This window comes from Capsicum annuum, chromosome 3 (assembly GCF_002878395.1).
Source record: "Capsicum annuum cultivar UCD-10X-F1 chromosome 3, UCD10Xv1.1, whole genome shotgun sequence".
Lineage (NCBI taxonomy): Eukaryota > Viridiplantae > Streptophyta > Magnoliopsida > Solanales > Solanaceae > Capsicum > Capsicum annuum.
This window is the reverse complement of record NC_061113.1, coordinates 22,541,614-22,613,702: the sequence shown is the minus strand read 5'-3', so window position 1 is coordinate 22,613,702 and position 72,089 is coordinate 22,541,614. Positions and strand designations below refer to the sequence as shown.

Here is a 72,089-nt window from a genome sequence, read left to right as displayed (position 1 = left end):
CCATTGCAGCTCCATTGACCAAGTTTACCCAGAAAAAGATTTCTTTTCAGTGGTTCGATGCTTGTGAGGTGAGCTTCTTAAAGCTCAAGGATTTATTGACTTCAGCTCCTATATTATCTTTGCCTAAGGAGGGCATGGGCTTTACGGTCTTTTATGATGCTTCAGGTGTTGCGTTAGGTGTTGTGTTAATGTAGGAAGGCAAAGTAATTGCTTATGCATCTCGTCAATTGAAACCTCATGAGAGGAATTATCTACCCATGATTTGAAGTTGTACGCAGTTGTGTTTGCCTTGAAATTGTGGAGGCACTACTTGTATGGAGTCCATTGTGAGATTTTTTTAGATCATCGTATCCTTCAGTACTTCTTTACTCAGTGAGATCTTAATATGAGGCAGCGCCGTTGGCTTGAGTTGCTTAACGATTATGACTTGACTATTCTCTACCATCCGGGCAATGCTAATGTTGTTGCGGATGCCTTGAGCCAAAAGTCGACTAGCATGGGTAGCTTGGTGCATCTTTTGACCCTGGAGAGGCCTTTGGCCTTAGAGGTTCAGTCTTTAACCAACCAGATAGTTAGACTTGATATTTTGATATCGGGGCGTGTTTTGGCATTTGTGGATGCTAGATCTTTTTTGATGGAGCAGATCTAAGCTCATCAGTTTAATGATATTGGATTGAGGTCGATTCGAGGCAAGATATTGAGTAGAGAGGCTAAGGAAGCCTCACATGATTCAGATGGAGTTTTGCGGATTAGAGGCTGAGTTTGTATGCCGAAAGTGGGTGACTGGATTAGGTTAATCTTGGTGGAGGCCCATTGTTCCAGATATTCCCTCCATCTAGGTGTGACTAAGATGTATTGTGATTTGAGACAGCACTACTGGTGGGGTGGTATGAGGAGAGATATAGAAGATTTTGTGGCTCTTTGCCTATGTTATCAGCAGGTGAAAGTCGAGTATATGAGACTTGGTGGTTTGCTTTAGAGGTTACCCATTCCTGAGTGGAAGTGGGAACGCATCACTATAGACTTTGTGACTGGTTTGCCTCATACATCTCATGGTTCTGACAGTGTTTGGGTCATCGTGGATCGATTGACCAAGTTAGCTCATTTTATTCCGGTTCAGGTCTCATTTAGTGCTGAGAGATTGGCCCATATCTACATTCATGAGACTGTGTGTCTGCATGATGTTTCGGTGTCCATTGTTTCAGATCGAGGTCCTGTGTTCACATCTCACTTTTGAAAGACTTTTCAGGATGAGTTGGGTACTCGAGTGGATCTTAGTACATCATTTCACCCCCATACTGATGGCCAGTCAGAGCGGACTATACAAGTTTTTGAGGATATGCTTCGTGTATGCGGGATAGATTTTGGTGGCCAGTGGGAGCAACATTTGGCTTTAGAAGAGTTAGCACATAAGAATAGCAACCATTCATGTATTGATATGGCTCCTTTTGAGGCATTGTCGCTCTCCAGTAGGTTGGTTCGATGTTTCAGAGGTGAGACCTCGAGTTACGGACTTGCTTTGTGAGTCTTTGGATAGGGTCCGGATTATTCAGGATAGACTTAGAGCTGCTCAGAGTAGGCAGAATGGTTATGCTGATCGTAGACTCCGTGCCTTGAGATTTAATGTTGGTGATCGTGTTTTCCTTTTAGTTTCACCTATGCAGCGTGTGATGAGGTTTGGGAAGAGGGGCAAGCTTAGCCCCAAGTATATTGGACCATTTGAGATTCTTCGAACTGTCGGTGATATAGGTTATGAGTTGGCTTTGCCACCTGATCTATCAGTTGTTCATCCAATTTTTCATGTTTCTATGCATCACTGCTATATTCCTGGTGAGTCTCATGTCATTCATTGGGATTTAATTCAATTAGATGAGTGGTTATCCTTTGTTCAGGAACCGGTTTCTATTTTGGCTAGGGATGTTAAGCGGTTGCGCTCTAGAGTGATCCCTGTGGTTAAGGTCCTGTGGCGACATCGACCTGTAGATGAAGCTACTTGGGAGGTTGAGTCTGTATGCATAGTTCCTATCCCCAACTTTTCATTGATTCGGGTATTTCTTTGCCTTAGTTCGAGGACGAACCAGATTTTTAGTGGTGGATAATGTAACGACCTAAAAATTTATGAAATATGTAAAATTTATGATTTTGTGTGATTTGACTGTTTTACCCCTCTCCGTAGTTGCATAATGATATTTTCGGGGTGTGGGAGTGATTGGCATGATTTTTGATGCATTTTGATACCATTTATGCAATATTATCATTTTTGATGGATTAAAGAACCTTAATTGGGACTTATGTGGATATCTTTGATCCGTGCGATAGATGGCCAAATAGACTGTGGCAGCAGCTCCAGAATATCAATTTTAGGATTGGTAGACCTTTGTTTCGGGTCCCAATGCACCCGAGCTCATTTCGACTTATTGATCGAAAAGTTAAAAAATTGGAAATATGGGTGTGGGACCCACATTTGATCGAAACAACCTCGGATGGAAAATCCGACCTTACTAGCAGATCCAAAATATCGATTTTAGTATGGTTGGTATGATTTTACGGCTTTTAAATTTCATTTCGACCCTCGATTTGGAAAATTATAATTTCGGGTTTCGGAGGTTAATTTTGTGAAAACAATATTTTTTTGAAAATCTGATATTGCCTTCGCGTCCGGAACATCGAATTTAGTATGGTTGCATAGTTCGTTTTCATAAATCGGACTCCAAACGAATCTCAAACACCCCGTCGAAGTCCATTTCAACTTAAGTGGAAAAATTCGCACTAAATGTTGCAGATTTTTCTGCAATAAATACAGTTTTTTCCACTCATTTTGGCTCATTTTAACTATTTTTCATCTTGCCTTTTGAAAGTTAAACCTAATATAGTGTGAGAGCTTAAAAGTAGAGTTTGTGGGAGCTTGGGAAGCTTGATTAACACCTTTTTCTTGGTTTTATTACGGATTAAAGGTAAGAATTCACCCTTTTTCTTAATAATTTCTTGATAAATTCCTCAAACCCCCAAAAATCTTAGGGCATGATTTTAAATCCAAATATCACCCCTTTAACTTGAATACTACCTTTATCTAATAATTACTAGTTTTTCATCAATTTAACCTTCAAAACAACTCCAATTCTTGATTTTAACCCGGATGTCAAAGATTTTACCTGGTAAAGCTCAAAAATGATTTTTCTTCGATTTGAACCTTATTTTTTTACTCTATTTAACTTGAGTTTTCAGTTGTAGGTTCCTTAAAATATGAGGAACATATTTTTGGAGTAAAGTTTCGATTTTGTCCTTCTTTTTTCGAAAATCCATTTTGGGGGTTCATTTTGACCCCGAACCAAAAGTAGTCAATATGGGTGTGGGGGCCTATATGTGATGTAATCCTTGAATACGTGTGAATAATTGTATTGTACTGTTTAATGTGGTACCATTGGTGTATTGTGATTATATTCATACTTTATTGGCATATGAGACATGTGGAAATTCATGGATGAGATGAAAATAATAAGTGGATATTGGCTCACGTGGTTGTGGGAATGTATTATTGTGGTTGGGTGTGGAGAAATATTATGTGATTGGTTGTCAAAATACTCATTATGATTGGTTATGAGCATTACATTTTCATATCATACTCATTCATGAAACATTGATACCACCGTGGCAACATCTGAGCAACACTGACAATATCTTTTTTAAAAAAAATAATGTAACACCTTATAAAACCCTTTTCGAGGGATATGCTGGAAAGGAGATATGAGATATGTGGATTATATATGGGTTGACGAAACCCCCACAGGTCCTACGTCGGGAAGCTTTAGCTCCGTAGGTATATACAGGGATTGTGCAACGATCTCGGAGGTTGTGCAATGACCTCGTGCATCATCATCATCATCATCATCATCATATACATTGCACTTACTTTATTGTGTTTATGTTGTGTTGTATTGCCTTATTAACTTGTCATATATGTATTTGTCTTATCTTCCGATACTTGTATTTGATGATCTTGTATCTACATGTTCTCGCTTGTTCTATTTATATGTGACATAATGTATACTTGTGTTCTATACCTTGGTGTGTTGTTGTAATATATGTGAGATATGTTAGAACTGTTAGTGCAAGCGGTGCGGACTATAGTTGTGGGACATTTTCTGATTGCAGGTGACGTGCCCTTAGTATATATTTTGTATGCTTTATTTATTACTTTGCTTGGTCGGCCTATGATACCTACTGAATACAAGTGGACCATACTCTTGCCTACTGCGTCCTTTCGGTGCAGGTCCTAGCCCGAGTGCGTCTCAGATTTCTTGATTCGGGCGATTGTTGGAGCTTCCAAGGTAGTGGTTGGATATTCAAGCATCCAAAGTTCATCTTTATCTTTCTAAAGTAGTTATGTCTTTATTAATATTCGGAGACAGATATTATTCCTTTTGTAGTTATTTTTCTGATGTATTTGACTCTTGGATTGTATTAGTAGTTCTTACACTATTGATACCTGATTTTGGGAATGATTGATATTTTGGATAAGTTCTTTCCGCATTTTATGATTACTTATATGGTTCGACTTCGTTCTAGAAGCCTTACCGTGGGATATTTCTGTCTTTTCTTCTTTTTGTATCAGTTTGGGTGATAGGCTAACTTGTCAAGGTACGCCACGACAAGTGCCATCATGACCCTTATTTTTGGATCGTGACAATAACTATATATATAGTGTGTGTATATATTGTAGTGTGTGCATATATATATATATATATATATATATATATATATATATATATATATTGTATTATATTTTATTTAAAGTAGTATGTATATATTGAATGGTACGTATATATGTGTATATAGCTTCTATTGACGTATATATTTAACGTATACATGTGTATATATTTTATAAATTAGTGTTTAACTATATATATAGTGTGTCTATATATTGTAGTATATATATATTGTAGTATATTTTATTTAAAGTAGTACGTATATATTGAATGATACGTATATATGTGTATATATCTTCTATAGACATATATATTTAACGTATACATGGGTATATGTTTTATAAATTATTATATATATATATCATTATATTGTAGTATATATCTTGTAGTATATGTTTTATTTAGAGTAATATATATGTTTACTAGCGTATAGTCGTATACACGATTACATGTGTAATTGTGTATATGTGTATATATTTTTTAAATTTTAATGTAGTATATACTATATATATAGCGTATATATATTGTTTAACGTATTTAAAATGTATATAGGTGGGTATATATAGCGTATATTGGAAAAAAACTTTTTTTTTGTTTTGATCGATTTTGACTGAATTTTTAACTGGGTTTAGGTGGGTTAGATCGGGTTAGGCTAACTTGGCCAATTCAGGATTGTTTTTAAAAAATTTACAGTTAAACCAAGACCCGGGCCGATCCACCTAACCACAACCCGCCCCGAATCGGCCCACAACCCGGCTAAATTTCGCGTGTCAATTTCGGATTGACCCGACCCGACCCACTTGACAGCCATAGTTTGAACCAAGTATTTTTAGGTTATAGATAAAGGAAAATAGCAATTTTGATCCTGGGTTATATTCATTTCAATTCTGATCCCGATATAATCCAATTGAGCATATTTTAATCTTCAATTAATGTAAGTATGCAATTTTAATCCCTCAAGCTAATAGAAGTTAAAAATTTAAGGAAATAATTATTTTAAAAAGAGTTAAAATTTAGAAAACATATATTCTTTTGGTCTTCTTGCTCTGCCAAATTAGAGTCTTGCATATCAAAACAATGTTAGGGGAGAGAGGCTTTTATGTTGAAGTCGCGGGAAGATGATATGAGATACTGATCGGATGAAGTTCTAGGGAGAGCGCCACCTTTAAAACGGATCCTGCAGTGCATGATTTAGACTAATCGGAATTTCAATTGAGATAGCGAACACTGAATGAAAAAAAAAAATTATCAAAACATGATTTACAGATCTTATTCCTTGATATTTTCTCCGTTCCATTTTATGTGTCGTCATTTTCTTTTTGGTCTGTCGCAAAAACAATGTCACATTTCCTTATTTGATAACTATTTAGTGGCATTATTTCTATTTTATTCTTAGTGGGTTCCACTTATTAAGAAAAGATAATCAAAAAGTAAACATTAAAATAACTTTAAGAGGAGCAATTTTGTAAATTTTACAAAGTCATCACTTATTTCTTAAACTCTGTGTCTGGTCAAATAACGACACATAAAATGATACGAAGGTACTACTAAACATTAAATAATGTCTTACCTTCTTGTTGGAGTGTGTCTGACTTTTTATTGTTCACTAATAATACACTTAGGGGTCATTTGGTAGAGTGTATTGGAATGTTAATGCATGCATTAGTTTAATGTGTATTAGTAGTATCTTGTTTGGTATACCTTTATTAGTTATACACTCTATTGTGTATTAAGGTGTGTATTACTAATACGTCAAAATCCATGGCATTAGTAATGCAATGTATTTAATTCGTGCATTAACATATTTAAATATCTTATTACCCCTCAAAAAATTTCCCGCATCCTTTCCAACATATATATTGAGGATATTATGTAAAAAAAAAATAAATTAAAAAAAATTATGTAATTCATATTTTTTTTAATACATCGAACCAAACACTGCATAAGAAAAATACAAGCATAACTAATGCAAACATAACTAACGCAAGTATTAGTAATACAAGAATAACTAACACAAACATTACTAATACAAGCATTACTAACACACCATATTTTGCATTATTCTTATACACTCTACCAAACGCCCCCTTATGGTTCATTGGTTGGGAACAAGTTATTTTGAAATTAATTATCTCGAAATTAGCTATCTTACGGTAAGTCATCTCACTATCTCTATGAGATAACTTTTTCCAGCATTATGATATCAATAATAAAATAAATAATCTTGAGACTAACAAATCCCTTTAACCAAATACAAAATAAAATAATACTCCCTCCGTTCCACAAAAAGTGAATTGTTGGAGTATTTTTTAGTGTTCAAAATAAGTGAATGGTTCACAATTAAAGTAGATATTGAATTTTATTTTAAAATTTACGCTCCATTAAATGTGCATTGGAAGTGATGTATCATTATTAAGGTTTTAAAATTTAAAAGGGTAAAAAATGAAAAAAAAAAAAAACATGATAAATTTATGTCTTTATTTTTTTTTCTTTAATATATGTGTCAAAATCCAATAATTAACTTGTTATGAAACAGAGAGTACCTAATTTTATTCCAAAATAATTATACCTTGTAACTCAAACTACTTGCATTTGGTCTTTCTAAGTTCTCAAGTGCTATAATACAAAAAACACTTTCATTCTTTTTTTCTGATGACATTGCCAATCAACCAGATCGAAATTCAGGCTAATTTAATTAATTATTTTATTGTTATTGTTTAATTCTTTATTCATTTCTCAAATTTTGATATAAAATATATTTTTCGAGCAAGTTAGTTCCTTCCAAGCTAATTATCTGATCATTTAAATCCACGTATACAAAATTTAACTCTACCAATTTAAATGACTTCTTTACTTGTTTTCTTCTATTATCTTCATTTACAGAAATACAACTTAATCCTGTCAAAAAAAAAAAATCTAATGGAGTAGTAAATAGTACTAGTACATAAATAAATAATGAAATAGTATTTTGATTAATCTAGGAACCTCCACTTGTATCCAAGGACAATATACAAATGATGAAAAATGTGAGATAAAAGAAGAGAAAGCGTAAAAGAGTGGAAAAGTATAATTTATGTGGCAGACAAGGTTATGTTCACAATTACTTCCCTCAAAGTACAATTATTAGTTAGACAATGACAAGTCTTTCTTCCAATTTCTGAAATAAAAAGAAAAGTATAGAAAATGATTTATTTAATTTTTTTGGAAAATATATAAGAGTCAAAAGATTTATTAGATGAAGAACTATGATGTAAGTCTGTCTAATCAAGGTTCTAAAATCAGTTAATTTTAAAAATGTTTTTCAAATAACTATTTGTTTTGGTAAATAAAAAATTTTCTAATCAAAGGCCGTTTTGTACAAGACTCAAAAAAGAAAAAATTAGTTCATGGACATAGTCCCATGAGTTCAGTAGACAAACTATAAATTTTAAAAGTAGTTTGTGTTTGATCAATAAATTTTAAAAGATTTTAGAGCAATAATTAGCATTTGGTCAAATATTTAAAATGTACTTTTTTTGCTCAAAAGTGTTTATAAAAAAATTACTTTTAAAAAAATATTATTTTTTTATCTTCTGAAAAACAGTTTCTATTACTGAAGTATATACTTATTTTCACCTCGAAAAATTGGCAAACACCCCACTTATTAAAAATAAGTACTTTTATTTTTTGTTTTTCATCCGGTGTCCGGTACCTACATTGGAGTTCTGATTAATCTGTATCGTACACTGCAGGACCTATTATGGGAGTGACGATCCCAACAGAATTTTCTTCATACCCAAGACTCAAATTCGAGACCTCTGATTAAGGATGAATTAGTGTCACTACTACACCGTAATCCATATCGGTAAAATAAGTACTTCTTGAAAAAAAACAAAAATGTTTGACCTCTCAAAACTTACTCAAACATATTACTAGTGGAGTAGGGCATGGGGCAATTAAATAGATTAGTAGAGTAGGGAATGGCTATAGAAAGAGAAGAAAAGCTAGAGATCACCAAGGTATAGGTACGGTTTTGGTTCATGATAATTATCATATCCTCAAAACACTTTTAGATAATATTTTGAAAAATATTGGTTGTAATAATTTAGTTTTGGGATTTAATTGTCATAATCTATGTTTCATGCACACTGACATGTATTATCTGATTGGTTAAGATCATTGACAGATATTCAAACTTTTTTCAAAAATTCACTTATATCCCTCAACTATGATCCGTACCTATCAAGGTCCTAAACCCCTCAAATTTTGATCCAATTGGACCTTTTTTTATCAATCAGCTAAAATCTCAAGTGTGTAATACACACGCAATGACGTGAAAAAATTAACCAATTCAAAAAAAACACGTGGAAAAAATAATAATTATATGATAAAATTGCTAATTTATCCATTTTTCTATTTAATTATTTATTTAATAATAATTTCTTAATTTAAAAAAAAAAAACATCCACCCCACAGTCGTCTTCTTCTTCAAAACCCCCCCCCCCCCCCCTCCCCACACTAATCTGCTAATGTCAATATAACAAAAAATGCACCAAATTCATCTAAACCTCAACTAAATCAGCTCAAAATCATCAGAAACGTCTGACTACACGAATCTGGTAATACCAATCTAACCAAAAAGGCATCAAATTCACCTCCAAATCTTGACACACTTCAACAAAATCAACTCAAAATTGCCAAAAAATTTTCCTCACAACACGAGTCTTATAATGCCAATTCAATAAAAATAACATCAAAAATTCACTTTATATTTTCCTAAAGTTTGAATCTTTTCACTAAATTTCACCTCCAAATTTTCAACATTTCAATAGAAACAACTCAAGACTTCAATTTCCCAAATTCCCACACCAATTTTGTCAAAAAATTCTCAAATTTTGATATTTTCAGACTAATTTCATCAAATTTTCAGTTCTAAAGATATTTTTTCAACAAATCTTATTTAATTTATCACACTTATTTCATCATAAGTTCAATACCCAAAATAAAAATTTTCAATTTCGATGAAACTTATCACGAGAAGTTAAATCGTAAATATTTGGTGTGGAGTGATGGCGAAGATAATTGTAATCTATGAAGAGGAGAAAAAGAAAAAATTATTTAAAAGGAAAATGAGAAAGAAAGAATAAGAAATGGAAGAGAAAGAAAGAGCTTAAAAAATAGCAAAGAAAGAGCTGGAAAAAAAATTTATGAAGAGGAGAGAGAAAACATTATTTAAAAAAAATGAAAAAGAAAGAGGAAGAGAAAAAGATTATTTTAAAAAAAACTTGTTTTATTAATTTTTTTTGGGGGCTCTCAGTGCCACTTGACATGTTTTTATTTGTTATTTAGTCAAAAATCGTGCTTCACACGCCCCTAGTGAATGAAAAATACGCGCAGTGTCATGTAGGTAAAAAAGGTCCAATTGGATCAAAATTCGAGGGTTTAGGGTCTGATAGGTACAAACCATAGTTGAGGGGTCTCAGTGAATTTTCGAAACAAGTTTGAGTGTCTATAGATGACTCTGACCTATCTTATTTGATCAGCTTATTACATGAATATGTAAAAATGACAATTCGATGTACTAAAGCTTTCATTATGCACAGGGTCTGAGAAAAACTTCAATGACAAGAATCTATCGTACGCAATCTTATCTTGCATTTCTGGTAGAGGTTGTTACCAAGACATGAACTCGTGACCTCCCAATCACATGACAACAACTTTACCAGTTACTCCAAGTCTCCTCTTCATTTCATGAATATGTCTTTTAGCTATATTATCAGTGAGTTTTAAAGTGCGTGTCATTTAAATTTTTTGCCCCGTTTTATATAGGAGTAATACCATATTATTGTAGAAAACAAAGGAATTCTTAATTTATAAAAGTTCAAAACCTTTTCCTCCAAGAAAAGGTTACCTAAATATGAAATTTTTTAATTTTTTTAGTCCTGAAAATAAAAAAAAATTAATGAAATTATTTATTATAGTTTTCACTTTTCACAAAAATATTTGTTTTTCCAAAAATATGCGTACCTAAATATGCATTTGGTTATTGATTTTCAAGTTTAGCATCTATAGTAGTTTTCACTTTTCACGACAAATTCTTTTTTTTTTTTTTTAAATATGGGAGTTTTAGTTGGTCAATAATAAAGTAATTTTTACTTGCCATTTTTTAGGACTCCTTAATTAATAATTATGCTAACATTTTTTATCATATATTCTTCTCTTATTATATATTCTAATACTCATTAATTTTTAAAATATAATCTCCTCTTACTATGTATTTTAAGACTTTTTTATTTTTAAATATTATATAAATTATTAAATAATAAATTAAAGATAACAATAAAAAGATGATATTGTATAAAATATGGATTTTTAATAAAGGACAAAAAGTTCGAATCACTTTTTTTTAAGGGTGTTACACTTTTAATATATTGTAGATATAAGTTATAGATGTAGATAGCTGTAGATATAGATGTAGACAAATGAACAACAATAAGAACAACAACAACATACCCAGTGTATTCCCACCTAGTGGGGTCTGGGGAGAGTAGAGTGTACGCAGACCATACCACTACCTCAAGATAAGTAGAAAGACTGTTTTCGATAGACCCACGGCTTAGGACCAATAACAGTATAACAAATATAAAAAGTAAGCGCATATAAACTAGTATGGTACATAAAACAAACTAACAGTATAACCAACACAAAAATAAGTGTATAATAAACTAGTACGGGATGCAAAAAAGCCAACAGTACTAGCCCCAAACTACACCCACAACACTACGAACTAGAAACTCCAGACCCAAAGGAGCACTCCCCTATTACTACCTCCGTGCTCCCATCCCCTAACCCTCTACCCTAATCCGTGTCCTCCACACCTTCCTATCAAGGGTCATGTCCTCTGTAAGTTGTAATTGCTCCATATCATGCCTAATCACCTCCCTTCAATATTTCTTCGGTCTACCTCTAGCCCGCCTAAAACCATCCCTAGCCAGAGTCTCACACCTCCGCACTGGAGCATCAAGTCCCCTCCTCATCACATACCCGAACCAACGTAGCCTCACTTCTCGCAACTTATCCTCCACCGAGGTAACTCCCATCTTTTCCCGAATAATATCATTCCTTACCCTATCTTTCCTGGTATGTCCACACATCCATCGCAACATTCGCATCTCCGCTACCTTCACCTTTTGGATGTGGGAGTTCTTAACTGGCTAACACTCCGCTCCATACAATATAGCCGTCCGGAATACTACTCCGTAGAACTTACCTTTAAGCTTCGGGGGCACCTTCTTATCACAAAGGACTCCCGAAGCAAGCCTTCACTTCAACCACCCTGCCCCAATACGATGCATGACATTCTCGTCAATCTCACCATTATCCTGAATTATAGATCCCAGATACTTGAAACTCTCCCTCTTCTGGATGGCCTGAGAATCTAGCTTTACAACCACTCCATCTTTTAGCGACATATCACTGTACTTATACTTTAAGTACTCCGTCTTGGTTCTACTTAACCAAAAACCTTTAGATTCAAGCTTCTGTCTCTAAATTTCCAACTTATCATTAACTTCACCCCGAGTCTCATCGATCAGAACCACATCATCTACAAATAACATACACCAAGCCACCTCCACTTGAATATGTCACATCAAAACATCCATCACCAAAGCAAATAGAAAAGGGCTAAGAGTCGATGTCTGGTGCAACCCTATCAAAACTGTGAAGTGCTCCGAATCTCCCCCTACCATCATCACACAAGACTTCGCACCATTATACATATCCTGAATCGACCTAGTGTACGCCACGAGCACCCCTCTATCCCCCAAGCACCTCTACAGAATCTCCCTGGAAACTCTGTCATAAGCTTTCTCTAGATCAATAAACACGATGTGCAAGTCCTTTTTTTCTCAAAACTGCCCCACTAATCTCCTCACAAGGTGAATGGCCTCAGCGGTCAAGCAACCAGTCGTGAAATCGAACTGATTCTCAGAGATCGTTACGATCCTGCTCATCCTCAACTCTACTACCCTTTCCCAAACCTTCATAGTATAACTCAATAACTTAATACCTCTATAGTTGTTACAACTCTGAATGTCTCCCTTATTCTTATACACTGGAATTATCTTGCTCCACCTCCATACTTCAGGCATCTTAGCAGCTCTAAAAATAATGTTAAACAATCTTGTTAACCACTCCAAACCTTTCCCGCAAGTGCTCTTCCAAAAATCTACCGGAATCTCGTCTGGCCCCGTCGCCTTACCACACCGCATCCTGCAAATAGCCCCCTTGACCTCCTCAACCTCGATACGCCTACAATAATTATAATCGTGACCCTCCTCAGATATATCCAAGTCTCCCAACACAGAACCTTTGTCTTTCTTGTCGTTCAAAAATTTATGAAAATAGGACTGCCACCTTTCCCTAATGAAGGCATCCTCAACCAACACTATACCATCCTCTCATTTGATATACTTCACTTGGTCAAGATCATGAGCCCTTCACTCCCTGGCCTTAGCCATCCTATATAACTTCTTATCTCCGTCTTTCTCCTCTAAAGCCGCATACAAACTCTCAAAAACTGCTGTCTTAGCCGTCGTAACCGCTAACTTAGCCTTTCTTCTAACTACCTTATACTCCTTATTCTTCTGCCTGTCCTCATCATCTTTGCTCCCAACCAACTTAGCATAAGCCACTTTTTTAAACTCCATCTTTCTCTTGACCTCTTCGTTCCACCACCATTCTTCTCGATGTTTGCCAGATCGACCTCTCGATACACCCAATACCTCTCTAATGGTCTCCCTAATGCAACTGGCAGTCGTCTCCCACATACTATCCATACCCCCTCTACTCTCCCACGCCCCCTACTCTTCAACTTCTCTTCCATCTCTAAAGCACTAGCCAAAGTCAAGCTACCCCACTTAATTCTGGGTCGTGCCTCCCCACTTCTCTTCTTTTTGCCCTTATTGATAACCAAGTACATCACCAACAACCTATGTTGAGATGAGAGATTCTCTCTAGGTATGACTTTACTGTCTTTACATAGCGCTCTATCCCCTTTTCTAAGAAGCAAAAAGTCTATCTGAGTCTTGGCCACTGAACTACAAAACGTAATAAGGTGATCCTCCTTCTTTGGAAAGCTCGAATTTGCTATCCACAACCCAAAAGCCCTAGAAAAATCCAATAGAGAAGTTCCTCCTTCATTCCCCTCACCAAAACTGAAACCGCCATGCACATCATCGTACCCTCTCAACAAAGACCCAATATGCCCATTGAAATCCCCTCCCACAAAAAGCTTCTCAGTGATCGGGATGCTCCTCGCCACCTTATCTAAGACCTCCCAGAATTTCTTCTTCTCCTCTTCATCCAAACCTACTTGCGGGGTGTAGGCACTAATAACGTTTACCGTAGACCCTCCTATGACCAAGTTAATACAAATTAGTCTATCACTAACTCTCTCTACCTCTACCACTTGCTCCCTAAGATCTTCAACTACTAAGATACCTACCCTATTTCTATGTCTCACGTTACCCGAGTACCACAACTTATATCCATCCACATCTCTTACTTTAGTGCCTACCCATTTAGTTTCCTGGATACACGCTACACTAACCCCCCTCTTTCTAAGAATCTTCACTAGCCCTATGGACTTATCCTGCAAAGTACCAATGTTCCAAGATCCAACTCGCAACGTAGAAGCTTCCTTATTCCGCCTAACCTTACTACCCCTAGCCCCTAACTCCAAATACGATCCTAGACCCGACCTAGACCCAACCCACCCAAACCCCGACCCAGACCCAACACCTCCTGACCTTGACCCCGACCCCGACCTATAACATGACCCTTGTCTACCATTGCCAATCACAGCCACTATGCAATAAAGGGGAAAGTAATGAAAGGAAAAAGGAAAGAAAGATAACAAAGAGGGATCAAGATAAGGTAAAAGGGCACACTAGTTACAATGAAGTCAATAAAGGAGCTAGGGACACAGACAACAATCAATAATAGATAAAGAGCAACAAAACCAATAATATAACACAAATTTTGATAAACAATAGTCAATAGCGGGAACTAATACTACCACAATTAATGGATATGCTAGTAAATCAAGTAACAATAATCAGACAAGGTAACACACTCCAAAACTATAAAGAACAATAAAAAGATTCACGCGTAAAACACTATTACAAAGTAACCAATCAAAAAAAATTCGACACCCACAACCAGATAATCAACCAAGAATAGTACAGAACACTACCAGTATAAAAAAAGCTAACACAACTAGAAAAGATGGATCGAGTGCACCTGATCGAAGCTGGGTTGTGTCTGTATACTTGTTTGAGTCGCTGGATTCCGACAATTTACGGTATAAATTGGTCGTCTGAATAGTGTTCCTGTCACCTGAATGTCGCCGGGTAGAGTCGCTGGAGCATCTTCTAAGCATTGTCTGGTGCTGCCCACTTACACCTTCGCCGGAGTCGAGCCGGTGAAAACCCTAGTGCCGCCGGCGATAGCAGTGCCGAGTTAGGAAATCGGGGAAGGGAGAGAGAGAATGGGGGAAAAAGGGAGTAACCCTAACCTGTTTCCAGCGTATCTCGTCTTCGCCGGCGTCGGATTCAGCCGGTCAGTCCAAGATGAGTTTGCTGGAGAAAGATCGCCGAAGAGAGCCACAACGTATTCTTCAAAAGCAGATGGCCAGATCTGAGAGAGATTGTCCGATTTTTTCAGACCTCGAGTGAACAACGGTGCCACCATGATCAATGGCGCGTTTCAATTTATTTCTAGTACGCCTGAATATTGACGCTAGTAAGGAAATTAAGACCGCAATATATCTTTATTGATCGATGTAGACAAATGAAATTTTTCAAAAATAAAAACTAGTAAAAATTAAAAAGACGACAGTTCATTAGAACTTTGGGAAAATTTCTTTTTGAAACCTCTTAGAATATAGAAAATATATTTTTTTAAAATGATGTAGTCTTTTAAAATTTTTGGACTTCTATGCTTAATTTTTGTTGAAATTTAATCATTATTTTAAATTATATTTTCCTTAAATAATCAGTCTATTATTGTTATGAGGAAAGCCATACAATGGAAAATTTGTCTCACAAATCAAATAGTAGGAGAAGAAGTTGGGAAAAGTCAAGTTGAAATTATTTATTTTTGAGATATTTAATTGGAAAAAAGGGTAAAAAATAATTTAGTCTAAAGCGGAGTATTTTAATAAAGGGTGAAAAATTTAAATCACTTTTCTAAGGGCCTTCATAATTTTAATATATTATAATTATAATATATAATATAATATAATATAATATAATATAATATAATATAATATAATATAGATATAGATAAAGATTATCATCAGTTTTAAAGTGCATGTGTTATATCAATTTGCTGCCCGATTTTATATAGGAGTAATACCATATTTTTTTCTCACTTTTTGATGTTAAATTTGCTTAAAATGTTATATACGTCCATTTTTAGAAAATCCTTTAAAGGAATTAGTACTAATATATTAACAAAATTTTTTTAAAGAAAAAACATGAATATTTTATTTTTTTAAATGTGTAACAGCCTAACAGGTATGTTGGTTCTAATTAATTAGTGATGTTTTAAACGAGGGTCAATATATACATAGGATTTGGTACAAACTTAATTGACTAATTAAGCATATAATGGAAAAAGAAAAAAATTAACTCAATGTGTTCCTAATTAGACTTGAAATAATCACTTTGAATTAAAGTAAGTTCTGGAGACTTTGAGTTATATAAGGTTAGGTTCTTGTCACTCCTCAACCACTCTTCAATTATTAATTAAAATTAATATTGTATTATAATTACTTAATTTATATATATATTCTATCTATATCTATAATCTATATCTAAAATATATTAAAAGTGTGAAGACGAAAAGTAATTTGAACCTTTTCCCCTTCATTAAAAACTTTTGCAATAGACAAAATCTTCTTTTCACTTATTTTCTTCAATTAATATGTCATTATATTTATAATATTTAAAATTAAGAAGTCCTAAAAATGATTAGAAAAAAAAATACGGAGAACTAATATTGGCAAGTTTTCTTTTTCCTTGTGTACATTAAAAAGAGTCTTAGAAAATATGATTAGAAAAAAATTATCATAATTTCCATCAAAACTAAAAAATAGTAATAATATTTAATAACAACTTTATTTATTAACAATTAATATAAGGAAAAGAAATATGACTCGTGCGTCATTTTTTCGTTTTTCAATTTTCCATCGAAATTTGATTGTTGTAATATAAAAGGAAAAGAAAAATGAAATATGACTACCAAAATTTGATAGCTATGATATTAAAGGAAAATAAAAAAAATATGGCTCATGAGTCAGTTTTTTGTTTTTCGATTTTCCATCAAAATTAGATTGCTATAATATTAAAGGAAAAGAAAAGGCTATTAGTAAGTTCACGTTATATGAAAAGTCCTAAAAGTTTGGACTTTTTTGGGTAATTTGATTTAGTTAAAAAAATTATAATACTTAAAACTTCTAAACTAATTAAAATTTATCATATATAAAAAAGAATTTCTACAATATTATTTAAGTAACATACCTATTTTTACTGTTCTACATCTATTTTTTCTTCTTATTTTGATTTTAATTTTGATTTTTTATATGTGTGTGTGTGTATGGCGTGACATTAAACCTAAATTGGTACGCTTACCTTTTTACATTGCATTAATTTTTAGCCTACATATTTTTCTTTTTACAGAATAAACAAAATTGTGTTTATGTTTCTTAGCTATTGTAATGTGTAGAGGCTATTAATTTTATCTATGCTTTATATTTATTAATTTTTAATTGGTGTGTCAGGTTGAGTTGAGGTAAGTTTTCTAAAATTTTAGTATGTTTATGAAATTTATAATAATAAGTTATTATGGTGTATTCTCGAAGACAATCCCTAATTGTTGAGATGTATTTATATCTATGCTTTATAATTATTAATTGATATGTTAGATTCATTTGAGATAAGTTTTCTCAAACTTTAATCTATTTGTGAAGTTTACAATAATAAGTTATTATGGTGTATTTTTCAAGACAATTGATTTTTGTTTATTAAGCTTTCTACATAAGTTATTATTGATTGATTCTTCAATTTTCTTATTAGGTGGAAGGAAAATTCATGTGAAACATGTGATTGAGATTTCACACCAAAAGTGAATGCATTTGGAGAAATTTTTTTCGTAATTTTTTTTTCATTCATATTCGTCCTATTTATGTTATTAAGGTTTTTAATAATTGAAGGTTTGACAAATAATATATATAAATTAATACTTTTTTTGCCATAATCATATTCATATAAAATTTAAAAAAAAATGTTGTACTTTTAGTTTCAATTCTCACAAATATTTGTCATATTTATCGAATGATAGAGTCCACTATAATTAAATATGGTCATAAAATTGAAATGATAAGCTTTAAAGTTCAAAAGTATAGAATTTTTTTTCTTAGTTTAAAGTTAACTATCAACTGACACTAATTGCAATTTTAAAATATTTTTATTTTTTATTTATATTTTATTAATTAACACAAAATACATGTACAAAGTATGTACACTAATCTAGTTATACAAAACGAAGAGAGGAATTATCCATTTAATGACATCACAAAGATACATATACCATTTGATCTTAACGTTCATGATCTTGATTTTGTTTAAACGCAAGAACCATGCATCAAAGTTTCGATTAAACAAATGTCACAGTGATTAGAGTCAGAGTCAATTTTTTTATTCTATAGATTTTGAATCATAAATAATTTTATTTACTAGATTTCGAATAAATTATATATTTTAATAAAAATATAAAACTCAAATCTAATCTATTGAATTCAGGTGAATTCATAACAATAAAGCTGCCTGCTTCACTCAATTTTCTCCCCTAAAATTTCTCAAAAATTGATCCTACAAATATCTTTTCTATCTTTCTAGCCACTAACAATATTGAATTTGCACTTTCTTTAAGAAGAAACCTTAATACACGTTTTGGTTACAATAATAACAGATTTAGTGTATTCTCACAAAGTGAGGTTTGGAGGTTAAGATGTACGCAGTCCATACTGCTACCTCCGAAGAAGTATAGAAGTTATTTCCGATAGATATTTAAAATCTTCTTATTTAGAAGAGTTCCTTTTTTTTTTCTTTTTACTCAAGAAAGTGCTTTTGAATACGAGATGTACTGGCACCTTTGTCCTAGATTTAATCCAGACATAAGGGAAATGACTGAAACATAAGGATCTATTATGTATTATTGATTTATTTCTAGCATTGTTTTCAGTTAAGTGTTCTATTTTTTAACGTAGATCTGTCTTGAATATTGTGTTTCACTTTCACCAAAGTTAAAACTTTTTTCAATCAAAATGATGAGAGCTTCCTAATATTTTCATATAGGTTTTCCGCAATCTAAGAAGCATTTCAATCCCTGAACTATTACCAAAGTTAATTCTACGTAGCAAAAATATAATCTTAGAGGCATAAAAAAGGACGGTGTGGTGCATTAAAGCTCCAACTATATCTGGAGTTTGGGAAAAGGTCGTACCATAATTGTCTATTGTATGCAGTCTTACCTTTCATTTCTGCCCGATGCTATTTTCACGACTTGAATACGTAATCTCCTGATCGCATGACAACAACTTTACTAGTTACGCCATTCCTCCGCTTCTAATCTTAGAGGCATAGACTACAATTAAACATGTAAATAGAAGAAGCATCAATACAGAATACAAAGGGCAAAAGTTAGGTCTTATTCCACATTAAATTTTTTGTCCAAAGACCAATTATTATTTGCATATGTTTCTTCTCATAAACTTTTCTGTTGTTACATCATTATTGTATTTTTATCATTATTAATGGATATTAAGGGAAATTGATGTGATGTCCACTCAATTTTTTGGCTTAGTGTGATATTGATCCAATATTTTTGATCCACCTCTAAAAATTTTATACCTTTTCTCTTTTCAAAAGAAAAATCGAGAAAAAATGTGTCAGAATTTCTCATATGGATTCTCAACGTGTGATTAGTCTCCTCATATGATTTTATCTAATTTTTACTAGTATTAGTTTTGGGGGTTTAATTTGATATAATAATTATTTAAAATTCTTAAATATAGACTAATCACTTTTTACACCTTATATTTGAAAAGTAGCCATTACCGTGGGTTCTCATATTTTAAAGGTGAAATTCTAAATAGCCACACGAAAATACTGCTATATTTCATATTATGATATCAAAATCAGATCTGAGTTTTCAGTGTTAGCTTCGATGTTATATTGTTCATACTTCAATTAGTAGGTCTAAGCGTGTAAGGACTACCGAAATTTTTCACATGGATTTTCAATGGTGATTTGGTATTTTTAATATAATGTTTAGTAATTCTCAAATTATAAGTTAAATTTTAAAATTAAATTAGGTTCAATATATCACCTGATAACTAAAATCATAGGTACAATATCGAAAGATAGGCCAAACAATATCGACCATGCAATCATAGTTTTGTATTGTACACAAAATTATTTTTACAGTTTAAATCGGTGAACTACCGTGATATACAACTCTTATGGCTGAGCCAAGACTTCATCTAACAACTTCTATATTATTTTTCACCTATAATTACTGTATTCGGTAGTTGTGATATGACAAATCATGAAATTTGTGTCATAAGTGTGGCATCAAGGAAATTTTTCAATAATTCAATAGTTGATCCTAAGATGAATCTATGTTTTAGTTTGTAATAACATGGTACTTTAAATAGATTGGTCTTTAATTTTTGCTCTTTAGCAATCAAAATTATGTCTAGTAAAACATAAGTTTTTCTTAGAATATAATGTTATATCCAAACATAGCTTGTGAAATTTTATGATACAAAAATATAAAATTACTTTCCGCAAAAAAATAAAAAAATTAGAAGAGGCAAAGTTCGAAGGCAACACAAGATAGGAGCAAAGTATAAAATGACCCTACTATTAGCTGTGTAGCTTAACTTAGCTTACTAAGATCAAATATGGATCAAATTTCTCTTACCCATATTTGAAATATTGAAATGGTTCTAGGCCCATTTATATATTCCAATTGTCTGGTTTATGCATGTCATGAAGTTAAGCATGAAAAAATCAAACTTCAGATAGAGTCTCTGAAATTAAATACAACTAAAGTAATTACAGTTCGATGTCTGTGTGATCTAATTTATAAATTAGCCAACAAATGTAATATATTTAAATATAAATACAAATATAAATATACTTACATATACATAATCATTGAATATATTTTATATATTCGGGCTAGCACCTCTAATTAATTTTGGCCGACGGGCCAAAAATGAAAGCAGCCCTTCACTAAATCACTCGTTTTTGCACAGTGGAAGCTTACATTCCCAAAAATGACCAATTTTTAAAATATAGCAAGTATAGAGCCACTCCCAATTTATGGTTCAGAGTAATCAGCATGAATAACAAGACTGTTGGATTCATTTGTGTAAGTCCAAATTATGATTTGGATGAATGCAGAGCATATCTTGCATGCCTTGACTTACAAATATTGGGGCAAAGGGATTGTGACAACAAGAGTGAAAATGGTGGCTTCTAAGATTTTCTTGGAGTGGTCATATTTGCAAAACCTTGAAGCTATGGTTGATATGGAAAATAAAGGGTAGCAAAGGGTGTTGGAAAAAGTTGGATTCTTGAAAGGAGTTTTAAGAAAGTATATGATAGAGGGGAATAAAAGATATTGTGATGTTTAGTCGGGGTGTCAAATGAGCGGGTTGAATTGAATCTGGCCGAGTCAATTATCTCAAAGTTTATTTAGGTTGAAATGAGTTAGGCTAAAAATCAGGTTTAGTTTATTAGCCATGTATTCTAGAAAAGACAACTTATTGAGTTTCCAAGAAATTATTTATACATATTAAGCAGTCTTTTAGCATATGCACTGATTATGAGCTAAAGCTATTGAGTTTTGCTCAACTCGTAAGCAGAGTTGCAGCTCTACCCCTGAGCCAAAGCATGTCGTTTTCTCTAAAAAGAAAAAAGAAGAAATTTATATTTTCCCTCATGGATTCATCAGTAGAACAGTAGAAGTGACAATATTCTGAGTGGCAAGGAGCCTCAAATGACGGTACAAATGACGATAACACACTCAGTATAATTCCACGGATAAAGTTTCGAAAAATAATGATACAAATGATTATAATAATTTTAAAGATTATGATAAGCAGCCATTTTTCAGCTATAATTTTTAATTTTTCACAGAATTTGATCAGTTGATAAGTAGCTATAAATGAACATATCTCTAATTTAACCTTTATTAAAACCATACTTCCTTAAAAGTCCTCCTTTCTTGAAACCAACTTTCTCTAGCACCCTTTGGATCCTCTATTTTCAGGTTCCACCAATGCTTCTAGCCTCACCAAATTGGAAAAATCTTCGAACACAATTGTATAGTCATCTTTAGGGTCGTTTGGTAGAGTGTACTAAAAATATAATACATGCATTATTCTTTGTGTATTAATAATACCATGTTTGGTATTATTTTTTAGACTATACATAACTAATACTTGCATTAGTTATACACATTATTGTGTATTAAGGTGTTTGTTATTAATACTCATTATTTCCTATGTATTAGTAATACCAAATATTTCAACACATGTATTAATTAGTAAATGACAAATTTACCCTTCAAAGCTCTGCTAAAACATTTCTCCTCGGTTCTTTGCTGCAGCTTTCAACAATGAAAAAGAAAAATTCAATGACTAAATTTCCCCTCAAATCTCTACTAGAATATTCATTTTCCTTGTATTTTGCCTTTGTTCTTGTACTTTGTCTTCTCTTCTTTCTCTACACTGTCATGAAAAAATATGAAAAATTTTCACCACATCTTCTTCTTCTTTTCATATAATTAGACATTGTTTGCTCTTCTACACTAGAATTAAATGTTCTGTTATTGGGAGCTTGAATATGAAATTGAATTCTTTGTTTTTGAAGATTGTTTTTGATTTTTTTGTTGCTTAATTTTTCATGCTAATCTGTAAAATCATGACTGTTTTTGGTGATTTTCTAAAGTTGTGCATAAAAATTGTTTAATTCCCTCATGTTCCAACTATCTTCTGTATAAGGAATTGCAAAATCAAAGTTTGTCATACAAACTTTTTCTATGAAAAAGGAATGGATATAAACTGTTTGAGGAATTGATGGACAATGAAGTCTAATTCGTTGGTTTGAGAAAGAAAGTGGAGAGGATATTTTAGTCATACAAAATATTTTTTATAAAAATTATACAACATATATTATTTTTAATACATCAAACCAAACACTGCATAACAAAAATACAAACATAACTAACGCAGGTATAACTAACACAAACATTACTAATACACCATATTTTACATTATTATTATACACTTTACCAAACCACCCCTTAGTGCCATAGTAACAATACCATGTATGGCATAGCTAATGTGAGCTCTATGATTTTCATTTCCTGATTCTGGTCTAACTGATATTTATCCTATTGAACAATTATTAATTAAAGTAACTTTAGGAGACTTTGAGTTATGTAAGGTTAGGTTCTTGTCACTCCTCAACACCTCTTCAATTATTAATTAAAATTAATATTGTATTATCTATAATCTATATTTATATTTATAATATATTAAAAGTGTGAACACCTTTAGAAAAATGATTTGAACTTTTTGCCATTTATTAAAACACCCGCAATAGACAAAATCACTTTTTCACTTTATTTTTTTAGAAATAATCATCATTAAATTATTATACAAATATTTAGGATACAAAAAGGAAAATAAGAAAGAATCACATAACTAAAATAAATTAAATGTAATATGACAATTTTTAATTAGGAATCCTACACAAATTTTTAGGAAAAAAATTATCCTTGAAAAGGAAAAAAAGAAAATTAAGAACCAAACGTTTTTTCTTTTTGGTAAGAATAACTAAACATTATAGTTAAGAAAAAGACATAAAAGAAAAGGTACCAATTTATTGATGAAAAATTTAATCTATTAATGGAAAAATTTTAGGAACCAAAATATATTTTTTTTAAAAAATATATGTATGAAAAGAAAAAAATATATTTTATTCACATAAGAATTCATAATATTTAACACTTCTAAATCAAATAGAATTTACCTTATATAAAAAAAGAAAGTCTACAATTCTATTTAATAGTTATTTGATCAAATTTTACTAGAAAAATATCTTCTACTTTTATATTTTCTTCTTATTCTTAGTTTTGTTTTGGTTTTGATTAATGATTAGTTAACATTTTCTTCTTGGATTCTTCAAGTTTTTCTAGCCTTCTTCGTTATATGAAGTTCCTTTTAAATTTTTGCTTATATGAAATTATTTTAATTGTAAATAAATCATGAGATTTAGTATATCATCATTATGTTTATTCATATACTTTAATGATTTTTTTATTTTTTTTTTGGATACAGGCTCCAATTGTTATCATACATACAAAATATGATCAAACACTCTTTCCAGTGGTAATTTTAGTTTTTATTATCAATTAAAATAACTTTCTCTAATAAATGATGTTTTGTAGCTTACAAGTATTTTTTTTATTCAAAATTGGGATATACCTTATTTTTACTATCTGTTTTTTTTTTCTTTGTATGTAAGCCAAAGTTAGAATCTTTTATGAATTTATTTATTTTAAAATTAATTGATATTTTTTAATAATTTTATTTTTTGTATATTCTTTTATTTATTGTCTCGAGATATACATATTATATGTATAGAACACATTTCAAGCATTTAAAAATAAATATTTAATTATGACATTAATATTTAGAGCTTATATGTACTAAATTTTTTATATTCATTGTTTACGTAAAGTAAATATATATTTTTGATAAGTAATATCTTTTTAATATAAAAAGTAAATATATGTAAACATGGCTAATCATAATTATCCCTTTTAAATATAGTTAGTTTTATTTTTTTTTTCTTGGGCCATTTTATTTAAATAAAATATAACATACAAAGTTGAAAAAAAAAAGTAACACGTCTTGAAAAAGAAAAGTAAATAAAAAGATAAAAAAGAATTGTGAGTTTATATTGGGATCCATACTATTTTTGTATTGATAGATAATTTATGAAATAAAAATAAAAATTTATTATATTTAGATAATATTTTTTAAAGAAAATATTTTGAAATTCTAAATCAATTAGAATTTTATTTTATAAATAAAAAAATTTATAATTTTATTTAAATAATACTTTGATCAAACTTCAATAAAGAAAAGCCGCCACTTCTTCTACTATACTTTTTTTTTGTTATGATTTAAGTCGTATTCTTTCATTCATTATCATCAGTGATAAGTTTAAAGATTGTATATGAATTATACGTAAACAACAATGGACAATGGCTTGTTCCTTTTTAATAATTTCTTGTGTTAATTGGATAAGACAAACTTGTTGCCGCCGAGTGAAGTAGCAATAAAAATCAAATGTTTATATTACCTAAAAATTTAAATTTATATTACGAGAATGATGATTCTCTTTTAGGTTGCCACAAATTTTACTCCTTTCTCAGGTATTCTATCATCGGTTGATTTATAGCTCGGTATTATGCATTATCGATTCGTTTTATTAGTTTTTAATTTCTAAACATATTAAATCGATAACAACCGCTTGGTGGAAATATACTGGGTATGTTGTTGTTGTACTAAATCGATAACCAAATTAATAAGATATTTCTAATCAATGTGGGTCCTTAACGGTTAGATTTTTGAGTTAATCGCTAAAAAAGTCCTCATTTATATACACGATATAAAAATGCTCATATAGTCAAAGACTATGGTATTGATTTATACGAATAATATTATGTTTATATAGTATAATTTTATGCTATTTTAATTTCTTATTATAGTTTTATTAGTATTAATTAATGTGACACACGTGCTTCTTCTCATAGCTTTATTAGTATTAATTAATGTGACACATGTGCAAAGCACGTACACTTGACTAGTAATTATTTAAATATACAAAAAGGAGATGAATTTTCCATTGCTTGATTGACATGATGAAGATACATTTACCATTTGATCTTAACATTCCTGATCTTGATTTTGTTTAAATGCCTGAACCATGCATCAAAGTTTTGATTAGACAAATGCCGCCATGGTTAGAGACTGAGTCAACATTTTTAGTTTATAAAATCTAAATCATAACTATTTTTTATTTATTAAATTCTGAATAAATTATTTATTTAATATGGATATAAAATTTGAGTCTAATCTATTAAATTCTGATGAATCCATAACAATAAAGCTGGCTCCACTCACGACGATGATATTTGAGGGGAGAAGGAGGTACTGTCTGCTTCACTCAATTTTCTACCCTAAAATTCCTCAAAATTGGTCCTGCAAATATCTTTTCTATCTTTAGTAGCCACTGACAATATTGAATTTGCACTTTCTTTTATAAGAAAATACTCTTGTTGGTTAAATATTAAAAATCTTCCTATTTAGAAAAAATCTTTTTTTCTTTTTACTCAAAAGTGCTTTAATATGAGATGTACGGGCACCTTTGTGTTTGGTTGAATCCACATAAGGTGAATGACTAGATCATAAGGATCTATTGTGTATTATTCATTTATTTCTAGCATTGTTTTCAATTGATTGTTCTATTTTTTAACATAGATTTATTGTAATATCCCGAACTTTCTTTAAGTCGAGTTTCATCCTTAATAAGAGTAAGGGCTGACTTTTCAAGTGAGAAATATTTTAAACCGTGTAGAATTTTCGTAATATCGACTTTTTTTTCATGTGGAGAATTGAATAAGCTTTCCATCGATACTAAAATCATCAAAATCCGATGTCGGGGTAAACAGTTATGGACGTTTTACAAAAAGTTGTCTAAACTGCCCTAGGGCGATGGGCAGACTGATGGACCGTCGAGTTAGTGATGGAACTTCGCCCATAGCCGTCGCCATGAGGCAGTAGTCCCATTCATTGGCCAAGTGCGATGGTCAGGACCGACGTACCGTCGAGGTAGCGACGAACCGTCGCCCCAGGCCGTCGAGAGGAGTTAGTAAGTCCCAGTTCTGGTCCAGGTGCGACGGTCAGTCCGACCGACTGTTGACCCAGATACGGACCGCCGCACCCCACCATCGCATGTCCCGATCAGTAATTTTAAGTCGCTTTTAAAAAGACTTTTTGGTCTTTTAACACTCAGATATATCCTGAATGAAGCTGAGGACTTCATTATTCATCCATAACATCAGAAGCTAGTGTTTCTTTCAAGATCAAAAACCCAAGAACAAGATCAAAACCCTTCTTCAAGAAAACTCAAGAAACCAAGAATCTTTCCAAGAACCTTCTAGAAAGAGTCTCCTAAGGTATGCTAGATGTTGATTCTTGGTTCCTTCCACCCAAGAAGTTCAAGAATCCTTTTCAAAATTACAAAGTCTATGTATTTATGAGATTTCATGATTTATGTGTATTGAAGTTCATGATTATGTGTTGTTGGGTTTTAATTCATGATTTAGACTACATGTATTAAGAATTGATTCTAGCATGTGATTAATTGTCTGATGTTGATGATAAACCCTCTTCAAGTTGCATGTTAGTTGATGAAATCATGATACTTAGGTGTAGTATTTGTTGTATAACCAAAGCATGCTCCCCATATATTTGATAAAATCCTTGTGTGAAGGAAATAAGGTCATAATAGCATGTTGACAAGAAATTTCCAAATTGTGTGTAACTTCATGTATGCCAAGTGTTTGTTGAAATGCTTTAGTGATTATAATGGTGAATGAAAGTCCATTGTCATGGTTATTCAAGAATGGTTATGTTTAACTTTTATGTTATCAAGTTCTGGGGGTATTTATACCCGACAAATTAGTTGCAAGTCTAGAGCCAGTGTCAGTTTCAAGATACTCTCAATCGAGTCATGATCGGTAGAATTCAGACAGTTACAGAACTTAAGGAAATTCAGTAGTATTTAGTATTCAGCTTAGACTTAAGTGACACTCAGTAAGCTAACAAGAATTTAGTAACATTTAGCCAGATAATAGAATCCAAGTGGCATTCCGTCAGATAACAGAACCAAGTGAACTCAGTCAGATCAGTCAAGAAATATGAACAGTAACAAATTTAGCTCAGTCTAAGTTCAGTTAAGAGTCAATTTAGAGTCCTTCAGTTGGGAGTAGGAACTAGCACCTAGTGAGTGTAGGGATGACGGCTTCCCTGTTAGAGAGGTAAAGTCGTTAGTAACAGTCCCTGAACACCAGAACTGCATAACCAGTGCAGGACCAGGAGTCACCCGTTAGATTAAGCCTTGACTATCATACTGCCTTAGGCTTGACTTTCTGTTCAGGGTCACCCGTTAGAGAGGCTTGATCATAGTAGAGGTCTTTATCCGTGGAACAGTATTGACACCCTTCCAGCTGGGGTTACAGGTTGGACCCCACTAGATCAGATTCGGGGCATGTCGGTTAAGTGAGAACTCCCACAGTTACAGTTCAGTCTCAGTCATCACAGTAGCACTCAGAAATCAAGACTGTCAGATATGGTTATTCAGCTCAGTGAGGAACTTAGATAGTTCCATAGATTCATAGACTACCTACTAGAAAGGCCTGGTCTCACATGAAGTTAACCAGTATCATTATTAATCGATTCAGAGATCGCCCGCTAGATAGGCCTGATCTCAAACTCAGATTCAATCATTTCTTATCACTATTACTAGATTTGAAGATTATCCGCTAGATAGATTTGATCTCAGTTTCAGTCAGTCGATATTATTAAGCTCAGAGTTCAGTTATTAGTAGACTCAGTTATTCAGAATCTCAGTGTTAGTAAACGCAGATATTAGTATTAGTAAACTTAGTTGTCAGAAGTTCAAGTGTTTAGAAGGTAGTATTCAGTCCATACATGTATCCTTATTCAGTACTCTCATCTTATTCAGTTAAGTTATGTTCATGCATATGCCCTTGCATTTAGCTTTACCTCAACTAGCATACCAGTACATTCAAAGTACTGACACATACTTTTTTCTTGTGCTATGGTGTCTTATACCATAGGTTCAGAAGAGCGAAGCCAGGACACCCTTAGCAGTCCAGACTCAGCCAACAACAGTTGACTTAGCAGTGAGTCCTCATCATTCGAGGATGATCCTTATTTTATTATGGCACTAGACTCAGTTTATTTTAAGTAGACGGATTTAGTTGGGGACATATCCCATCAACTCCACAGTTCAAACAGTTTAGAGGCTTTTCGGACAAATGTATCAGTATTCAGTTTTCAGTTTTGAGTATTTTAGACGTTTTGAACCTTATGGAAAGTTTCCACCAATTTTCTGCATTTATTACCTATATTATGCAGTGCTCAGGTACAGATATCAGAAGAGGGTTAGCTTGTGGTCCTTAGGGTCATGAGCACCGTGTAGCGTTTCAGTTATAGAAAATTGTGGCATTACATTTATCCTGAATATTGTATTTCATTTTCACCCAAGTTAATTCTTTTTTTAATCAAAATGCTAAGAGCTTCGTAATATCTTCATATAGGTTTTCGCAGTTCAAGATGCATTTCAATCCGTGAACTATTACCAAAGTTAAGTTTACTTAGCAAAAATATAATATTAGAGGCATAAAAAAGGACGGTGCAGTGCACTAAAGTTCTTTCTATGTCCGAAGTTCGGAAAAGGGTCGTACTATTGTAACCTCCTGATCACATGACAACAACTTTACTAGTTATTCCATCGCTCCCTTTCTAATCTTAGAGGCATAGACAACAATTAAACATGTAAATAGAAGAAGCATCAATATATGGTGCAAAGGGAAAAAGTTAGGTGTTATTCCTTTATGATATAATGTTAACCATGTAATTTATATTATAGTATTATATTTTTATCCCATGTAAAGACTATTTATTATATTAACAAAATCTTTATTTGAAGAAATCATTGTATTAACACGTGTAACCTTTACTTATATAGTAGACAATTTTGTGTATGGAGTATTTTAACTAATGCACGAAAGATTAAAATTGTCGGTTCTTATAAGTAATAAATTATTGTTCACAATTAAAGATGAGGTTGGACAAACATTTTGATGATTGTAGCACAAGATTAAATACAATTTGATCTTAATTATGGGAATGATAATGTTCCAACTTCTTGTGCTAGTACATTTCGTACGTATTGAACGGACCAATTAGAGATATTTGTTTCTGTTCTGAATATTAATAAATGATTTCTCTTGTCCATTACATGTACTTATACTCTTAATATTGATATAATTATTACCATCTATGTGGTTTGATTTGTCATTTTAATCTATTAAAAGGTGAGACTCTTTTATGAGTTAGTATATTCCTAATAGGCTGGATGATGACAAATTACTTAGTGAAATATTAATTTGTTGATAGAATCATGTCTCAGACACCCCTTTATGGTTGCTTATAAGTTTTCACGTGAAAACCATGCAGGTGGATTTTACATCCATCATGTAAAATAAGTTAAGCATCATAAATAAGGAATTAAATTAATCAATGAGTTAAATTTTTTCAAAGAATATAATTTAATTGGTTGATATCAGTAATTTTAACACGGGGAGTTAAATAAGATGTAACGGTAGATTTCAAAATTAAATCGAGGAGTGCAATTACAGATTTTTAGTGAAATAATTTGTAATTTATTATTTTATGATAATTCTTTCATCACCAAACTAATATCATAATTAGAAGTCTCACTTAATAAATTTGCGATCCCTGCTATACCTGATTAACTAATCAATTTTGAAAAAAAGAAAGGAACTTACTAGAAGAACTAATATTATTTACTGGTCTTCTGGAAGGAAAATGATGTCTTCTGACTTTAAATAATACAAATATTTTGGACAATTGAAAATATTGAAAAATTTTTAGACAATAGAAAAGGCTGAAAACGTTTAGACAGTTGAAAGGCTGAAAACGTTTGGGACAATTGAAAGACAAAAACGTTTGCCTCTTGTTTTTCCATTCTTTAAGAGAAAACAAAAATAAATAGGGGTTTTGGTTCAAAAGATGATTATCTTTTCTTAAATCTAAAGCACTTCTCCACACAAGTTTGATAACAAAAGTTAGTCAGAAAATAATAGAAGACTGAAGCCCTGGAGGTCAAGGCAGAGAACGAATTGTGTGAAAGCTTCAATAGGTAAGTAGCTTTTCAATTTCTTTTGTTGATTTATGTTATTAGATTATATGTAAGTTATATTGATCCTGTAAAATTGTTGCTTCCGTTGTGCATGTTCTAACAATTCCATCTTAAATTTTTTGTCGAAAGACTAATTATTATTTGCTTATTTTTCTTCTCATAAACTTTTCTTCTGTTACGTCGTTTTGTATTTTAATCATTATTAATGGATATTAAGTAGCCATTTGGCCATGAAAATTATTTCATTTTTTTCGAAAACTTATTTCACATTAGTAAAAAAAGTGAAAACAAGATGCGTTTATCCATGAAAATTCCAAATACAATTTTGAAATTGCATTTGGAAAAGTGAAAACAAGTTTTACTTAAACCTGTCAAACGGGTCGGGCTGACTCATTCTGGCCCTTTTAATCCAGCCCAGCCCGGTTAGCCGATGGGCTATAGGGCTGCCAGTCTAGGGCAAGGTCGTCCAAATTGATGGGCCCAGTAAACCCCGCCCGGTACCAACTTGGACCAGGCCCACCGAGTACTCAACCCACTAATTCTTTTCAAAGAGGCAATTAGCCATTCTTTTTGGGCCCCAAAAAGTTCAATTGGACTATGGGGCCAACGAAATTATAGCTGCTTGGACCCCAACGGCCAATTGGCTATTTAAAAAAAAAATTCAAAAATTTTCTATAAATACCCCAATTAAAAATTCATTTTCCATACAATTCGCATTCTCTCAAATCTCAATCTCTCTGAAATATTCTAAATTATCTTAGAGAAAATGGTCGATTACCCCCCCTCCCCAACCTTTATTCGAAATTTCAACTACACACTCAATCTTTAAAGGAGACCTATTACCCCACTAAACTTCTTTTTACCGAATTTATTACCCCTAGTTGCTGACGTGTCAATGGGCGTGACTACACTGTCCATGGGCGCGTCAGTTGACTCTTTTCACTTTAAATTTTTTTATTTTTTAGTTGCCACATCATTATTTTTAATAATATAATAAATATTACATTATATTATATATTAGTCAATTCTCTCTTGTCTTTCTAATTAAGAATTTCTAATTTCTCCACTTTATTAAAGTGTGTGTCCCAACAGCCTAAATTCATCTTCTTCGATGAGACTCTTTAGCCATTATATAGCAAGTGTAAAACACTTAACCTTCCCATTTTACTTCTAATTATCCAAGATCATCGAAAATTTTAAAATCAATATTGTCCCTTATTTCTAACTTCAAGGTCGTCGTAAATTTTAAAATGGGTATTGTTCATTATTTTCGACTTCAAGATCGTTGAAAATTTTAAAATTCTCTACTGTTTCTAACTTTAAAGCCATCAAAAATTTTAAATTCACTATTATTTATTGTTCCCGGCTTCAAGGTCGTTGAAAATTTTAAATTTGGTATTGTTCGCTGTTTCTGGATTTAAGATCGTTGAAAATTTAATAATTAATATGGTCATTATTTCCCACTTCAAGGTTGTCAAAAATTTTCAAATTCGATGTTGTTTATTATTTTCAACTTCAAGTTCGTTGGAAATTTCAATTTCAGTATTGTTCATTATTTTTCACCATCCCGCCACCGTCGCCACTACCAGATTCACCATGAAATTTCAGAATTCCTCCTTAACTCTTGAATTATGATTCTTCAATTTGTATATAAAATTATGACATTTTGAAAATCAAATTCTTTGTTAAAATTCAAAAATGACAATAAATTTCTCCACCATCTCCGTCGTCGTTCCTACCACCTGAGACAACTGTAGTGTCGATGAATGGTGGTTTCTCCATCAAATCTTACTCGTTCCATTTCAAGATCAAGAATATTCCAACCCCTTTTAAGATCTACTGCCAATATACCTAACTAGTCTAATGATTAAAGAATAAAACACCTTTAGAATCTCAAAACAAGAAAAAGACTCAACCTTTTCAAGAATCCAAAATCTGCATAAAGGGCGTCACCAAAACTAATTATCTTTTTCAAACTAAAGCTTTTTCACGAATCCAAAATCTGCATAAAGGGTGTCCCCAAACATTTTTTTTTCAAACTAAAGCTTTTTCAAGAATCCAAAGATAGTAAAAGGGTAATCTTGAAACTTTCTTTTTCTACCCAATTTTGGATCAAATGTGAACAAAAATTGAAAAAGAAACTTGTGTTATGTAAAGCAAAAGACACGAACTTATAACAACAATAAGATGATTGCTTGAAAAACCACAACCAAAAGTTTAGATTAGAACAAAAATCTTAAAAAAAAAAGATGAAATCTTGGTTTAGAGATAAGAGAGAGAGTAGAGAGGAAGATGAAAAGGTTTAGAGAGAAGAGAGAGGAGAGAGGAAGATTAAAATGAAAGGATGAAAGAGTTTTTTATTTTGTTTAGAAATGAAGAATATTGGCGTGGGCCCAGGCACGTGGAATGCACCGATCTGTTATTACTTGGTTTATGTTGACACATGAGCAACTAGGAGGTAATAAATTCAGTAAAAAAAAGTTTGGGAGGGTAATAGGTCACCTTTAAAGGTTGAGTAGGTAGTTGGAATTTTGTCTAAAGGTTGTGGGGGGGAAGGGAGGAATAGACCATTTTCTCATTATCTTATAAAGTGCTCAATTTTATTTTTTAATTTTGGCGATTACAAATACAAGTGAAAGTTTTCTAAAGTCGCAACTTTCAAATACTTTCAAAATTTAGTATTGTCATTCCATCTCTTACTTTTAATTTTTAATTAGTGTATTAATTATTGAATATTTATTTTTATTATTTTGTGTATTGTGAATATTTTTTAGTTTGATTTATATTATGGATAAATTAAGAAACATCGGTAAAAGTCTTAACAGTTTTTATTTTGGAAGTGATAGTGGTAGTAAAAAATGAATTGGTGGCGGTTTCAATAGAGGTAGTTCAAGTAATAGATATACTCGTGTGCCTCCGATACCGTTTAGTTAACCTTTTGAGGAAGAAATAGGTGTAGGTGCTTACGATAAGAATTATACAGAAGCTCAAAAAAATTAGGGTATAGAAGAAGAAAATAAAGTACATGCGGTTAATTTAGATGAAGATAATGAAAATATTGGTGAGACACCCGCAATAGACAATGCTAATATTAGATCTGAATAGGTTAATCTTCCTCCCCGTCCTCCCCATGCCCCAAGAGCTCGTAGAAAAACTAGTATTGCATGAGAATTTTTGACGGAAATAAAAGGACAAACTAAGGTACAAAGCAATATTTGTGAAATTATATATGGGCATAAAAGAGGAGGCAATCAAGGAGGTGCGGGTTCGTTGATGAGACATATAAGAGAAAATCACGCTAGAGAGTTGCTTATTGCACAAGGTGGTGAGGCTTTTGGTGTGCCAGCACAAACTAGATTAAACCCAACATCCGGTCAATTAATTAAGAATTATAATAAAATGAAGGACCGGAAAGAAATAACAAAAATGATAGTTGTGGGTTGTTTGTCTTTCACCTTTGCTTCTTCTGATGCTTTTATTCATTATATTCAAGCAATTTATAATTCTATGTTTAATGATATTCCTAGAAGTACTTGTCGAGCCGATATTTTTAGACTCCATGCAAAATATTTTTATTATTTATCTACATTATTAAAAAATATTCAATGCAGAATTGTTCTAACTTCTGATCTTGGTTGTGCTGTTAATCAAAATAATTATTTAACCATTACTTGTCACTGAATAGATAATAATTTTATTATGCAAAAACATATTCTAGCTTTTTTGTATGATGAAGATCGTAGACATACTGGAAAATTTATTTTTGAATCTATTACTAAAGTTGCAGAATATTATGGTATTGAAAGAAAAATTTTATGTATTGCTTTTGATAATATATCTAACAACAAGGTTGCTATTGACAAGTTAAAAGCTGACCTTTTTCCGCCGTTACCTGAAATACTTCATGTTAAGTGTGCTTGTCATATATATAATTTAATTGTAAAAGATGGTCTTGAATTTTTTTAGCTTTATATTAAAGAGGTCCGGCTTGCTGTTGGCTTAATTCAAGAAAATAATCGAAGAGGTAGACTGAGAGAATTTAAAGTTAAATATGAACAAAATGGACTTACGCCAATATTAATACTTGAAGAATGTGATACTACATGGAATGCTACTTATTTCTATTACAATGATTTTTAATCAATTTTGTGGTTCTTTTTCTAAGTATAGGCTACATGATTTTGACTGGGCTGTAATTGATGATCTTGTTAAGTTTTTGAAAAAATTTTATATAGCTATGATTGAATTTTCAGGTGCTTATTATCCTATTATTTGCAATACTTTAGCTCATTTAGCTGACATTTCTTGTTTGCTTAAAGAATATAAGAATAGAGAAGGTTACAAAGAAGCTGTTGGTGCTATGTTTGCTAAATTTAAAAAGTATTTTTGTCCATTTCCTCCAATTTACTTGGTTGGTGCTTTACTAAATCCATATATGAAATATAATACTATGTGCGACTTTAGTTCTGTTTTTATAATTCCTAAGAGATAGATCCTGAAGGACAACCAAATTTGTTTACGGTTATGAGTGATGTGGACATTTATATAGAAGTATTATATAACCATTATGCCGATTTACTTGATATAGTTGTACCGAAAAATATTACTCCAACTGTCGCTCCTCAAGCTCCCGAGGAGCCATCATCTTCTAAAAGGCCGGCACATAGTGTTTTTTCTGATTACTTTTATGATTTAAATATTTGAGTCAGGGTTTCTCCTTCAACATACAACATAAATTATTGGGAGGAGCTTAAGTATTATCTTCGATAGCCGATAGAGGATCATAGAGCAAGGATCAACGCATTGGGTCGGTGGAAGAATAATGAAAAATAATATTCTGTACTTCTAAGATCTGCTAGAGATATATTGAATGTTCTAATGTCAATCGTTGCATTGGAGAGCGCTTTTAGTCAAGGACGACGACAACTTGGAGACAACCGATACTCATTGGGAAGCAATGCTATGAATGTTCTAGTTTGCCTTTGAGATTGGATTAGAGCGGAACGAAGAAACCAAGGAATGGATTTGGAGCCAAAAAACGAACAGAATATTGAAGAAATTCTGACTTCAAGGGAGAAATCAGCACAATCAAATCCAATGCATGATTTTGCCCCCATTGATTTTGACTATCCTATGGCAGTTCCCGTTAATATTAACATGAACGAGTTGAAAAAAATGATGCGAAATTTGTAGATTTTTCATTCATGTTAATTATAAGTTTTAGATCATTTTCCAATCAATAATATACAACATTCATTTACTCCTTACTTTGTAATTTTTTCATTTAAATTGAATTTCTTTTTGAATTAAATACTTTTGATATATTACTATCAACCTTTACTCTAAGTAATAAACATAACAACCGTATATACACATGTATTGTACATATATACACAAGTTGTATTTTAAGTAGTATATATTCTACATATATGTCTATATATTTTCTATAGACTAAAATAGTATATATTTAATGTGTATATGTTTTCAAAGTAGCGTGTGTGTGTATATATATATTTTATATATGTTGTATGCATATTATTTCAAGTGGTATTTTAAGTACTATATATTCTACGTATATGTCTATATATTTTTTATAGACTAAAATAGTATATATTTAATGTCTATATGTTTTCTAAAGTGGTATATATATAATATATATATATAAAATATAAATATATATAAAATATAGAAATTATAAAATATATATATATATAGTGTATATATGTTTTATGTATATTGTTTCAAGTGGTATTTTAAGTAGTATATATATTATATTGTACGTTTCTTGAAAGAAAATCTACAAAAATATTGTCAGATCCTTTAATATTTTCAATTTTGAAAGTATAAAATGACAATAATACCTGCCACCTGTGTAACTTTTTGTATTACGGTTCTGATGGTAGTTTATTGAATATCAATCCTGATATTTGTGTATTGTCTGTTTTAACAACAAATGATTTTGGTAACAGAAATGTGAAAAACATTCGTATTCCTTTTATTACCGCTAATAATTCCTTTTCATTTGTGGAATAATTAACTTCGGCTTCATTAAATGTTCCACTAGTGTACCTACAAATTTCATTTAAATCTGTCTGTAATAATGCTCCCAAATGATAGTCGGAGGCATCAGTTGGTAGAACCAAATTATCTTCTGGTTCTGGTAATCTAAGCTTTGGTAGCTTAGCACATTCTTCTTTTAATTTTTGAACACAAAGAGTACATTAGTCCATCCAAATCGATTTGACTTGCGAATGAGTTTTTGCAAAGGATTTCTCTTTTTTGCAAGATCTGGAATAAATTCTCCTGCATAATTCAAATAGCCAAGAAACTTTTGTATTTATTGTTTTGTTGTTAGTTTATCAGAAAATTCGATTATTTTCTTTGAAATACGAGCTTGTAATTCTATTCCATTTTTTGAAATTATCATTCCTTAGAATTCTATTTCATTTTTGCTTATTTCAACCAATAATATTGAGGCCGTTTGAAAACAGGGTGACATGTGGAATTTTAGTTCACTTAATCAGTGAAATAACCATCATCATACCAATAGTATGGATCATCAGCACTATCCACATACGAATAGTCATGAATAGACCATTTTTCTTGAATAAGATGATCTATAATTTTTTCAAGAATTTTTTCTTGTAATTCTTTATTAAATTTTATCACCTTTAAGATAGTGACTAATATTTTTTCATCTAAGAAAATAGTATAATAACTCATTAGTCAGTATAAAGAATAAATTTCTTTATTAAAATCTTGTAACTTTGACACAGTAAACCTGTGTTTATTTTTTACTATAAGCTCTGTCCAGAGCATCAATAATTTTATTTTTAATCTGTTAATTTCAGAATTATTTGAAGTATTTTTTAAACGAAAGATTTTCTGATTTTATTTTCTTAACTTTGTTATATCTTGGTTAAGAGTTTTTATAATTGTTTTGGATTCTCAAAACCTTCTTCTAAGTTTCTTTAATTGTGGTTGTACCACTCTCATGGTGATAAGTATAAACAATTCATAATTTAATATTCCCTATAGGTACTTAGTAACATGTAATATGTATGAGTGCATAAGGTGGATATGAAGACAAATTCTTCTTATGCTAATATGTTCATGAATGATAGAGTTTATGTATATACCTTCTGACTTTCTTTTTATATTGGTTGTATCAACACCGAAGTGTTTCTCCTTCCGGCTATGAAGAACTATTTAGCCTATTGCGACTCACTGTCTGAGGCTACTATTTCTTTCTTCCTCCGTCGAGGCTGAAGATCACAACCTTCATTTTTCACCGACATATAATATTATCAAAGGGTATACAAACAAACTTATTTTATTTCATGAATATATTATAATATAAGAAAAATCTTTAGTTAGATCTTCCTTATACTCACATACAAACTATTTGTTACTTTTTCCTGATGGGAGAAGTGTTTCTTACTCACTCATATAGAAGATACCTAACATTTTCTAAGAAAGAAAGATTTAGATAAATGTAGTCTACCTCCTAGTTTCTCCTTCCGGCTATGAAGAACTATTTAGCCTATTGCGACTCACTGTCTGAGGCTACTATTTCTTTCTTCCTCCGTCGAGGCTGAAGATCACAACCTTCATTTTTCACCGACATATAATATTATCAAAGGGTATACAAACAAACTTATTTTATTTCATGAATATATTATAATATAAGAAAAATCTTTAGTTAGATCTTCCTTATACTCACATACAAACTATTTGTTACTTTTTCCTGATGGGAGAAGTGTTTCTTACTCACTCATATAGAAGATACCTAACATTTTCTAAGAAAGAAAGATTTAGATAAATGTAGTCTACCTCCTATGAATTTCTATCTCTCCTTTTATGGACACAAGGAGGGGTATAATTATAATATTTATTTTCTTCAGGGTCATCCCTTTAAAAGCGATTATTTCTCTTCTAGTCCCTTATAAGGATAAGAGATAAGATTCTTCTCCTCTCTGATTGGCTGCTTTTGGACCGTGGGGTCCAGTCTTCTTTATCATTTTGTTGTCTGGTGCCAACAATCATGTTGGCGTAAGTGCTTTTGCTTTACGTCTTTTTTTCCATTACTGGATTTTTTACAGCTGTAAATTACATCTCTTCAGACATCGATGAGCTATCGTCATCGTTTCTTTTGAGGTGTTTATTTTCTAAGAATTTGCATGACATAGACCATGTTTCTGGAATAGCTACAAATTGATGTGTTTCAAACTCAGTGATTTTGTCTCTTAAGACTGCTGATTTTGACTTTCCTTTGGTCATTAGTATCCAGTGTGTATCTCTGTTGAGGACTTTGTAATGTTCTTCATATTTATTTTTAAGGAGGTTGTACACTGCCTTCATCCCTAATGCCCTTCTGGTTTGGATTCCTTTTTTATTAAAATAAGGGATCCTTTTATCAACTCCTGTTGCGTTGATATTAAAGTTTCTTAATTTTTTCATTGTTATATAGTTAAACGTGGAAAAATATAATTGATCATATTGAGATTCCATTGTTATACTCTCTTTGGCATAATTTTTGATTGAACTAGTCAAATGTATTGGTAGTCCTTCTAATTCAGATAGATCTGGTATATAATAAACCCAGTCTAAGTAACCGAATTCAAATAATTTGACCATGAAACCAACTGATCCTCCTGGAAATATGGAAATCCTTGGATATAAACTTTTTGTCTCAGTGACTTCGAAAGTTTCTCCACAGACTTCTGGCAGATTGTAAATTTATTTTGTAAACGTCAGATATTCTTCTTCTTTGGGATGGATTTTTCCTACCTGAAAAGAAGCAAACTATTTTCTTGAAGAGAAGTTAGTTCTTTTTTCTGATTTCTCAGAGGTTATTTCAGTTTTTACTGATTTTACTACTTCAGAGAAATTTCTCTGTGCTCGGCTTTTATCTTTGTCTGATGACTCGGCTATCGGCATATCCGGGCTTACCATCAAGATGTTTTTGGCACTAGGTGATAGTGAGACATCTCTTTCCACTTTGTTAGGGAATTTTTCCTGTGCTCGGCGTTTGGCTTCGTTTGAAGACTCTGCGATCGGCATATCCGGGTTTACCGTCGAGATGTTTTTGGCACTGGGTGCAAGTGCGATATCTCCTACCACTTTATTAAGAAATTCTCATCCCTTGGGTCTGGTTTACAGATGTTCTCATAGAAGTTGGAATTTTGTCATATTTTCAGCTTGATCAGTGTTAAGGCGACTTAATTCAAATTGTAATTTCTTTACCTTTTAAGATAAGGATACAAGTTCATCTCGAATGCCAAACAACATGTTGCTCTTTTAATTTATGGCTTCGTTAATGTCATTTATTTTTTCCCATATTCTGCTGACCTATACCTGAGTTCTACTGTCCATATTGGACGTTTCTTGAAAGAAAATCTGCAAAAATATTATCAGATTCTTTAATATTTTCAACTTTGAAAGTATAAAGCGACAATAATACCTATCACCTGTGTAACCTTCTATATTGTGGTTCTATAGTAGTTTATTGAATATCAATCCTGATATTTGTGTATTGTCTGTTTTAACAACAAATGATTTTGATAACAGAAATGTGGAAAACTTTTGTATTCCTTTTATTACCGCTAATAATTCCTTTTTATTTGGGGAATAATTAACTTCGGCTTCGTTAAATGTTTCATTAGTGTACCTACAGATTTTATTTAAATCTTTTTGTAATAATGCTCCCCAATGATAGTCGGAGGCATTAGTTTATAGAATCAAATTATCTTTTGGTTCTGGTAATCTAAGCTTTGGTAGCTCAACACATTCTTCTTTTAATTTTTGAACACAAAGAGTATGTTCATAAGTCCATCCAAGTCGATTTGACTTTCGAATGAGTTTTTGGAAGATTTGAAATAAATTCTCCTGCATAATTCAAACAGTCAGGAAAATTTTGTATCTCTTATTTTGTTGTTAGTTTATCAAGAAATTCGATTATTTTCTTTGAAATATGAGCTTGTAATTCTAATCCATTTTTTGAAATTATCATTCCTAAGAATTCTATTTTATTTTTGCTTATTTCAACCCTCTTTTGGCTTAAAATAATTTCATTTTAACACAATTGTTTGAAAATTCTTTCAAATGTATTAAGTGTTCTTGGTAGTTTTCTGAACATACCAAAATATCATCTATGTAAACAATTAGGAAATGTTTCTCGAAAAATATTTTATCCATTTTTCATTGAAAAATTCGTGGTGCATTTTTAATCCATATGGCATTACTAATCATTCATAATGTTCATTAGGAGTGCTAAATGTTGTTAGAGGGACTGATTCTTCTGAAAGTTTAATTGTCCAAAATCCATTTTACAATCAAATTTTGAAAAGTAGGTTTTTTTCTTTAGCAAGGTTAATCAAATTGTTTTTATTGGGGATAAAATATCCATAAAAAATATAATTTTTATTTATCTCTTTATAGTTTATAACCATTCGAGCTTTTCCTCTTTTTTGTTCTGCATGGTTTCTTACCGTAAATGCAGGACTGTTGTGTGGACTTCTACTTGATCTTATTAATTTAAGATTAAGGAGTTTTTGTATCTGAATTTTAAATTCAGTTTTATCTTCTTCGTAATAAAACATTGGTTTAACTCTTATGATGATACTAGAATCTTTAAGAGTTTAAGACTGTTTTTTCATGGTTATTATTCTATTTTTCTAATGGGTTTTCTCAATAAGAAACTTGTAAATCTTGTTTTATTTTCTCTAGATTGAGACATTTACAAGATTAGTTTTTAGGGGTATCCAAAATTTTTTTTTTAAAGATTCCCTTTTCTTTTATCAAGCTATAAGGATGGTGTTTCCTTGGGATTTTTATAAATTGATTACATGGTGTTTTAAAACTAACCATGTATATTGTTTTATGATAATTTTGAAACTGTTGTATAAAGTTATTTCCTAGTAATAAATCAGTTTAAAGTTTATCATATGCAAAAACATGTTTTATAGAAACAATTTTAGATCCTAAAACTATTTCTACATTTTCCTTTTCGTGTGTTAATTTTTTTATCACCAGTAATATCGATAACAGAGGTATTAGACTTATTAATATCTCAATTTTTTATTAAAAAGGATTTTGCTAAACTAGCTTCGGAGCCATTATCTATTTAACAGAATAAAGTTAGTTTTGTTTTGTAGGTTGTAAATTCTACGAATACTGATACTCTAAAGAAGGTTTCTTTAGGCATTAAATTTTGGGAATAAGATAAGTTTTATCTCCTAAGCTTATTTGGATTCCTTCTTTTTGGATATTATATTGATCCAAGCAATTAAGAAATATTCCTCCTAAAATTATGATGTAATCATTTTCATGATTACTAATATAACAAGGAACTCTTATTCTAATTGTTTCAAGTTATATTGACAATTCTACCATTTTCGAACATTCGTAGTTATTTTTTTCAAAAGTTTTGTAAATATAAGGCTTACCTTGAAAGCTAATTAATCCGTCTAGAATACTTTCCTTGACATGATTTGCTGATGATTCTGACTGTATTAGGATTGTTTGTTTGTTCCATTCGCTTCCGTTAAAAAATCTTCCTAAAACTTCTGTGACATTGTTAGAGCTTTCATTGTTAAACCTCATGGAATTACCTTTTCGTATGGAGTTTCTCCCGTGTTCTATGGAGTCTTGGATTTGAAGTAGTGGAACTTCCTATTTCTATAGCCTTTCCCACATGAATTTCATATTCAGTAGGAATATTTGGTTGTTGAATTTCCGTTCAACTATTTTGGTTATTCCTGTGCATTCTTGGTCAATTTCGACCAGACTTTTATTTTTATAGACATTTTCATAATTTGAATTGGTAACCGTATATAGAGCTTGATAATAGATGCTCATAATATGATTATCTGGTTTAAATAAATCTTTTCTTTTTACCTGAAAGTGCAATATTAAAGCTTCGTTAAAATTTGCATCTTTTAATGATATACAATACCTGGGATAATAGGTGGATAATAATTTGGTATAAGTCAAATTTTCCTCAACAATACCTAGGTTATCTTCCCCGGTATTAATAAATCTTTCATTTGAAAGGTTAATTACTATGAGATCGTCTACTCCTTCTTTAAAAGTGGATTTGATCATTATTTGAATTCCTCCGAGATGAACATAATTTATCTTTTTCTTATTCCTTTCTGAAATTTTTTTTTTAAAATTTGGTCGATCATAGGCTTGTTAATAAGTTAAGCTTATGTCTGCCAGTAGTTTGAGTGACTTCAATCACTTTTTCCAAATTTCTGGTATTCATGATAGGAGATTTTATTTCTTGAGAGAGTTCTTTGGAATCTATTGAATATACTATCTTCCATTCGAAGATTAAATTTTAATCTTTGAATTTTTCTTAACAATTCTCGACCAAATGTTGCTTTTAATGCATATCCTTTTTTATTTTCTTTAGCCTCTATAAACTGAGTGGTTTCTTCTATGTTCTCAATTTCTTGATTCATTCTTCTGAATCAGTACTTGATTCTGAGAATTCTTCATAGAGTTCTATATAAAAGTCTTCACTTTTAATAGACGAAATTGACTCTAGGTCTGACTCAATTTCTTCTCTATCTATTTTAGATATTTTAACTCTTTTCTTGTTATATTCATAACTTTTGTGGCCTTCTTCTCCACAATTATAGCATTTGTATTTATCCGTAGATTTCTTTTTGAAATTTCTTCATTTTTTAAAGTACCTTTTTTCTTGGTACATAATTTTTCTTGAAAATATTTTTCCTTTTAATTAACTCCTTGGTTTTTCTCTTTCTTTTTAAAGGATTTCTTTCATGACATCCCCACTAAGATGTTGCTTCTGTGTCTTCACAGTAAATCTGGGTACCAATTCTTTTAGTTTTTCTCTGCATATTATGTAACATACAAAGCTGGCTAAGTTTTTGATTAAGGAAGGCAACCCTTATTCCTAGAGAGTCATGCGTTTGATCTTCCTTAGCATATTCTCCTCTAAAATAGCTAGCCCAATATCCTGATAGCTTTTGATAATATTTATCTATGTATGGAGTCATGTTCGTACTACTATCAAATAAATTGTAGTAGTATGTTGCAAACTAGCAAGTCTATTCTTGAATATGCTTCATTTTACAAATTTGAAGTTTTTCTAGCCATTCTGTGGCTAGTAGCCTTTGCTTTTCTTTTCCTTTAGAAATATCTCCTTGGCTTCCTAGGAATTCAACTCCTACATATCTTACTATTTAATCAATTTCCGCTTGAATTGATTTGTTAAATTGCTCTACAGCTTCTAATTTAAATATTTTTTCAGTTTTCTCTGATATTTCTTTAAACCAATTGTCTACCTTTCTAGTAAAGGTGTTTGTGGCTATCAAGTATTTTTTGTCACTGTTGTAATTGATTCCTTTTCCTAAGATGAAGAATAGTTCTAGGTTTTTGGCCCAGAATTTCAGAAATTCTCCTGGTTCTCTTTTACAGTCTAAATTCAGAAACTGGGTAAATCCAACGTCTTTTACTGGGAGTCTGTTTGGCATTAATTTAGCTTTAGAATTCATATGGTATTGACTATTATAATCTTTCCATTTTTTAGATTTAGGTAGGAAATTACTCCTTGGTACTGGCTCGTTGAATGAGCTTCCTTCTTCTTTCGGATTTCTAAAGTTTCCTTGAGGTCCTCCTGTATCCCCATGGTTCGTATGAACACGATAGTTTTGATCATTAAGATCAAGCTCTTCTAGGGCATAGACTAGTTCGTGTAGTTCATTCATTTTCTTTTACTTCTTTAAAATCTTTTTTAGAAGTAGAAGCTTCTTCTAATTCTTTATTTTTAGAATTTTTTAAAATTTCTTCTAATTTTTCTAATTTTCTTTGTCTTTTTTCAAGAAAGTTAGATATAATTTTTCACCAAGACTACCTTTCTGATATATTCCTTTGTTGGAAATTCTTGAAGTAAAGATTTCATTCCTAATTCTTTATCAAAATTATCTGTTTTTTCGATGAAATTGTTTATTTTAGATGGTGAGCTATTTTTAAGGATTTTGATTTCCTCTTCTATTAGATTTACTTTAAGGACTATATGTCTTTGCATATCTAAAAGATCATTTAGTTTTTCTAAGATTTCTTTATTACTCATTTAAACAAATTGTGTTCTACTTTATACTCTAGGTGTCAGATTTCCTGTTCTAGTTCAAAAATAATTTTCTTTTGGAAGAATAATGACTTTTTACAAACTCCTGCAAATGAATTGTAAGCATAACGTTCCTTTCGGAGGTTAAACTCTTGCTTTAATTATGGTAATAGTTTGAAAGCTTTTTCTTTATCCATAGAATGGGTTATAACTAGGTAGTCTAAACCTAATCTTGTTATAATAGGTGGTACAAACCTACTTCTTCTAGACTTTAAATGTCCTATTAATTTTGCTTCTAAGTTAGATATCACTGTGATTAGATGATCTAACTTATGAGGATTTTCTTGTGTTTCATTTAATCATTTATATTCTAAATAGTTACTATTTAGATTTCTTTTGGCTTCTCTGAAAGCATGTATATTTTTATATGGTCTTCTCATATTGAGATTAGATTATTTGGTTAATTTAACAATAGGCTCAATAGTTCTTCATAGTCGGAAGGATAAATACTGCAGTGTTGATACAACCAATATAAAAAGAAAGTCAGAAGGTATATACATAAACTCTATCATTCATGAACATATTAGCACAAGAAAAAATTATTTTCATATCTACCTTATGCACTCATACATATTACATGTTACTATGTACCTATAGGGAATATTAAATTATGAATTGTTTATACTTATCATCATGAAAGTGGTACAACCACAATTAAAGAAACTTAGAAGAAGATTTTGAGAATCCAAAACAATTATAGAAACTCTTAACCGAGATACAACAAAGTTAAGAAAATACAATTAGAAAATCTATCGTTTAAAAAATACTTCAAATAATTCTGAAATTAACAGATTAAAAATAAAATTATTTGACGCTCTGGACAGAGCTTATAGTCTAAAAGAAACACAGGTTTTATTGTGTCAAAGTTACAAGGTTTTAGTAAAGAAATTTATTCTTTATACTACCTAATGAGTTATTATACTATTTTCTTTGATAAAAAAAATATTAATCACTATGTTAAAGGTGAAAAAATTAAATAAAGATTTACAAAAAGAAATCTTGAAAAAATTATAGATCATCTTGTTCAAGAACAATGGTATATTTATGATTATTCATATGTGGATAGTGATGATGATCCATACTATTGGTATTATATGGTTATTTCACTGATTAAGTGAATTAAAATTCCGCATGTCACCCTGTTTGCAAACAACCCCAATATAAGCTTGCACTTTCAGATAAAAAGAAAAGATTTATTTAAACTAGGTAATCATATTATGAACATCTATTATCAAGCTATTTATACGATTACCAATTCAAATTATGAAAATGTCTACAAAAATAAAAGCTTGATCGAAATTGACCAAGAATGCATAGAAATAGCCAAAATAATTGAAGCAGAAATAGACTTTAAATGTCCTATTAATTTTGCTTCCAAGTTAGATATCACTGTGATTAGATGATCTAACTTATGAGGATCTTCTTGTGTTTCATTTAATTTTTTATATTCTAAATAGTTACTATTTAGATTTCTTTTGACTTCTCTGAAAGCCTGTATATTTTTTATATGGTCTTCTCATATTGAGATTAGATTATTTGGTTAATTTAGCAACTTGACTTTGATACCAATAATACTGGGGCAATCTTTACTCCAAGAATTTCCAACAAAGGAATCTATCAGAAAGAAAATCTTGATGAAAAAATTATATCTAACTTTCTCGAAAAAAGATAAAGAGAAGAATTAGAAAAATTAGAAGAATGATCCATACAATTGGTATGATGATGATTATTTCACTGATTAAGTGAATTAAAATTCCGCATGTCACCTTGTTTGCGAACAAGTAACCTATTGTAGATTCTACAGCATAGCAATGTAATCTAGTATTCGTAGAATTTACAACCTACGAAACAAAACTAACTTCATGTTGTCAAATACATAATGACTTTTATATATATATACATATATATATATATATATATATATATATATATATATTTATGTATATATCATGTATATATGTTGTATGTATATTGTTTCAAGTGGTATTTTAAGTAGTATATATATAATATTATACGTATATATGTGTATATATTTTCTATAGACTCTAAAGTCTAAACTAGTTTATATTCAAAGTATACATGTGTATATATTTTCCAAAGATATATATATTTAGTGTATAAATATTGTATTTATATTGTTTAACGTATTTAAAATGTATATAGGTGTGGATATATAGTGTATATCGAAAAAAATATTTAGTTATTAAGTTTTGATCGATTTTGACCGGTCAAAACCAAGCCTAGGTTAAATGGGTCGGTCCCAATTTAATTTCACATTTTTCATTGTTTTGGCCCGGATTGGACTGGCCCGTCAAATTTGACCCAATATCGGACCATTTTAAGAGGGCCGGTTCCGGGCTGAATCGGACCGGCCCGTTTGACAGGCCTAGTTTTACTTGTTTTTATTTTTTTCACTCATACTTCTCTCACAAAATTTCAAAAATAACTTTAATTTATATTCATGGCCAAATAAAACTTTAACTCCAACTTAAGCTCCAACTCCGATAAATTATGATTTTCATGACCAAACGGGGCCTAAGAGAAATTGATGTGATGCCCATCCAATTTCCTGACCCAATGTGATATTGACGTAATATTTTTGACGACCTCTAAAAGTTTTATACCCTTTCTTTTTTCAAAAGAAAAATTGAGAGAAAAGGATGTATTTGGTACGAAGAAAAATGTTTTGGTTCATGACAAATATCATATCCTCAATATACTTTTAGATAATATTTTGAAAAATCTTGATTGTAATAATATAGTTTTGATACTTAAATTATCATAATCCATGTTCATGCACACCGACATGTATTATTTGATTTGATCAGCAAATTTCATGGATATGTTTTTTAGCTATATTATCATCGATTTTAAAGTGCGTGTGTTATTTGAATTTGCTGCCCCGTCTTATACAGGAGTGATACCATATTTTTTTACCTCACTTTTTAATATTAAATTTGCTTAAAATGTTATGTACGCCCATTTTCAAAAAATCCTTCAAATGAATTAGTACTAATATATTAAAAAAATCTTTTTTTATTTTGCAAGAAAAAACATGAATATTTTAATTTTTTAGTTTGCAACAGCATACCAGCTATGTTTCTTCTAATAATTTAGTGATGTTTTAAACGAGGATCAATATATGCATAAGTTTTGCCACAAACGAAATGGACTAATTAAGCATATAATGGAAAAAGAAAAGAAAATTTACGTAATGTGTTCCTAATTAGACTTGAAATAATCAATTTGAATTAAATTAAGTTTAGGAGTAGACTTCGAGTTATATACGGTTCGGTTCTCGTTACTCCTCAACAACTCTTCAATTATTCATTAAAATTAATATTACGTTATAATTACTTAATTAGAGAAAAAGGAGAGGAATTATCCATTGCTTGATTGCCAAGAAGACGATACATATGCCATTTGATCTTAACGCTCATGATCTTGATTTTGTTTAAATGCTTGAACCATGCATCAAAGTTACGATTAGACAAATGTCATGATCAGAGGAGACAGATCTAAAATTTTAAACTTGTGGTTTTCGATAAAATAAGCTACTTACTATGTAATCTATATTTGTAATCTACATCTATATCTATCTATAATCTATAGATATGCAACACCCCGATTTGCTGAATCGGAACGCTACACGATGCTCATGACCCCGAAGGACCACAAGCTAACTCATGACTGATATTTGTACCTGTACACTGTATAATATGATATAATAATGCGAAATCATGCACTGAAAGGCCATAAGGTTCAATACTGAACATAATCTGAATGATATAACATCTGTGTGGGGTAATAGAATACCCAAAACAAAACTATAAACACTGAAGTCTGAAACATAATAGTCTGCATCTAGTCTGAAAGCCTCTACTGTCTGAATAATCTGAATAAGGAGTTGATGGGACATGTTCCCAACTAACTCCAACTAATAACTAATTAATGAAATAGTGGAGAAATAATCATGTCCTTAAAGTATGAGGACTCACTTCTATTCTGACTGCTGAGACTGGAATCTACTGTTGATCTGGAACTTGTGTCTCTGAACCTATGGTGTAACATAAAAAGAAAGCACCATAGCGCAAATGCGTCAGTACAAAAGAATATACTAAGTATACGTGTGAGGTAGGCTGAATACATGGGGTTTACATGCATAAATGATAAAAACTGACTAACTAATATGAACGTGAGATTGCACACATGAATACATAGTAACTGAGATTGTGAGAACATGATAACTGAATCAATATACTGATGAAATGAATTTACTGATACCCAGCATGACTAATACTGGAGTTCAGATAACTGATATAACTGATAACATGAGTGACTGTGTCTGACAGTCCTAAATCTGATGGAAATATCTGAGTTTCGTACTATGACTGAGTTGATTGTATCTGACAGTCTTGAAATCTGAAGAACTATTTGAGTTCTTTTACTGAGACTGATACTGAAACTATGGGAATAGTTATTTAACTAACATTTCCCAAATGCGCTATAATAGCTGAGCTGGGGTCCAATCTGTGCCCTGACTGGAAGGGTGTTAATACCGCGCCACTGGTAAGGACAATTGTGGGTACCCTCATCTGACAGTGTCCTTAAAAAAAATAGTGGGGCCCTCATATGACAGTGCTTATCCACCTCATCAACCCTCATCTGACTGTGTTGATGTCTCAACCTATGCTGGCTACATAGTTCTGGAACACAAGGATGACTGCTAAGAATCACACCCTCATCTGATAGTGTGTGTTTCCATCTTTAGGTTCACTCGGTGCTAATTTCTACTTCCATCTAAAAAGACTGAACATGATTGACTGACTGTACATGGACTGAGTTTACTGAATTCTGTCGAATAACGGAATACTATTGATATTAGATAACTGACTGAGTTTATGAGATTATTGATCTTACTGAGTACTGAGTTCATGAGATTACTGATTTTACTGAGTACTGAGTTCATGAGATTTCTGAGATTTCCTAAGTCACATCACTGACTGACTTCTATGGAACATGGCTTGACCGAGAGTATCGTGAAAGCATGACATAGCTCTAGGCACATAGCTATATGACAAGGCATATACCCCCAGGACTCGATAAAAGAAAACTGACAAGGCATGTCATTCTTGAATACATAACCAACATCAACAATCCATAATACTTCTTAATCATAGGAATAGAGTTCATAATTCATAATGCCATAAATAAGGGATTTCATGCTTCACATGGTTATCATAGTCTTGATCATGGAAGGGAATGCATATAACATGTACATACTTGCATGATTTCAATATCATGAACGTTGCATAACACAACAATCAATACACAACAAGAGCATCGAAATTGTGTTGCATCATAAGGGTTAGCATGGACTTGTCATTTAGATACTATTGAGTCATAAGGAACATGATTCTATCATTCTAGGCATTTTATCAAACACCTTACATGCACACTTTATAGCATGGTGAAATTATCAATTTAAGAATCTAAAACTACCCAAACTCATAAGTTTTCAATCAACAAACTCATATACTTCATGGAAAGTCATAAAGACATCATCTTGAAACATAAATAACAACTATCAACATGAACATGATAAAATCACAACAAACATATCACAATAGGTTATTTAAAACATGATTTTTGAACTCCGTGAATGAAAGGGATCCGTGGATGAACACTACGCATACCTTAGTTCGTGATTTCGTGAATATTGATGGAGAGATTCTTGAAATTTGACGATGAATTCCCTTGAAATTGACCTTCTATGAAAACCCTAGGACTTGTTCTTGAGAGTTTTTGAGAGTAATTGAGTGTAAGTTGTTGAATTATGACCAAATCTCGTGTTATAAGGCTTATATAGGTGGAAAAATTGTCCCTTTTAATCCTAGGACACGTCTTTAATTTTTGAGAAAATTTTTCTGATTTTCATCCTTGGCGCGACGCACCACTATCGCGCCAAGTGACTGGAAAAAGACAAATGGGAAATTGCATGGTGGCGCGACGCGGAGCTATCGCGTTGCCACCTTGTCTACGACCTGGAAGTTTGGTGCGACGTGCCACTATCACGGAGCAACACTGAAAATTGACAATTGTCATTTGAGCTATCTCTGCGACGCGCTGGAGCCTCAGGTGATACACTGTCTCACTAAAAAGGCTCTAACTCTTCGCCCGAGTGTCGGATTTGGATGAATTTTATATCGATGGAAAGCTTATTGAATTTCTCACATGACAAATAGTGAAAATCTTGAAAATTACTCATGAAATAATCATCATTCACTTTAGAAACTAATACTAGGCATTCTTGGGACGAAATTAGCTAGGAAAAAAATTCGGGGTATTACAAGATACTATCTATAATCTATAATCTATATCTATAGTCTATATCTATAATCTATAATCTATAATCTATAATCTATAATCTAGATCTATAATCTATAACCTAAATATATAATCTATATCTATAATATATTAAAAATGTGAAGATATCTATAACCTATATCTATAATCTATATGTATAATATATTAAAAATGTGAAGACCTTACAAAAGTGATTCGAACTTTTTGTCATTCATTAAAAGTCTTCGCTTAAGATAAAATCATTTTTGCACCTTTATTTTATCAAATTATTAATTAATTATTATCTTTATAATAATTTAAATTTAACGAGTCCTAGCATATATAGTAAGAGGTATTAGAAGAATTATTAAAGAGTCCTAAAATATATGATAAGAGATACAAGATAATTAATAATTAAGAAGAATTACAATATATAATAAAATTTATTTAAATAATTCATGTTTAACATATGAAAAACACTTTTTTTATAGGGTCACCATGAGTATAGTTACTATTTTATATCAAAAAAAATTTTACTCGTTCAATCCTTTTTTAATTAAACTATACACAAATTATTTAGCACTTTTAAGTTCAGTTGGTCAAAATCATAATATTTAACACTTTTAAATTAATTAAAATTTTAACTTACATATAAAGTAATTTATGCAATTCTATTTAAATAATAATTAAACAAAAATATGATTTTAAATTTAAAGAGTCCTAACATATATGATAAGAGGTATTAGAAGAATTATTAATGAGTATAAGAGGTATTAGAAGAATTATTAATGAGTGCTAAAATATATGGTAAGAGATATAAGATTAATTGATCATTAAGAAGTATTAAAATATATGATAAAATTTATTTAAATAATTCATGTTCAACATTTTTGTTTATAGGTTCAACATGAATGTAGTTAATATTTTATATATAAAAAAAAAATTGACTCATTGAATCCCTTTTAATTAAAGTATACACACATTATTTAGCACTTTTAAATTTAGTTGGTCAAAATCATAGTGTTTAACACTTCTAAATTAATTAAAATTTTATCTTACATAGAAAGTAATGTCTACAATTCTATTTTAGTAATATTTTGAATAAAAATTAGCAAGAAACATGCATCTTCTTCTATTTCTATCTTTCTTGATTGCTTTTTATTAATGACCATGAAGATTCTATATGAATTATACATAATTAATAATTGATTAATATTGGAATTCTCCCGTCTTGATAGTTTTTGTGTTTCTTTTTCAGATGAAAATTGTGAAGAAAAATTGAATGAACCAAGCATATTGTTGCTGAATAAAATAGCCAAAAAAAAAAAATCAAAGGTTTTATCTCTTTTTTCATTTTTTTCTTCTTTGTTTGATTGTAACTTAGTTTGATTTAATTATATTTTGATATATTATTCGTTAGTATTGTAGCTAAATCTTTGATCAAACTTATTTGTTGAATTCAAGATATAAATTTATAGTTATGTGTTAAATTTGGATATGCAGATAACGTCAGATATGCAACTCTATCTTATATTTCGTTGTTGTGCGTGAGTTTGTTAGTTTCATTGTTTTCTAAATTTTTTTAACAATATTAGATGTTTCAAACATTGTGAGGTTCTTTGAATGAAAGTCTAAAAATGAATAAATATTCGATGAGATATTTGAAACGTCAAGCCATATGTTTCACATTTATAATTCTATAAATTGAAGCTAATGTATAGAGATTTACAGTTTTTGAAATGATTTTCTTTGTCTTAATTTATGTGGCATAATTAAAATTTTGAGTTTCAAATTATTTTTTTTTATTGTGAAAAAAGAATTAGTTGAGATACAAGAAAAAATTAAACATTTGATAAAATATTTATTTTTATAATTTAAATAGATATAACATGTATTTTAACATCAATTGCTAACTTTCAATCATGTGTTTTTCTTATAAATATATTTTCATTGATCAAGCAAGATACACGTACAAAACACATACACTATGCTGTAATAATAAAAAAGACAACTCTCATTAGGGATCGATCAATTCCATGTTCACAAGGAAACATAAGCAATTCAAAGTCCCTTCTATGAAATCAAGCCAACCTTCAATTTGTATATGCATATGCATGGACTCCCATCTATAAAACAAATAAGGAAATGAAAGCCAATCGACATCTACATCCTCTTCACTTCGAAATGATGTTGTTGCTCGGATGTGTATTCATTCAACAGGGTAGATGAAAGGCAAAGTTTTCTCTATTGTCGACGCATGTTAATTTTTGCAGAATCAATTGAGTTTTGAGTGTTTTCACTCAAGACGTTTACAAGTCTCACAAACGTCATGAAATTAGGCCAATCGGAGACTTCTTCACCTCACTTGAATGCAAATCAGAACTCCTTCGCAGAGATAAAGACATTTATATACATGCTATTGTAACTCCATGCTTTTAGTTGTCAATTTCACCGATCTCTCTTCCCCTTGACGGATTGAGCTCAACAAAGAACTAATACCACTGTCTAAGAGGTTGAAAGAAGCAGATCCATTGACAATTTGATGAACATATTGAATTTTCATGCTTCATATTTCATAATTATTACCATTAAGCTCATAGTTTTTATTAAGTTCGGCGACAATATTGTTTACAACAATTGACATACTTATTAATCGAGGTGATTAAAAAAATTACAAGCAGCAAAAAATTAAAGACAAATTTAGATAGCAAAAACTTTTCAAAAATAACATGCAATCATACGGACTGCAGAAAAAACATTCTGCATTTTTTATTTTTAAAGTATTGCTCAGTGTGCTGATTATAAAGGAAATTATCCATCTTTGCTTTCACGGATCACATGGCAAAAAGAATTAACAAATGTGTGGACTCAATTTTTGAGAAGAGTAGTGAGCACATTAAATTTGCACATAAGTGATCCAGTCCAATCTCCTTCATTTGCACTCTAAATAATCTGTCTTGGCCTAAACCGGATTTTAAGTAACACTGTTTTTGAGTTAGGCTACCGTTAAAACAAAAAAGCACGTTTTGCTTTTCCCTCAAGGAAAAGAAGAAAGAAGCAAGAAAGTTCCTCTTTTCTGTCTCATTCACCAGAAGGAAACAGAACTGGAAGCTTGTAATTTTTTGTTTTAAAATATATATATATACGACGACGTACTTGGCATCAGGAGAACGGTGATGGAAAAGGTGGTGGTAAAGAAGGCGAAGGTAGGTGACGATGGTATAGCGTTAGATTTTGAAGTAGGAGATGAAGCTGTTGAGATAATCAAAGCTAAGAGCTTTTCCCTGCCATGTCCATTGTTAGTGTTTTCGCCGACTACAGAAGGTTCCTATCCCGTTTTACTATTTTTCCATGGATTCTGTCTCCACCCCAACTGCTACAAGTCCCTCCTCCTACATATTTCTTCCCATCAATATATCGTTGTTGCTCCTCAGGTACTACATATACTTCACATGAGTGGTGGACTTACCATGATTTTTTTTTCTTTTTTTTTTTGATTTCAACAACCAAGAAAATACGTACATACATACATCTCATATTGATTTCATGAGTATATTGACCTCACTTTGGTTCATAGATATGATCTGCATATCAATTTTGAACCCAATGAAAGATCAATATGAAGTTAAAATGAGTAACTGATCAAAGGAATGTCATAAAAATAATATGATAAAGTCTGGTGCACTAAAATTTTCACTATGTAAAAATCTATTCTATGGAGCCTCACATTACATTTCTAAGAGAAGTCATGAAGAAAAACATTTATAGTGTTAATCCTCAGTATAACTTCCACACATCTTGGAAAATGAAGTCGGTCATACCAAATTAAATTACACACCAAAGTTTTCATTGCTATATATCATGTCCCAAGCAATTGGATTATCATTTTCTAAGAATTGCTACGCATCTGTGAGGTTGAAATCTCAATGCCTATATTGGTAGTAATTCCTTTAATATGATACTTGAATCTCAAAAGTTATTTCAACAACAACTAGGCCAGGTCCTGTCTATGTACCGGACAAGTTAGTGTGGATTGGATTGTCCAAATATATGTGAGTGCCGATTGGCTATATGAAGTTTCACTGCCCATATGTCCTATCGATCTATTTGTTGTTGTTTCAACTCAACATTAAAAAAAATCAAGGCCAAACTATAATTAATTTCTCTATATCGATCTTCCACTGCTGGGTTGATATCTAATTTATAATCAATTTGTTTTAAAAAAATGTTGCAGTTTTCTCCTATGACATCCCACAGCGAAGTGAAAAAAGCAAGAAAAATAGCAAAGTGGTTATCAACTAACAATCTCGACTCCATCCTGCCGCAGAAAGTTCTTCCGGACCTCCTCAAAGTTGGCATCTCCGGCCACGGGAGAGGCGGTAAAACAGCATTCGCCTTAGCTTTAGCCTACGGATCAGGCAGCAAGGACGGATCCAGCTCTTCAGGTATGGGTCCCGGGAACCTATTTGCTTTTGCTCTACCTTACATATGCATTAACATTTTAATAAAATTCGATTGTGAATCCAGTTATTTCTTGCATATTCATTTAAAATTACTGTAGAAACTCATAAACTTCAAATTGTAGGTCCGCCTCCAACTAAAGAAAAACAACCCCCTCTCAAATTCTCAGCACTCCTCGGAATTGATCCAGTTGGTGCAAGGTCCTCCGGTTTCTGCTCTCCAAATATACTCAAATTTATTCCTTACAGTTTCAATGTTTCAGTCCCCATAGCCGTAATTGGTACCGGCTTATCAAATCAACGAGCTTATGGTATATGTCCGCCCGGCGCACCAAATGGGGTTAACCATTCTGAATTTTTCAATGAGAGTAAGCCGCCTTGTTACTATTTTTTGGCTAAGGATTATGGCCATGCTGATATTTTGGATGATATAAATAGAATGACAACTTTAATGGGCATTATGATGAAAAGTGGAAAGGGATCAAAGGATACTCTAAGAAGGACTATAGGAGGGTTATTTGTGGCGTTTCTCAAGGCTTATTTGGAAGGTCAAGAAGATGATTTAATTAATATTGTTGAATCCCCTGATATTCGTGCTCCGATTAAACTTGATCCTGTTATATCTATCGAGGAGTAATTACATATGATCGATACTCATGAAACAAATAAGAGATTATTTCCTCTTAATACTTTCCGGGGGAGTGTATTGTAAAATATAATACATGTATTAGTTAATTTGTATTACTAGTATCTTGTTTGGTACTCTTTTTATCTATGTATAACTAATGCAATCATTAGTTATACATTTTATTATGTATTGAAGTGTGTATTAGTAATACACTCTATTTACTATGTATTAGTAATACAAAGACTTTTAACACATGCATTAATTTATTAAATGATCTTAATACCCCTCAATTTCACTCTCAAAATATTTCACCATTTCTTTTCCCACCATTTTAATTTACAATAATGAATCTTTTCAAAACATTTCCCACTATTTTAATTTACAAAAATGAATAATTGATTTAAATAACTATAACATATTTTTGTTTTGCTCTGAGGGTCTTTAAAAAGATTAAAAAACGTTGAAACTATTTCTTAATTTTACGTCTTGTATTTTATTTTTGTTTCGACTATGTTAATCCATCGGTGTAACATTTCTGCACAAAGACGAAGGTTTTACAATTAATCTTAAACCTCTATATACTAGTTCAACAATACTAATTATGTTTGAAATAGAAAAAGAACTTTGTTGCAAAAAAGTATACAAAATCAAAGAAGGGTATTTTTGTAAACAAACATTTCTTTTATAGAAATTATGTAAGATGTATTATTTCTTATACATCATACCAAACAATGTATGAGAAATAATATATACATAACTAATACAAGGATTACTAATGTAAGCATTATCAATACACTATATTTTGCATTGTTCTTATACACTCTACCAAATGACCCCTAAGTGTGTTGATGTTTGCGTTCCTGCAGCTGTATTATTTCGAAGACAATATATGTTAATGTATATACATCTTCAATAAAAAAAATGATTTCTTATCCTTCTTTTCTTTTCTGGGCGAAAGATCGTCGCATGTGACTTGCATTTTCTTCGGGCATAATACATATATAGGGTACTTAAATTTGGCCTTTACTAGCAAATAAGCACTGTAACTTCCCATGTAAAGAGTTGGATTATCCAACTTTCTTGGTTATTACTAGGAGGTTTGATTTTATGTCCCCACCTTCATGTGATCTTAATTTTGTTAGATAATAAACAGGGTAGAGGTCCATGTCAAGCCCCTCCCTTCCCCCGTCCCTGCCGCCATCTCAAGGCAGAGTTTAATAATAAAATGAATACTTCAACTTTGAGTTGAACATCTAGAAATGTCAATTCATCCCGGTATGTCAATTGAATAACTCAACTTACAAAATAATCATTTAAACACTTGCAAAATTTGTGTCACATTAGCATTGGGTGTCCACATACATAATATAGACAAGTTATAGTATTTATTTGCCAGTAACCATAGGCCTGTCCCTTCCCTCGAGTCCATCAATGACTCGAGGCTCTCCTTCTCGACTTAACTCTCTCTCCAGAAGCAGGTTCTGCATCTCTGACCTCACGGGATCTATTCAGCACCATCTGAGCAAAAAGAGTGAAACATAACTTAAAACACAAGGTATACAAAAATTTCGCACGATAAGAAATAAAATGAGGAAAGTTTTCTAAAGGCATTTTATAGCCTCTTGAAGATAGATACGGACGTTTATGTATCGATCCGCAAGACATTATTAGTCTCATTCTTACACCGTTGAGACCAATGAAACCTGTCTGCTATAATACCAATTTGTCATGATGCAAAATTCATAGGTCATGATGACACTTATTGCGGCGAACCTTGATAAGTAAGCCTATCACCCAAATCAATACACAAACGGGAAAAAGACAATAATAACCCCAAGGTAAGGCTCCTAGAATGAAGACGAACCATACAAGTATAATAAATGTAGAAAGAAACATAATAATGCAACCATAATTTCCACAACCAGGTGTCAACTGTATAAGAACGTATCTAGTATAACTCGAGTCCAAGGAAATACATAAGATATCCAAATACAAGAGAAACTCTATCTCTGAAGTGAAAATAAAGACATAGTCTACAAAGAAGGGTAATAGAAGACATTCGAATGCCAGGAACGTCAACCACTACCTTGAAAGCTTTAGATATTTCTCGAATCAAGCAACGTGGAGCGCACCCAATCCTGGATCTGCACCAGAAGGGTATATGAGGGGTGAGTACGATCTATTTGTACACAGTAAGTATCATAGGCCGATCGAGCAAAGTAGAAAATAAAGTACACAAAATAAACACTAAGAGAATATCACTTGCAGTCAGAAAATATCCCACAACGATATCCCACAACGCTTGCACAAACAATTTTAATATATACATAACACATATATAGCAACAACAACATCAGGTAGAACACAAGAATACATTATATCACATACAAGTAGGAACATGGGAGAACATGCATATATAAGATAGTTAGGTACAATTAATGAAAAATAGAACAAATAAATGTATGACAAGTCAATATGTCAATTCAATCACAACACAAACACAATAAAGAAAAACAATGAATAAGATGATGATGATCCACGAGGTTATCGCACAATCTCCATATACACAACATTTCTTTCCGTGAAGATACTCGATGTTGTGAGTACTGTTGGGTGAGGTGATGGAACTTCTTTACAAGTTCAAAAGAATTCATTGGGACATTTTGTCTTTCGAAGAGGGGGTAGATATTGCATATCTTACAATTTTAATTGGTGACATAATATTCATCTTACAACAATTTCACGAAGAAAATTACGTGATAACTTTATTTTCGTAGCTATTATGCTCTTTCATTATTAAAATCTAATTAAACAATTTAAGAAAAAAGTCACATAAAAGGGGGAGAAAATGAACGAAAGAGATATGTCATATCACTCTTCTTCATTAACAGAAGGTTAAATATCAATAAGAAAATTCATTTGACCATCTCTCCCCATTAACTATATATTGTTGTGCTACTCATTGTTTTTGTAGCTTTTTAAAATCTTTTCTCTGAATTGTATTTTGTCTCGAGTGGAGGATCTATCAATTATACCCCACTATGTGGAAATATATTGGGCATGTTGTTGTTGCATCTCACCCCATTTTAGATTATGCACAATCTTTATATCAAATATACATTTTTCCTCCATTAGATCTTTTACAAAAAAAAAAAAAAGAAAAACTCAATCTTCTCATCATAAGTTCGATTTCTTCAAAAAAAGTTCTCCTTAATTAGCTACTCCTGCCACCTACATTTACCCATTACTTTCTTTGCAGAAATTAAAAATACGTGAAATCAGATTAAAGTTGGAAGAAATTAGAGTATTGTGAATTCTATCAAAATCAAAACATAATCATAAAGCAAATTTATTTTACATTCAATATCAGTAAAGTATCAGTGAAGAGAAATATAATGATTTCTTGAAAATTGAAATCATGTTACAACAACAATCTTCAGTAAAATAGATTTTATGGGTAGAGCATAGTGAATTCTAATCAGTGTGCCTGGTAGTGTCATGAATTAGTTAAGAGTATTGAATTTATATAATAGGAAAAAAGCTACTGAAGGAAAATGAATGATAATTTTTCATTCAATTATATTTGTGGTGCCATCAATTACATTTAATTAAGTTGTAACTGACCCATTTTTGTAAGAAAGAAACGTGGGTACAATTAGGATTCTAATTGAAAAGAAAAATTAAAAGGTCCATGCATTACTGCTCATAACTAATATATTTAGTCTATTTGGGAAAAAAGAAATCCAAGCAATATAAAAGAAAATAGAGACAATTTCAGGATAATAATTACAATTTTATAGAAATCAATGAGTAATTTTAGTTCGAAAATAAGTAAAAAGAACTTAAAAATTGAGACAAAAGATAAATACCTGCATTTTTAAGTCTTTAAATAATACTAGTGAATTTAACCACGCTTCGCCCGGTCATAAAAAATAATAATTAAAATAATTTCTTTGAAAATATAGTTGAGATAGAAGATTTTAAATAGTTTCTTATACAACACATAAAAAAGGTTTTAAGTTAATGAAATCATCAATAATATTTTCAATGATATCCATATAAATGTGTTTTCTATACATCAAATAAAAATTAGAATACATATGGTTACATGTGATTTTGATGACATACATGTATCAAAAAATTTAAATTAGCTAATATGTATATGTGAAGATACTATGTATTTCAAAATAAAAAGAAAATTTCAAGAAATATGATAATATTATTGATGGAAATAATAAATAGAGTTTGAAGATGAACTTTATTTTATATTATTTAATTAATAAAGACAGAAGAGATTAATTTCATATACAAAAATTTAAAGAATTATTTTTACTTACGAATGTTTTTATCATAGTCACATCTTAAAAAAAATGATAATTAACTTTTTTGGTAATTAAACTTTATGCTTTTGAAAAAAAAAATTTAAGAAAAAGCTCTCCGATACTTTTTATTTAAATTCAAAAATAAATATTTTCTTTTACTCATGTATGTATGAGTCTATAGTGTTTGTTATTGCATGTACCTTATTCTTTTTTGACTAATACATATTATATTTTCTATAGGAGTTTCACTCCCTCCGTTTGCACTTGTACATATGTTAAAAGTTGTCATATTCAAGTACTTGTCAAGTCAAAAAGTTTAGAAAGGGTAAATTTTTTTCTTTGACTTTATTTTTAACATTACTTATCATAAAATAAAGAGAGGTTTGATATATTAATTAAATTACACTCTCAATTGTTTTTTGTAATGACTCTAATGGAAAGGAAGAGAGTTATGATAAAATAACATATATTTATTATAAAGAAAACATTACACAAAAAATAGAAAATTTGTGAAATGAAGAAAAAATGAGAAATACTATATTAAATGATATTGTAAATTACAATATTTATTCGGGGACAAAGTCTCCAAATAAAAAAAAAGAATTTTTTATTGTTGATCTTTAATTTTTCTTGAATCGTAGAATATTTAGTTTGCTCATCATCAAACTATCAATTATATAGACCTATATCTTGCAGTTCTATATTATTTTATGATTTTTGATTTTTTTTCTCACGATATATTAAGACTGTTGAAAAAAATTTAGGAAACAAATTTTATTTGGTAATACTTGATATTGTAGAAATTTTCATGAACTCCTAATTATGACACCTTTAAATGAATAGAAAAAAAAATTAATAATGAAATTATGTTCCTCCATTAAAGAGGAATAAGAAATATGGAACATGAGAAGATTGTAAAGACGGATCACAAAATAAAAATAAGTTTAAAGTCGAAAAAAGACAAAATATTCATCAAAAAATGAGTAAAAAACCAAAATTAACAAAATAAATTTAAAAAATATTATTATCGATCATAGAAAATTATCACATCACCTACACTAAGCTCAATTTTATATGATAGATAAAAGAAAGTAACTAATTCTTTTATTTAATTAGTTACTAATGACTAATTTCTTGAATTGAAATAAGTCACAAGCAAGTATTGCTATTTATCCTTTTTCTCAATTTTTTTGAAATTTTCTTCATTTTTAAAAATTATCTACTAAGCTAAAAATAAAAATAAATCAAAAGGTCAACTTTTAAAATTGAAACTATCGTTTTTCATGCTCTTTCGTTTTCTGGCAATAGTCTCTAGAATGTTTTATGCACTTTCAGAATAATTTATATCTCAAATATTGTCAAGATGATTTAGTTGTTATAAAATTTTAATTAATCAAAAATATATTTATTTATTTTTTCTAGATCAATTACACTCTATAGACTTGAGAATGAAAAAAATTCTTTTCATAAGTCTATTCAAAATGAATTTGAATTAAACGAATTTTCAATGCGAATATCAAACACCACATGAGAATTAGAAAAAATAATGTTTATTCATTAAACCGTGTTTCATTATCTATAATAATTTTTTCTTTATTATTTATATCATACTCGATCTCAACCAAAATATTCGTATATCAAAAATCAATATGTGCAAATTTACAAAAAAATTGTCATTTAATTTAAGAAAAAAAATATGAAAAGTAAGAGAATAAATCAAATAAAGAAGTAGAATAAAAGAAAAAACAGATGATCCAAGTGTCTAAAATAATCGATTCTAAATTTTCCTAAAATCTTTTCAAATTTTACTTTATGAGAAATGCCTCAAATCAATAAAAATCAATTCTTTATTAATTAATAGATTAAACAAAAGAACGACAATACTTAAAAGATGTTTAAAATTGCCGTATATATAAAATATTGAAAAGAAAAGAAAAAAAAAAGATACATAGATAAAAGTTATATCTCACTCAAGTCCCAGTTATGGACATATGTTGCTTCTTCTTTTCAAATGGTCGAACATATTCAAATATCAAATTTGTGCAGGAGACCTTCTCCTCTATCTCCCACTCTCCTTTCCTTTTATTTCTTCAAAACTTGTAGTTTGAAAATTTCATAAACTCAATCTTTTATTAGTAACCTGAAACAGAAAAAAGGAGAGAGATATCAAATAAGTATATATTTGAAAAAAAAATGATATAATTTAAAGACAATTATAGAAATATTATATTTTAGATTTCAACATATGAAAAGTATAAAGACAAATACAGAAAAATAAATACCAAACACAAACACCCAATATCCATTACATAGATGGAGTTTGTCAAGTATGACTCTTCTTAATTATTTTATCATTAATTATTAATTTTTAATTTTTAATGTTAATAAATAGCAAAAAATGTTTTATTCTTAATGTGACTTTTAAACTTTCATTCAAACTTTTTGATTGCATGCTTTTGAGGTTTGATAATTAATAATTTTTTTTCTTTCCTTTTTTTATTATTAAAAATAAATTTAATTAAAATAAATTATTAGAATGAGGAAAGGTTTTAAACTAATGATCCTTTAATATTCTTAAATGCTTGATGTTTGAGCAATTATATGACTAATAAAAGAGTAATTATTAAATGTATTTTAATTTCTAACAAATTTTTGAGGAAAGCAAAAGAGAATTTTTTTAAAAAAAAAATTGAAAAAATAAATAAATAGGCTTTCTTGCATATAAGAGGTACCACATCATCATTCTTCCAATCTTCTTTTATATATATATATTTTCTAACCCATGCATATCTAACATTTATTTATAATGAAACCTACCTCTTAAATACAAATATTTATTACAATGACTAGGGGGTTTGGGCTATAGGTGACAAAAGAGTTTTAAAATGATGTGTAGGTGACACAAATCTTAATAATTGAGTGTAGGTGACAATTACTTTATTATGAATTAAGAAAGTTGGGTAATTTTGAGAATAGTTCAGAAGTTTTTAAATTTACACTTTGATCCAAATGTTTACCTAATATAACGGAAAACGGAGGAAAAAAGGCGTCTTTCTCTCTCTTTTCATCCATTATTGTTTTTTCTCTCTTAGCGATTTTTGTTGTTCATTATTACTTCTGTTCTATTCATCATCTTCCGCTTTATTATCATCTTCATCTTCTTTTTGTTGACCATTTGTTGTTGTTGTTGTTACCGCTATTGTTGCTATTTGACCAATTTCTTACGTCAAATTTTATTTCGTACATCACTTTTCACTTTTGCATTACTTCATAGGAGACTTTGGTAAGTCAAATTATGATTTTTAGTTGAATTTGTCATCTGGGTAACTGCTATTGTGTTGTTTTTTCAACAATATATAACACGCGAATATAAATGCAACTTAAGAGTCATCTGTTTAAAATGATCTGTTTCAATGGAATACTCATAAATTGAATTCGTGTTTATGGTTTTATAGTGCCGTAATATGAATCGAACAGATGAGTCATCTATTACAACATATGATCCATCTATTGTAACAGATTAGTTATCTGGTGCAACATGATAAAAATCTGTTGCAACAGATTAGTAACCTATTGCAACAATACCTAAAATCCATTCCAACAAATGTGTTATCTGTTGCAACAAGGTAAATATCTGTTGCAACAGATTATTAACCTGTTGTAACAGAACCTAAACTCGATTCCAACAGACAATAAATATCTGTTGCAATATATTAATGACCTGTTGCGATAGAACCTGACCTCGATTCTAACAGATCGTCGTCTGTTGCAACAGGTAGTTCATCTGTCGCAACAGGTTAATTATCTGTTGCAACATGTCACTCATCTATTGGAATCAGCTTCCAAGGTGTCTCAGTAATGTAACATCAATCCCAACAGACGCTTAATCTGTTACGATAAATATATAGTCTGTTGCAACATATGATTCGCCTGTTACGACAGATGATCAGCTTTAGGAGCGTAACATAAATCCCAACAGGTAAGTAATCTGTTGCGACTGATTACACATCTGTTGGGATTCATTTACGACACTATGAATCACTATTAACTTTTTTTAACAAATGATTTTATTTAGGTACCACTAATGGAGGGATCAATAACAATAGGGGTGGATTCACTACTAAAAAATCTTATTTTAGCCATGCGATTTAGTGAGGGACGTTCCTCACTAATCAAGATTTAGTGAGGACATCCATCGCTATAAGGTGTCTTGTTAATTTGAGCCTTGCTAATTATTAGTGGGGGAGACCTTTGCAAAGTAGTGACGGACTCCGACACTCAATCATCACTATTTTGATCTCACAATTTTTCAGAAAAATATAATATAGTGAGGGATGTTCCTTACTATATTAAAAATATATATTATATTAATTTATAATTTAGGGAGGGACGACCCTTGCTATATTAAAAATATATATAATATTAATTTATTATTTAGTGAGGGACGTCCCTTGCTGTATTAAAAATATATATAATATTAATTTATTATTTAGTGAGGGACGACCCTTGGTATGCGAAAATTAATAAAAATTATAAATTTAAATGTACCGAGGGCTATCTCTTGAGGCATAGTATAGTCACCATCTGCCTAACTAACTCTGCGAAATTTAAAACTAGATATTTGAAGGGCACTTTCATAGTTGCCAGGATATTTTCCATTTCTAAGTTGTTTGCTCTTAGTACCTCCATGGCTTTTTCTCTTTCCAGTATCTCTGGTGGCTAAGAAGGAGGGAGGGGTGTATTTTCTATCTTCAAAAATGGGTTCTCTATCCTTAGGAAGGTAGGTCCATTAAGGAGAAGGGATGAGTTTTCGAGGGAAAAAGAGGGCAAGGTCTGAGCTGCTTGGAGCATGGTTTTTTGTAGCATCTCTGTGAAGAGAGACTTTAGTGGATTCAGACCCATGATGGTCATCAGAGCAGTCAACCATACATTGTTTTCATAAGAAGCTAGAGCTTGGTTCAGTCCCTCCTTTATTATGAGGGCCAAATAGATTGGGTTCCTGTGGGTTATCCTTACTGGAGTCTTATCTATCTCCATTCGTAACTTTGCAAACATTTTCTGCAGCCTCATCTCCATCCATGATGATAAAATGTGTTCTAATGGGAGGGGTTCAGTTGTGAGCTCCTCTAGATTGAGAGGTGGTATGTCTAGTTTTTTGAGTTTTTTCTGAATTGGGGGGAGCTAAGTTAGTAGGAGTATTTTGGATAGGGAGAGTTAAGGGGTGCATGGTAGGGTCCATAGACCCTGCACAACCAGTAGTAACTGGGAATTCAGTTTGAAGCTTATCTATAGACTGTACCGGTAGCTTCTCTTTTGACTTCAAGTGCTAGAATTTAACATGATTGGGTGTCAAGTCCATGGCAAAAGGAGTCTCAATAGAAGAGCTTAAGACTCAAAGGAATTACCCGTTAGTGAATCCACTAGACTAGAGGGAATCGGCCAGCCGCGCCCTTCCATTAGCAGTGAGCTTTAGTCGACCAGAGAGGCTACTCGGGCATGGGTGAAGGAACGAGAGGGGCTGAATTGGGTCTTCTTTTTAGGGGAAATAGGCCTTTTAATAATTTGTTGGGCCAGTTGGTGTAGGGGCTTTTTGTAAGAGAAATGGGCCCAACTTTAAGGGGTCAGCAGATGAAAAGTTAGAGATTTTGGGCCTAGTTATATTCGACCCCAGGGGTAAGGTACCCATCTGGAGAGTGTGGCCCAAAGTCTTTCATCCATTCACAACAGGTCTAGGTCCACCGGAGGGGTTTCGCTGGCTCCTTGAGAGGATTTAAGGTCGAAGAACTTACCTGTAACCGTGTCAAAAATTTTAACCTGGATGTGGGGGTTATGCTGCAATTTTGGTCCTTTTTCAAGTTGAATTGATGATTTGCTTTCCAGTCCTTCTTCCTTCCAAATGACACAGTCCTCTATTCCTGGACCTCTGGTTGATTACCAGAAGTTTTGTCTTCCTTATTTGAGTGTTGAATTGGTGTTGTTATTTTAGCATACTTACACCTGGTAGCGATGTGTCCAAGTCGGCTGCATGCGGTGTACAAGAAACCTTCTCATTTATAATTGATTGGATTATTGGTGTTGTCCTATGGTGACTAATGTGCGTATTGGGTGTCCATTGGGATCTGTACAAATATTTTGGCATATCGTCCGCTCAAGGTGGAGAAGGTGCATGCATCAATTTTTAGAAGGCTACAGATTTTTCTTCCTATTTTCTCTAAAATCTACCTGTCATAAAATTCAATTGGAAGGGAAGGCAATTATAGCCAAATGGTGGTGAAAGTGATCAGAGAGTTTTGCGGGACAAAGTTAGGTTCCCATTTCCTGGTGAAAATGAAGGATCTCGCGATAAACCAAGGCTCTCCGTGGAGAATTTTCCTTTGGTTTTCCTCTAGCAATAGTTTGACTGTGTAGAAATATTCACTCAGATCTATGAGTGTCAAGGATTCGTTGACTTTCCATAGATCAGAGAGTTTTGTTCAAAGATACTGGTGATTGAATTTCCTGCCCACACTCTTGATAACGATGGAGTTCTTTCAGGGGGCATAAAGCCTGCTTTTCTTCTCAATAGATAGGATGATGGAGTTATTTTCGACTGAAGAAATTGGGGGTTCTTCAGGTTGGGATTTTTCATCGTAGTAGGAAGATTGTTGGAAACTTTTCTCTAGTATGATTTCTTTGTAGGACAGTTTTTCAATGGTGCTCTCTTTCTCGGGGACTAAACTAAGATCTGGAGATTCCAATGGGATCCTCGAGTCTTGGTTTTCTTGCTGGGAATCCGATGAAGCCATGGACCGGGATTGGGGGTTTAAAGTTATAGTGTGCTTTGAATGTTTAGTGAAAGCTAGTCTTTCTCTCTCTAGACTTTGGTTTTTAATTTTTGCTATTTAGTAATTGAGTTTATGCCTAGTAAAACATAAGTCTTTTTAGAATATGAAGTTTTATCCGAACATAGCTTGTGAGATTTTATGATATGAAAATATAAAGTTACTTCCCGCAAAAAAAATTCGAAGAGCCAAAGTTTTCCCATTTTGTTGTATGTTTTTATGTTTTTTGTTTGTTATACTATTATTTGTCCGAAGTCAGAGGTCTATTGAAAATAACTTTTCTATTTCATCTGAGGTAGTGGTATGGACTACGTACACATTACCTTTCCCAAACCCCAATATGTGGTAATACATTGAGGGATCGTTTAGTAGAGTGCATAAGAATAGTGTTGAATAGAGGGTATTGATAATGCTTGCATTAGTAATGCTTATATTAGATATGCTAGTATTAGTTATTCAAACAATATTTCTTTTACACTCTTTGGTTTGATGTATTAAAAATAAAATACAAAATATAGTTTTAATCAAATAGTTTTTATTTAATAAAATACCCTTTATTTAGCACTCTGCACACTCTTTCCAATCTTGTGTCAAAAATGAAAACTCTCCACTGAAAAGTTCAGACACCAAAACAACTATTTCACATTTCACTGGAAGTTCAGGCAACGAAATCAGTAAGCTTTTCGCCGTAAAAAAAATGTTAATTTCACATTTCATTGGGAAGTTTGGGCAATGAAACCGACAAATTTTTCGTCGAAAAAAAGTGAAAGAAGTTGGAAAAACAAGAAAAATTAAACAAAGAAAACATTTGAGCAAACTATTATATTCAATTGCCTGTTGAATAAAAGATTCAAAGATAAGCTACTTTGCAATAATTTTATATTATTTACAAGATTCAATTTCTGGTGAAATGAGTATACTTTTGAAACACAAACAAAAAAGGAATTGAAAAAAAAAATCAGGGATAAATTAGTCATTTAATAAGTTAATGCATGTGTTGAAAGCTTTATATTAGTAATACATAAAAAAAAAATGATGATATTAGTTATGCATAACATAATACATAATAGAGTGTTTAGTTATACATAAATTGAAAAAAGTATATCAAACAAGGTATTGGCAATACATAGAGCTAATGCATACATTAACTTTTTCTTTTTTAATTACATTCTATCAAACGAGCCCTAAATATGTTGGCATTGTAAAAGTTTGAAGGCAACATGAGATAGGTGCAAAGGACAAATGACCCTACTATTAGCTCTGTCATATTAAGTGTAGCTCAACTTAGCTTACAATTAGGAATGTTTAAGACCAATATGGATCAAATTTCTCCTATCCATATTGGAAATATTGAAAGAAAAATTACATAAAAACACAAATTTAAGAGGTATAAATACATAAAATTCTTTATCTTTTAAAATATTTCATAAAATTTCAAATTTCTCCTCTTTTTTTTTTTTTCTCTTGATACATATTAAATAAGGAAGTAACAGATTTACATTTATTTTAGGAGAGTAAATAATGGGAGAGAATCTCTTAAATATCTAAAAAAAAATTAAAAAAATTCTCATCTCTATTAATTTTTATTTCATTAAAATTTTGAAAGCTTTATTGTGTGTTTTATGTTGACAAGCATTCATATTCTTTTAAAGAATTGTCATACTGTAGAAGCTAAAAGATCGCATAGCTAAAAAAATCTCTATTAATTCAGCGTTCATACATATATTTTTGGTTAATGCGTTTGATACATATATAATGTTATTACTTTCTTGATATATTTCTATAAACAGTGATACATTTGCTATCAGTATATTGACAATAGATATGAGTGATACATTTGTTGTCTGAATACTGGTGATACATATGACAAATACTTTTTGATAATGATTCTTATTTTTTGATTCATTTATAAATGTTTGATACATTTAACATATGTAAACTATTTATTTTTGTGTGAGATTGAATTTTAAATTGGTATTGAGTAACTTTTACTAGATGTATCATTATGATACATCTAAAACCATGTGTATTTGTGCCATGATTTGTGCGTGATTTACTCTCCGTAATAATTCAAAATCAGTTACTTTCTTGTTTAACTAACCACTCAATTATAAATGTATCACAATGCATATGTATCACAAAAACTAAAATCCAAAATATCTTATAATTTAATAAGTAAAAATAACATAAATTCCAACCTTATTAAAATTATTTACATTCTCTCCCACTTCCTTAATTACTCTACTCTCTCTCCCGATTCATATACATAACAAGACCGACATATATATAGAGATCTTTGTATATGACAAGGCCGGCATATACATAACAATGCCGATTCATATACATAACAAGTATGACAAGACCGACATATACATAACAAGGCCGATATATACATAACAAGGCCGACATATACATAATAAAACCGATTCATATACATAACATGACCGACATATACATAGAAATCTATGTATATGTATTTTTAGAAAAAAATGAGATTTTTGTAATATGTTTGGAGAGATAAGGTTTTCTGTAATAAGTGAAACTTAAGGTGTGAGTTTGTGTAATTTTTAGATTTAATAAACTTCTGGCAAAAAGTGTTACAAACTATTAAAGGTTTGGAATTTATGTAAGTTGTTCGTGGCCCATTTGTATAATCCAATTGTCTGGTTTATGCATATCATGAAGTTTGAGTGGAGATAAGTAAAAACCCCACTGACACCACCATTTAATTTGTATTTGGCTTTTTCATTTATTTTTTGTGGCATATATATCATGTAATGCCTCAAGTTAATCATGACATAATCAAACTTGAGATACAGTGTCTGAAATTAAATACAGCTGAAGTAATTACAGTTCAGATGTCTTTGTGTGATCTAGTGTATAAATTAGCCGACAAATCTATACATATTATATATCTAAGTATAAATACACATACATATACATAATCAGTGAATATATTTCTATATATTTGGGTTAGCACATTAATTTAGGCCAACGGGCCAAAAATGACAGCAACCCTTCACTTAAGGGGAAAAGGACATGGGATGATCATTTTTTAAAAAAAAAACGCCCATAATTGAAAAGGTGGACATGCTGTAATCAGTCGGTTAAAATAATTTCCCTTTTTAGCCATTTGGCCTAATTGGGCACATGCAGTCTCTATACTCAATTGATACACTTTTGTACTACATTGATACACTTTTGTACTATATTGATACACTTTTTTTAAAAAGAGAAAGAAAATTCTATGCAAGCACATGCAGTCACTATACCTAATTGATACTCTTTTATACCATATTAATACACTTTTATACTACATTGATACACTTTGATACCGCATTGATATACTTTGATACCGCATTGATATACTTTTATACTAGATTGATACACTTTGATACCGCATTGATATACTTTGATACACTTTATACTAGATTGATACACTTTTATACCACGTTGATACAGTATATATACCATATAAATACACCTTTTACAGAGAAAATTTGTGCAAGCATATACAGTAATTCGTTATTCGTGAGTTTGTTAACTTCACCTAAAATTTTGTGAAAATTTGTGTAAGCATATACAAAATTTATTAAAATCTGTACCCTCGCTGTCCAAACATTCCTTAATTTTTTTCACTCTACAATTCACAAATACAAAACTACACTCATTGGAGCTCCGGCAGCACCTGAACGAAGAAGAAGAAGGATAAACAATAAACAATAAAAATGAGTAGAATAGATAAGATACAAAACTTTCTCATTTTTTGTTTGTTCTTTTTGTTGCTGTGGGCAGGAAACAGGAAATAGACCTCCTTTTTCTAGCACATTTTGATGGATTAACATGAACAAACGGATCAGATAAACAATAAATATGAGATCTGTTCTTTTTTTGTAAAAATACCCATTTTTTTGATTGCTTGATATTCTTGTTTTCATTTTTTTGTTGCAGGTTTTGAATATCAATTGGTTTCAGAAGAAACCTGATGGGGACGACGAGGTAATTTTTTTTTTGCTGAAAAATATGTGTATCTGTAGATTTTGGTGATGGATTTTTTTGGGTTTTTTTTGTTTTTTCTGTTAATATTTTGTTGAATTTGGCAAAGATTTAAATTTTAGTATCTGAGATTGAAAATTGGAGTGAAATTGGTTGAATCTTGGTGGGTTGAATTTTTTTTTTTTCTAAGTTCTATGTGAAATCCATTGTATGGTTAGAATGGAGAAAAACGGAAAGAAGAAGATGAAATGATACGGTTTATACTGGGAGTGACTATTTAATTGTGGGTGCTATTTTTATGGTATTAATTTAGTTTTTGGTGTCATTTTATCCTTTTTCCTTTACTAAATCACTGGTGTTTGCACAGTGGACACTTACATTCCCAAAAATGACCAATCTTTAAAATATAGCCAGTTCAGAGCCACTGCCAATTTATGGTTCAGAGTTATCAGCATGAATAACAAGGCTACTAGATTCATTTGTGT

General features: G+C 31.2%; 1 protein-coding gene across 1 annotated transcript; it reads left to right on the top strand.

The window, feature by feature from the left end:
* Positions 1-54,521: 54,521 nt before the first annotated feature.
* Positions 54,522-56,731, top strand: LOC124897042 (chlorophyllase-2-like). The gene is made up of 3 exons (XM_047409189.1): positions 54,522-54,811; positions 55,612-55,822; positions 55,963-56,731. The coding sequence occupies exons 1-3, from the start codon at positions 54,554-54,556 to the stop codon at positions 56,472-56,474; spliced, it is 981 nt and encodes a 326-aa protein (XP_047265145.1). The 5' UTR covers positions 54,522-54,553; the 3' UTR covers positions 56,475-56,731.
* Positions 56,732-72,089: the final 15,358 nt, after the last annotated feature.

Bases quoted from the DNA above. Each gene is read 5' to 3' on its own strand.
- LOC124897042 (XM_047409189.1), top strand. From the start codon at position 54,554: ATGGAAAAGGTGGTGGTAAAGAAGGCGAAGGTAGGTGACGATGGTATA. The intron at 54,812-55,611 runs GTACTACATATA...AAAATGTTGCAG, and splicing joins ATATCGTTGTTGCTCCTCAG to TTTTCTCCTATGACATCCCA. The intron at 55,823-55,962 runs GTATGGGTCCCG...TTCAAATTGTAG, and splicing joins GGACGGATCCAGCTCTTCAG to GTCCGCCTCCAACTAAAGAA.